Source organism: Ambystoma mexicanum, chromosome 9 (genome assembly GCF_040938575.1).
Source record: "Ambystoma mexicanum isolate Mex_15411 chromosome 9, UKY_AmexF1_1, whole genome shotgun sequence".
Classification (NCBI taxonomy): domain Eukaryota; kingdom Metazoa; phylum Chordata; class Amphibia; order Caudata; family Ambystomatidae; genus Ambystoma; species Ambystoma mexicanum.
The window spans coordinates 1,027,401,208-1,027,473,296 of NC_090931.1; positions in this window are offsets into that span (position 1 = coordinate 1,027,401,208).

Consider the following 72,089-nt stretch of genomic DNA (forward strand, 5'->3'; position numbering starts at 1 on the left):
CAGCACCCATCCCTCACCCCCACCCATGTCCAGGAACAGAGACTGCCATGCTTCCATGTGTCCATTCCGCACAGAGCCCCCCATGTTGCAATAGAACACATGCACCAACCATGTGGTTCACACATCACTGTACTCACATGCCTGACCATGATGTCCCTGCACACACACATACGTACATGGCCTATGTCACACATACAGGCAGGTATCAGACAACCAGCACACTGCAACATGCCCTGTCTCACACAGTAATGCTTGGCCACTTACCGGCCAACTCCAGATGGGTCTGCCTCCGAAGGATCTGGGCATGGAGCGCTGGGTCTACGCGTTCCAGGACCCTCATCTGGATGTCACTCAGGCGTGCCCGGCCCCCCTCCGCGAGGCGCCGGGCCTTATTGAGGGTCCTGGACCTCAAGTCCTCCCAGCGCTTCTTGATGTGCTTGATGTCGCGGGTTGCCACCCCCTCCGCGTTGATGGCAACCACTACATCGTCCCAGATCCTCTCCCGTCCTTCCTTGTTGGCGCGTGGTCTTCCGAAGAGGGCATCATAATGCCCCAGGACATGCTCCACCAGGACACCAACTTCCTTCTCACTGAAGCTGGTGGCCCTCTGCCTCTCTGGCTGGGGGTCGCCACTGGTCTCAGATGGTGCTTGCCCCGACATGGCGACCCCCGAGGCAGGCGTGGGTGGGCAACTGGGTCCTGGGGCTGGGCTGTGGAGCGATGGTATCCCAGTCGGGAGTCTACTGTTCCAGCAGGGGTCGACACAGCAACTGGACCCCTGCAGATGGCTGATGTGCAGGCACCAAATGGCAGGGCACAGTGGCAGCAGGCAGGCAGGCAGGCAGGCAGCAGCAGATGGCACGTGGGAGGCTGCTCGGGGCACTGGGGGGCAGTGATTCGGCCTACTGGGCAGGAGCGTGGTCTTCCGTGTGTATTCGTGGCCAGCTTGATACGGAGTGATTTGGCACGTGAAAAATCTGCACGTCAGCGTGTAATTCGAGGAAAGGCCCGTAGCGCGTAAGCGCGTCTGCACGCATACGCATTTTCATTGGACCAAAGGCCCTCAGCGCGTGAGCACGTCTGTGACGTGTCGTGCGAGGGTGTATCCCTCATTGCACGTGATGACAGAACACACGTGGATTACAATCAATCGCGTGTGAAAGTTCACGCCACCCCGGAACACACGTACCCAGGCTAATCGCGTGTGGAAAAATGCACGTCCGCGTGTAATGCGCGTAATCGCACGTGAAAAACTGCACGTCCGCGTGTAATGCGCGTAATCGCGCATGAAAAACTGCACGTCCGCGTGTAATGCGCGTAATCGCGCATGAAAAACTGCACGTCCGCATGTGACGTGACGCGCGCGTGCGTTTCCCTCAGCATGGGTTAAAGGTGAGCGGGCCCAGCAGTTCGCTGTACGTGCCTTCCGTGGAGACCGACGTGTGTTGCTGCTTCCAGTTGTTTCGCGCGCCATCTACTTCACAGCTCTCAAGGACGTATCTCTTCTTTTGGCGGGGGTATTGGCTACTCGTGTTTTTCTGCATCGCGCTAGTCAGACGGTGAGTCGCAAACGCTCCTTTTCCCACTGCGGGTGCCCCTGTGTATTGCACCCATTTTCGATGTCATCGTAGCCTGCGTGTCCCACGCGTACGCGTTATTCGTGTTACTGGGTGCCACCGCGTACTGCGGGAGGTCAAATCCACGCACGTAGGCTGCAGGGTTGCGTGCACGGTTTTACTGCAGTTTTGGGGTGCCTGAGCGTTGCGTGACCCGTCACCACATCACCGGGGTCACATACAGCCTTGCAGGTGCAGGGGGGCTGTTAACATCTTGCTTCCCACCCCCTTCACCCCAATTGCCCAGGACAATTGTGGTGTACACCTCCCATTGGCACCACTCCATCTGTGCCAGCACTATTACATCTGTGCCATGGTTGGGAGGCCACCAAAGGTGAGGGGCGCCTCAGCTGGGCGTACTCCTCGTGGCGGGCGTGGTCGGGGACGTGGCCGTGGTGACCAGGGAGTAGGGGGACTCCAGGGTGTCCAGGGCAGCCACAGAGGGGGAAGAGGCAGGGGTGCGCCACTTGAGCACAATGTTGTGCCATGTGTCGGTGCAGCCATGCCACCACCCCCTGTGGTTCCGGGGGATGCAGCTCCTGCATCTGGCACTGGCACCCGTATGACCCAGCAGTCCGTTCCATCGACTGCCACGGGCCCAAGGGTAGCGGTAGCTGCAGGTGCAGCTGTGGACACCGCCACCCAGGCTCAGGGTCTGCCAGCGCAGGCTGCGTTGGCACTTGAAGAGCCCTTGGTAGATCTCCAACAGGCCAGGGGGGAAACCATAGGGGCACGCCGGGCTGCTCAGACCAAGACACGTGTCCCTGGGGCAGTCATGTCATCTGCTGCCCCGAACAGCCGGGTGTTGGCAAGTGCAGGGGCAGATGCACCCAACAGCACCCCGGTTGTGAGTCTGCCAACCAGGACCGTTGCGGTCAATGACCCTGCCACAGCTGATGTTGCTGCGCAGGGTCCATTAGTGGGCACCCAGCTGCCACTGACACAAGTCAGGCCTTTGGTCATCCCTCCACCTGCCACTCCCTCGGCTCAATCCACCGAACCCACTGGCCATACTGGTCAGGGCGGCATTAGCCAGCCAGGGTCTGCGCCACAGTCCAAGAGGAGGAAGGTTGCACCTGCAGCACAGGCTGGGACCCCACACACAGCCACGACCTCCTGCACGTCGAGGAAGAAGCCTTTCTGTAAGCAGGAACTGGACTTCCTCGTGGACTACGTGCGGGGACACAGCCGTGACATGCTAGTGGGTGCCAATAGTCAGACTACGGCTGCCCAACGTGACACCCACTGGAAGCATGTTGCGGAACATGTCAGTTCATTCGGCCATGAGGTGCGCACAGCGCAGGAGTGCAAAAAGCGCTGGAATGACATCAAGCGCAGCACTAAGGCTAAGCGTGCCTCAAATTACAACTTGACTCTGGTGACTGGCGGTGGGCCTGCACCAGAGGAGGAAGAACTCACTCCGCATGAGGCTCTCGTTGCGGAGTTCATACCACCAGAATTGGTCGAAGGTGTGGGAGAGATGCTGGACTTTGATGCCCAGTCCAGTGAGTGTTAAAGCGTAGTTGTTGAGGACGTGTGTGTTTCACTTGTGGGATGTGTTGTGCATGATTGCTGCTACATGTGACGTGTACATGGTTCTGAGGTGTAAGTAATGCAATGCTACCGTCATGCATGTCTCCTCTGCCTGCATGCGGGACTCCATGTGGGCATGCTCCCTTGCCCCTCCTCCGCCACTCTGCACCCCAGTTCCACCTTTGCACTGGTCTGCTACATTCTTGCCAATGTGTAGTTTCTTGTTCATGTGTCCTGTGTAGATGCTAACTTCCAGCTTAGAAACTGCCAGACATATGCCGTGTGGTACAGCCTTAGTACTCGATGCAGGGTATCCCACTTGTACTGTGCATGGGTCAGATGTCCCGCAGGGACATGAGTGCCCATTCATGCTCCATGTGCATTGCACGCATGCCCCTATGTGTCCTTGACTGGATGAGCACTGTAATATGAGTCCTTGGTTACATACATTGCCTGCCATATTATCGGCCTCCCCATGTCAACTGTGGCTCAGTCCTGCGTTGCACACATGTTTAGGCAATGACAATCTGTGTGGCTCACAGTCCTCAGCCTGTTCAATGGCCAATGACTCTGTCCAACTCTTGTCGTGTCTTCTTCACACGTGGCTGGCCTCCGGATCTTCCATCATGTGTCCTGCCCACTGTCCCAGCATCATTAGCAGTGTTGTAATTTGATTCACATTAAGCTGTTGATGCCAGTCAACACTGCTTGTCAATACACAGGTGTATGGGCAGCCTTTTGATACCATGCTAGGCATCCCTGCTTTGGTACTGGGGTGGAGGGGTGCTTGGCTGCTAGACATGGTACACATTGAATACACAATGCACGTGATGTCTGAATTTGACATTGCACTGCCTTCACATTTCCTGGCACACACCATGGAGTGCTTGTACATGTAGGTAGTGAGTGGCGTACACATTTTCAGCACTGCATAGACCCACTTCCATGCAAACTGCCACCTTTCAACAGGTCTGATCACAGTGGCTATTCTAAGTAGACCCAGCATGCATGCCAGGTCATATGTTGTGTGTCACATGTCTGCCGGATGCCTTTGCTGTCGATGTGTGTGTGTGTTGTGTGCTTCTGACATGTGTAGTTACCTTTTCCTCTCTATTTTTCAGGTGATGACGCAATGGATGCAGAGGATGGTGTTGTCACACCAGACACAGGGTTGGTAAGACCACATCAACCCGGCACTAGTGGGGGTCGTGGGGTGGTAGGCCACGAAAACCCCCAAGTGCTGCAGTCCATCCTGTCTCTGGCTGCCTATGAGTCCAGCCTTGATGACGACTCTGACGTCCATGTTGAGTTGGATGACCATCAAGTCCATGTGTCAGGGGTGAGTGATTCTGATGTGGACACTCCTCTGTCTGCGACACCTGCACTGAGGGATCAGACAGTCTTGGTTCCTCCGCCCGTGGTGGATCGGGACGCAGGGTCACCCTCCACACCAGTCACTGATGTGCCTGGGACATCACGTCGACGGGGGCATGTAGTCGTGCAGCCGCAGGCGGTGCCAACACAGCGAGGACCTCCGGTCCTTGGGTCCCGCAGGGGTCAAGCCCGGCAACGCGGTCGCCGCGCGCAACCGCTGTATACTGAGTGGGAGCAAGACATGACTGCCAATTCCGAACGGCAGGGGGCAGCAAAGGAGAACATCGCTGACAGCATGGAGCGTGTGGCCCGATCTGTGCTCCCCCCTGCTAGGCAGGTGCTTCTCCAGCAGCAGGCGGCACGGTCCACGGCCCGCCCGCTCAGGCTGGGCATGGCAGCCTCAGACAGGGCACGCCAGGCTGAAATGTCGTCTCTGCGTCAAGCAATTGCTGCTCACGCAGAGGCGCACATGGATGCCCTGAGGGAGGAGTATGCCTCCCTCAGATCCACTCTGGGTGTCCTTATGATGTCCCAGAGGCAGCAGGCAGAGGAGAGGTTTGCACAGCTTGAGCGCACCATCTCGGCTGAGCTACAGGCTTGCCGGGAGGTGCAGCGGTTGTCCAGCCAGGCCTTGCAGGAGGAACTCCGTGTTACACGTGCTACCTTGCAAGAGGAAGCACGTGTATCACGTGAGGTTCTGCATGCAGACCTATGTAACATCGCCACACAGAACCAGGCTCACCTGTCCGGCAGACTTGCTGCCGACGAGGGGCAAGCTGCGGCTAGGCGTGGCCAGGCTACTGTGCCACGTCCTCCTTACCAGGATGAGCCAGACTCGGACGACCATCTATCTCCCACATAGGTCGTGCTGTGCAGGCGTTGAGCCCATGGAGGTATTTTTTTTTGGCTCGGCATCATCGCATGTGGATGTTGAGCAGCACCCTGTACCTCCCCCCTCCTGGGTGCCTCCCCTCCCCCCCGGGTCGTATGTGGCCATTTTTGATTTTTCGTTTAGTTTAGTTAGTTAAGTTTCTGTTTGATAGTTAGTTTAAATAGGTAATGTAGGTTTTCCATAGTTAGTGTAATTAGTTAATAGTTGAGTTAGTTTAAAATTTGTAGTCTATTGTGCTTTCATGTGACAGTGCGGTGCCTTGTGGTTTTTGAAGGCATCCACTGTCTGTTCCAGCTGGGCCCTTCATGGTTGTCTTGTGTATGTGTTTGCTGCTTGGGTTCCTTGACTCACATATGCCACTCCTGCCTCCCTTATCCATGGGCTCGCAAGGATGGTTCGGTGTTACAGATTTTTACACAAGGGCTTTGGACTGTCATATCTGTGGCATGTCTGGTGCTTTGTGACTTGTGTTGACACCCCTAGTGGGGATGATTTAGGTGTAATTGTCCACTGTTCAGCTTTTGCTAGATGGGGTGTGTCATGATTAATGTGGACATTGATTGCTATGCATTGTGTATTATGTCTCATTTCTTTCCTGTACACGTGCCTGTTGCAATTCATGCTGTAGATAGTGTTCCACACTTTGGAAGTCAAAGACGGACTGATGGTGTGATTTGTGATGTGACTCTCTGACATGGTCAAGTAATGAGATGCCTGATGAGACACACACAGATCACTTCGATGCATTAATCATTTGTTCCATGCACTTTCTGCAGGGGGATGAGGCACCAGAGCACCTTTGGCAGCAGACATGGCCCATTGGACGACGGAATGCCTGACCCGTTTGCTGGTGCCCACATGCACATGTGTGCACGAGCAGAGCCACAGTGATTGCAGACCCACATCCTAGAACTGCTGACATGTTCCAAGGAACTCCAGGCAAGGTGAGCATCACAGGGGGGCCACGACACAGCAAAGCTTGCACCAGGCGAGTTGCACATGCAGGCTTAGTCACAGCACTGAGGGTGAGCTTAGACGAATATTGGTGTTGAAGCACACAATGCAGCTCAGATGTGTTTGTGGACTGATGGCTGTTGATAGTAGGGTTGTCTGGGACACATGCAGGGGCAGTGGCACATACCCTGCGGTACACCAAGGTTCATTGAGGCACTTGTATCAACCATGTAGCCTTCAGAGACATGGAAAGGGGCAGCTCACAGGGACATACAGCAAGGGACATACTTGGGTGCAGTGCATGTCTATTCCACGTACTTCATGATAAATGCACTGCCAACTTTGTTTTGGTCATGGTGGTACGCAACTTGCTCTGTAGTCATGGCTTGCCATATGGGTCTGTCTGCTTACCCAGGGAACATTGCATGTTGTGTGAATTGTGACACATTGGTGTTCCATTTGCCACGCACCCACCAGCGCCTGACTCACTGCATTGACTGTGTATGACCCGTCACAGGGGTGATGTTATATATGGGTACGAAGCATCGAGCACTGATTGTCTGTTTGTAGAGTAGTTTGTTGCTATGGGGCATGTTTTGTGTTGTGTTTTTGTGTAATTGGCACATACAGGTTGTTGACTGTGTCTCTCTTTGCAGCATTGGAGTGCTCCTGTAACCGGCCCTGAGAGTGCGCAGGCAGGAGGCCAGCACTCAAAACCAGAGCTAAGTGTCTTGTTGTTTTCCTTACAAACTGCCCTGCATAGGCTTGCTGGGGAGTGTACTGATGCATGGATGTATGTGTGGTCCTATTTGGTATGTTTTTTTCCCTAATCACCCGTGATCCTATGCAATTATGAAACCTGTACCCTCTACCCGGTGTTCCTGCTTCCCGTGCCTATCCAAGCAATGTTCCCTGACCCTCTTTCCCCACTGGGGTTGCGGATGCCTGTGTAAGCCCCGAACTTGCAGGCGCCAAAACCCTAGAGGGGGTGGTTGGTTCGTACCACTCCTGAGCCTGGACTACAGAATGTCATGACAATGATGTCCAAGTTTGTTTGGATTGTGTATGTGTTCATGCAGGTTGTACATTTTTGTGCATTCCCTAGTTTCATGTGTCATTCCTCCTCCCCTCACCTGCCACTCATTCCAGTCATCCAGTGTGTCTACACCTGTCCCGACTGCATATCCCTGAACCTCATTCCCCACCATGATCTCAGGGGCCTGTGTGAGTTTGACCTTGCAGGCACCCGGGACATGGTGTGGGTGGTTGTTTCATGAGACTCCCGCGCCTGTACAGGGGACCTGTGACAGTACACATCCATTCATTGTGCATCATCCTATGTCATGTACCACACATGTCTCACATCCTGTCGTGACATTGTTCTGCTGTGCTACCTTGGTTGTTGCATCATTGTGGTAGTACTTGGCGTTTGTGAGGTACTGCTACGTCAAGTCATCTACTGGAGGGTGTTTGGGTTCGTTTTCATGCCTTGGATTTTGTGATTTTGTAAATGAGTGTGGATTCTGAGGGTTCAGGCATCTTTTTACACACAAGGTGGGAGATGGACACGAAGGGTAAAGGTGATCCTGTGGCCAGGTGGAAATGAGGGTTGGAGGCTCCATGACCCAGGTGCAGTTGTTCAGCGGGTCATGGTCATTTGTGCGGGAGGGGGGGGTTGTTGTTGATAGTTGAATTGCCCTGCAGTGTGATGGGAACTCTGACATTGTAATGTTGTTGTCCTATGTACATGTTGTGTTCTGCTGATCAATGCCTGTTCATGTGTTGTGTTTTCCTTTCAGGTGCGAGGGGATAGTTGTGGTTTGACATGCTGGGGTGTACACATGGTGGATGTTCACATGTGATGTGTAGGGAACACTGATGGTCACTTGAGTGCACATGCATATGTGGAGTGCATGTCCCTGCAGAACCACACACTTGCACTCGGATGTACTCCATGTACTCCCACCCTTGCATATCCACGTGTACACTGTTTGCCTTCTGGTGCCCACTGTGTCCCGGCAGCACATGTTCTGTGACCGATTATGGTTCCAGTACATGCCAAAAATTTGATGTTTGATGTAGTCTGTCACTTAGATGTGATGCTCAGGGTGTGCATCACACGCAATGGCTGTTCACTGTGCTGTGCGCTGAGCAGTGTGATGCAGGAGTGGGACACTGCACACATGAGCTGCAGTGTTGATTTTGCAATGCATAATGTGCATATAGACAGGCATTCATTGTGATGTTACGTCTACGACTGTTGCAATGCATTTGGAAACGACTTATTTTGGGTGGGACATTTTGTTGGTCTGTCATTTCATCTGATTCCGGGTCAGGCATCATTGTCCGATGCCACTGTACATTTAGGACATGGCAATGTGTACCTTATTGTTACTGCGTCAGTGTATGGGTATTGCTTGCCATGTCATGTTGATGTTTGGGAGGGTTTGAGTGACATGACAGTGATGGCCATGGCCTGTTTTGCAGGTGTGTGTGATGCACACCTTGCATGTCCAGGTCATCCGCTTCTCAGAGCAACTAGCTGGGGGTATGTTTCTCTCCGCAGCAGGGCCCTCCCCCTGGAACAGACTTCCTGGCTGACTTGAACTTGAGGGGAACCATCTCCAGTTCTGGAAGCACCTCAAGACCTTCCTCTTTGCTTCTGCTTACTCTCTGCCTCTCCCTTGCAGAATTCTTCACTGGAACTGCACAGGAGCTGCTACTGGGACACTCTCACCAACCTCGGTCCCTGGCCCAGCCACTGTCCACTTGCACTGCCACCCTGGCAACCCCTGCACTGCAGTACTGTCTCTCTATCCCTACAGCCCTCCCTTCCCAGCACTTGTCTGCACTTATCTTTGCAGTTGCCACCAGGCGACCTATGTATTATTCTTTTGGCCTACTTCCCCTGTACTGGACTCCCCCCACCCTTCCCCTTGCACTTTTCCCTTCCCCCTACCCCTGCACTTGCACAATCTCAATGACACCTGGCCTAGTAGTACCGTTCTCTGTGTTCCCTTGTTCCCCTCCCCTGCCTCATTGGGCCTTGGAATACTTGTGTATGGCCCATGTCATGTCACATGTCATTTGTGTGCATTTTGGTTGCACAGGATAGCTTGTGTTTAAGTAGCTAGGGATGCAGACGATGTGGCACTTCCATGGCAACTATCTCAGGGTGGTAGGGTTGTGACAGTTGACTGTCACTTTGTCATCATCGATTGTCACCTGGTATGTGCCAGGCCTGTGTGCACTCCGCAGGGGTGGGAGTTTAGGTGAAAAATGTGGCCACAAGCTGGGTCCGGGCTTCCTCGCCACGTGCCCTGTCCCCTCCCATGGGCAGCGCCTGTGCCTGTGGTTGGGGATGTGGGGGCACCACCATGTCCACCGGGACGCCCTGCCGTGTTGCAACATTGTGCAGGACACATGCTGCCACAATGATCTTGCACACTACTGGTGGTGCATAGAGTAGTTGCCCACCAGAGCGGTCAAGGGAGCGGAAACGTGACTTGAGCACTCCGAATGTGCGCTCCACTATGCCCCTGGTTGCAATATGGGCGGCGTTGTATCTTACCTGGGGTGGTGTGGTGGGGTTCCGGATTGGCGTCATCATGTGGTTGCTCAGAGGGTAGGCACTGTCCCCTGGGGAGGTGATAATAATTGAGATTATTAGGGTTGGGATATTTGTCTGTGTGTGACTTGCATGCATGTGCAAGGGCATTTGTACTGACCTAGGAGCCATGTGTCGCCATGCTGCCCAGCTTCCAGGGCCCGGCTCAGGGCGGACATTCTGTATATGAAACTGTCATGGGTGGAGCCAGGGTAGTTTGCATAGACAGAGGTGATGATTCCCTTTGCATCGCATACCACCTGTACATTGATGGAATGCCAGTGCTTGCGGTTTCGGTAGATGTGCTCAGTGGCCCTAGGTGGACGTAGGGCCACATGGGTGCAATCTATGGCACCGAGCACTTTGGGGAAGTGTGCCACCCTGAAAAAATCCAGGACAACGGCCTGCCTTTCTGCGGGTGTTCTGGGCATGTATATGTGCCTGCGGACTGAGGGGCGCGCTGTCATGATTGCCAGTACCTGGTGTAGGCAGCGTGACTGCGTGGCCTGTGAGACCCCCCCCCACTATGGCAGTGGTCCGCTGAAACGACCCAGTGGCCAAAAAATGCAAGACATTGAGCAGCTTCTCCAAGGGGCTCAATGCTTGGGAGCAAAGGGTGGGGGATGTGAGGTCATCTTCCCACTCCCTGACCAGGTCTAGGATGATATGGGGTGGAAACCTATACCTGCCGTAGACCTGGTCGTCAGGCATCCCAAAAAGGCTTGTCCGTGGTGCAAAAATGCGTGCCCTGGCTATTCTCCTCCTCCTGCGGTGTCCCACAATCAGTGCAGCAACAAATGGGGCATTCATCGTCGCTGTATATACGCGTTTGTTGTTTGCGCGCACTTTTATGCTGTGCGCGGGCGCGGGACGCCTCTGGGTGGGCGGACTCGTTGGTTTCCCGTATTCGGGTGTCATCGCGTGTGATCGGAGGGGAGCGAGCGTACACGCGATTGGCCTGGGTACGTGTGTTTCGGGGTGCGCGGGTAGTTCCACACGCCATTGGCCTGGGTACGTGTGTTTCGGGGTGCGCGGGTAGTTCCACACGCCATTGGCCTGGGTACGTGTGTTTCAGGGTGCGCGGGTAGTTCCACACGCCATTGGCCTGGGTACGTGTGTTTCGGGGTGCGCGGGTAGTTCCACATGCCATTGGCCTGGGTACGTGTGTTTCGGGGTGCGCGGGTAGTTCCACACGCCATTGGCCTGGGTACGTGACGCCATTGGCCTGGGTACGTGTGTTCCGGGGTGCCGTGAACTTTCACACGCGATTGGCTGAAATCCACGTGTGTTCTGTCATCACGTGCAATGAGGGATACTCCCTCGCACGTCACGTCACAGACGCGCTCACGCGCTGAGGGCCTTTGGTCCAATGAAAATGCGTATGCGTGCAGACGCGCTTACGCGCTAAGGGCCTTTCCTCGAATTACACGCTGACGTGCAGAATTTTCACGTGCCAAATCACTCCGTATCAAGCTGGCCACGCGTAAGCACACGGAAGACCACGCTCCTGCCCAGAAGGCCGAACTACTGCCCCCCAGAGCCCCGAGCACGCTCCCACCTGCCATCTGCTGCTGCCTGACTGCCTGCTGCCCACGTGCCCTGCCATTTGCTGCCTGCACATCAGCCAGGGGTGCTGTTGGTGTGACCACCCCTGCTGGAACCAAAGACTCCCGACTGGGATTCCATCGCTCCACAGCCCAGCCCCAGGACCCAGTTGCCCACCCACTCCTGCCTCTGGGGTTGTCATGTCGGGGCAAACTCCATCTGTGACCACTGACAACCCCCGGCCAGAGAGGCAGAGGGGCACCAGCTTCAGTGCCACCGAAGTTGGTGTCCTGGTGGAGCAAGTCCTGGGGCAGTATGATGCCCTCTTCGGAAGTTCCCGCGCCGACAAGGAAGGACGGACTCGGATCTGGACTGACATCGTGACTGCCATCAACGCGGAGGGGGTGGCAGTCCGCGACTTCCAACATGTCAAGAAGCGCTGGGAGGACTTCAGGTCCAGGACCCTGAACAAGGCCCGGCGCCTCTTGAAGGCAGCGGATGCCAAGGGGCGCCGGGGCCACTTGTCGGAAGAACAGATGGGGGTCCTGGAACACATATCCCCAGCGCTCCACGTCCAGGTCCTTGAGAGGCAGACCCGTCTGGAGTCGAGCGGTGAGTGTACATGCATCCTGATTGTGAGCAGTGCGTGTGGTGATTGTTCAGTAGTGTGCAGGTTGCACATCTGTTTGTATGGGGTCGAGTATGGGTGCGGGTGTACAGGTCCGTGGGGCTGACACATGCGAGGGCTGTAATGTGTGAGACATGGATGGTGCCTGTGTGTGTGGGCTTGCATGCCAAATGCAGTTGTGTGGGCACACAAGTTTGTATGAATGTGTATGTGAGTAGACATGTCCGTGATGTCACGCATGTATGTTGTTTTCAGCTGCATGTATCAGCGCTGTGTACATGTGCATGTGTGTGTATTTGACAAGGGTGCAACAGTGATGCAACATGGATGCATGTGACAGCGGTATGTGGAAGCCTGATGGGCAGATGAGACATGGATGCCCGTCTGAACACTGCGACACTTGGCAGAGGTGTACACATGCATGCTAGTGTGGTGGTGTGTGTACATGTGTGGTGCACTTCCTGTGTTGCATGTGATGTCTGGCTCACCTTTGGCTGCTCATGCTGTTGTATGTGTATGGATGGTGTTGGCAGTTGCGATATGGCTGTGGTATGGCTCGTGTGTGCGAGTTGTAATGACATGTGTGTTGGGGATCATGATGACATGTCTGAGGTTTGCCAATGCCACTCATGTACAACTGTCATGTGTGTATGTGTCCATTGTACATTGCCCTGATGCGTGTGTTTTGTTTCTCCCTGTCTGCAGCGTCAACTGATGAAGAGGGGGGAGAAGGTGCTGTGGAGCACAGCAGCGGGGATCCCACCGCCAGCCGGAGACGCAAGGCCCGGCTCCCCTCCCATGTTGTCATCTCGTCGGGGAGTGAGGAGTCCGGTGCCGCGTCCCAGGCCGCAGCTGCCGGGGGGAGGTCCAAGAGGCGGAGGTTGCAGTTGGACTCCTCGGCAGCAGAAGGGGCAGCTGGGACCCCACAGGGCCCAACGGGGGAAGATGGCACAGAGTCATCCAGGTTGGTGGGGGGTTTGGTGGAGGAGGAGGCCGTGCAAGCACCAGAGATGGGGTCTGGGGGTGGGGATCCCACTGGTGCTAGTGGTGCAGTGCAGGACCAGGGACAGGAGGCAGCACAGGCCGCCGCGGAGGTGCCTGTGTGCAATCCTGTCCCTGATCCTGTCCCTGCATCATCTTGCACCAGCAGGGATGCCTATGTCCAGACCGGTTTTCAGGCAGGGGATGAGCTGACGTCAACTGGCCTTCCTCTGCCTGCGGACGTGGCTATCCAGGCCCGGGTTGAGCCTGTCCTGGCTGGTGTGGCGTTGCGTCAACGGGCCATGCGAGGTAACCTGCAGTCTTTTCATGAAGAGACTGCACGTCATCTCGAATGGCTCGTTGACCACGTCAGCCTGCTGGGACAGGTCACCCAGGCCGGATTCCTCCGTCTGATGGGGCTTGCCACGACCCCCTCCTCAGCTGGACCCCCTACGCGCCAGTCGTCCTCTGTGCCATCTTCCCACCCATCAGTCACCTGGGTGCCCTGTGGAGCTGCCTCTGACGGTGCGGCCAGGCTGGTGGAGGAGGCATCCCTGCCACAGTCGGGAGTCGGACGTCCAGCAGGGGTGGCCACGTCAACGACTGCACCCCAGCCGGCGGAGGATGTGCAGGCAGCAGGAGGCAGTGCAGGGGCAGAGGCACAGCAGCAGCAGCACCATGGTGGGAGCCATGAAGGCTCGGGGCCTTCGACATCGGAGGGGAAGGCATCGGCCGGAGGGCAGGAGGACCCAGGACAAAAAGTGTCTTCCGTGTGGCAGCGGTTGGGCCACGCCATAGATGCGGAGCGGCAGCGGGCGGAAGAGGCACGGCTCTCAATGGTCAGGGCGGAGAACTCCATGCAGAGGGCCCTGAGGCGGGCCGAGTGCCTCGAGGCAATCCGCAGGGGTTTGGAGGTGGACACGTCGACGGCCCTGCGGACCCTCGGGGCCATGGAGGAGGACCGCCTCCGGGACATTGAGGAGGAGTTCGATGATGCCCTGGCCCGGCACATCCAGAAGTGAGCCGTGGAACTAGCCCGCTGCCCTTGTACATAGTTATGTAGGTAGTGTTAGGTTTCATTTTTGTTTTTGTTTCATTTGGACCTTTTGGACATTGGCCACATTTTTGTATATATTTTTTTTATTAGTTAGTGTAGTTAGATAGGTTTCCTTTATTTTGTTGGGATAATGGACCCTGGCTTCTTGCATTGTACATAGTTGTAGACTTGTACATACTTTCTTTTTTAACATTCTCCATGGATCAATGGCTTTTATTTTTATTTCCCATTGGATTTTGTTTTGTGGACATTGACTTTGTAGAACATTACTTTGGATTTCAATATATTTTTATTTTTTTTATTTTGAACGGACATGCTTCTTTTCATTTTTTTACATTCACATTTCTGTTTCTTCATTTTTGATTCTATTCATGTTTCCTTTAATACATTATTTTTTGTTGAACTTCAATGTGTGGTATCTCATTGTTTTCATGCATTTCATGTTATGTGTTTTGAGATTCACTGACACCCATTGGGTGTATGTGAGGGACATGTGTTTGTTTCGGAACTTCCAATTGGTGTTCTGTGATGTGATTGCAAATTATGAGTGGGTGGATGCAATACTCGGGTGGGTGTTTTGCATTTGGGGGCTGACCATAGAGACCAGGGTTCTGGATTGTGATGACATGTTGGGTGGGGAACATGAGTTGGACATGGGTGGGGGCCTGGTGGAGGCTGCCCCTGCACTGCTGGGGGGTGGGGGTGCAAGGGGACATGAGTGGGACATGGTTGGGGGCCTGCTGGCAGGTGCCCCACAGTGCTGGGGGGTGGGGGTGCAGGGGGACATGAGTGGGGGCCTGCTGGGGGGTGGGGGTGCAAGGGGACATGAGTGGGACATGGTTGGGGGCCTGCTGGCAGGTGCCCCACAGTGCTGGGGGGTGGGGGTGCAGGGGGACATGAGTGGGGGCCTGCTGGGGGGTGGGGGTGGTGGGAGACATGGTTGGGGGCCTGGTGGCAGGTGCCCCACAGTGCTGGGGGGTGGGGGTGCAAGGGGACATGAGTGGGACATGGTTGGGGGCCTGGTGGCAGGTGCCCCACAGTGCTGGGGGGTGGGGGTGCAAGGGGACATGAGTGGGGGCCTGCTGGGGGGTGGGGGTGCAAGGGGACATGGTTGGGGGCCTGGTGGCAGGTGCCCCACAGTGCTGGGGGGTGGGGGTGCAAGGGGACATGAGTGGGGGCCTGCTGGGGGGTGGGGGTGCAAGGGGACATGGTTGGGGGCCTGCTGGCAGGTGCCCCACAGTGCTGGGGGGTGGGGGTGCAGGGGGACATGAGTGGGGGCCTGCTGGGGGGTGGGGGTGGTGGGAGACATGGTTGGGGGCCTGGTGGCAGGTGCCCCACAGTGCTGGGGGGTGGGGGTGCAAGGGGACATGAGTGGGACGTGGTTGGGGGCCTGCTGGCAGCTGCCCCACAGTGCTGGGGGGTGGGGGTGCAAGGGGACATGAGTGGGGGCCTGCTGGGGGGTGGGGGTGCAAGGGGACATGAGTGGGGGCCTGCTGGGGGTGCAAGGGGACATGAGTGGGACATGGTTGAGGGCCTGGTGGCAGGTGCCCCACAGTGCTGGGGGGTGGGGGTGCAAGGGGACATGAGTGGGGGCCTGCTGGGGGGTGGGGGTGCAAGGGGACATGGTTGGGGGCCTGGTGGCAGGTGCCCCACAGTGCTGGGGGGTGGGGGTGCAAGGGGACATGAGTGGGGGCCTGCTGGGGGTTGGGGGTGCAAGGGGACATGAGTGGGACATGGTTGGGGGCCTGCTGGCAGGTGCCCCACAGTGCTGGGGGGTGGGGGTGCAGGGGGACATGAGTGGGGGCCTGCTGGGGGGTGGGGGTGCAAGGGGACATGAGTGGGACATGGTTGGGGGACTGCTGGCAGGTGCCCCACAGTGCTGGGGGGTGGGGGTGCAAGGGGACATGAGTGGGGGCCTGCTGGGGGGTGGGGGTGCAAGGGGACATGGTTGGGGGCCTGGTGGCAGGTGCCCCACAGTGCTGGGGGGTGGGGGGTGCAAGGGGACATGAGTGGGGGCCTGCTGGGGGGTGGGGGTGCAAGGGGACATGAGTGGGACATGGTTGGGGGCCTGCTGGCAGGTGCCCCACAGTGCTGGGGTGGGGGTGCAGGGGGACATGAGTGGGGGCCTGCTGGGGGGTGGGGGTGCAAGGGGACATGAGTGGGACATGGTTGGGGGCCTGCTGGCAGGTGCCCCACAGTGCTGGGGGGTGGGGGTGCAGGGGGACATGAGTGGGGGCCTGCTGGGGGGTGGGGGTGCAAGGGGACATGGTTGGGGGCCTGCTGGCAGGTGCCCCACAGTGCTGGGGGGTGGGGGTGCAGGGGGACATGAGTGGGGGCCTGCTGGGGGGTGGGGGTGCAAGGGGACATGAGTGGGACATGGTTGGGGGCCTGGTGGCAGGTGCCCCACAGTGCTGGGGGGTGGGGGTGCAAGGGGACATGAGTGGGGGCCTGCTGGGGGGTGGGGGTGCAAGGGGACATGGTTGGGGGCCTGGTGGCAGGTGCCCCACAGTGCTGGGGGGTGGGGGTGCAAGGGGACATGAGTGGGGGCCTGCTGGGGGGTGGGGGTGCAAGGGGACATGGTTGGGGGCCTGCTGGCAGGTGCCCCACAGTGCTGGGGGGTGGGGGTGCAGGGGGACATGAGTGGGGGCCTGCTGGGGGGTGGGGGTGGTGGGAGACATGGTTGGGGGCCTGGTGGCAGGTGCCCCACAGTGCTGGGGGGTGGGGGTGCAAGGGGACATGAGTGGGACATGGTTGGGGGCCTGCTGGCAGGTGCCCCACAGTGCTGGGGGGTGGGGGTGCAAGGGGACATGAGTGGGGGCCTGCTGGGGGGTGGGGGTGCAAGGGGACATGAGTGGGGGCCTGCTGGGGGTGCAAGGGGACATGAGTGGGACATGGTTGGGGGCCTGGTGGCAGGTGCCCCACAGTGCTGGGGGGTGGGGGTGCAAGGGGACATGAGTGGGGGCCTGCTGGGGGGTGGGGGTGCAAGGGGACATGGTTGGGGGCCTGGTGGCAGGTGCCCCACAGTGCTGGGGGGTGGGGGTGCAAGGGGACATGAGTGGGGGCCTGCTGGGGGTTGGGGGTGCAAGGGGACATGAGTGGGACATGGTTGGGGGCCTGCTGGCGGGTGCCCCACAGTGCTGGGGGGTGGGGGTGCAGGGGGACATGAGTGGGGGCCTGCTGGGGGGTGGGGGTGCAAGGGGACATGAGTGGGACATGGTTGGGGGACTGCTGGCAGGTGCCCCACAGTGCTGGGGGGTGGGGGTGCAAGGGGACATGAGTGGGGGCCTGCTGGGGGGTGGGGGTGCAAGGGGACATGGTTGGGGGCCTGGTGGCAGGTGCCCCACAGTGCTGGGGGGTGGGGGTGCAAGGGGACATGAGTGGGGGCCTGCTGGGGGGTGGGGGTGCAAGGGGACATGAGTGGGACATGGTTGGGGGCCTGCTGGCAGGTGCCCCACAGTGCTGGGGTGGGGGTGCAGGGGGACATGAGTGGGGGCCTGCTGGGGGGTGGGGGTGCAAGGGGACATGAGTGGGACATGGTTGGGGGCCTGCTGGCAGGTGCCCCACAGTGCTGGGGGGTGGGGGTGCAGGGGGACATGAGTGGGGGCCTGCTGGGGGGTGGGGGTGCAAGGGGACATGGTTGGGGGCCTGCTGGCAGGTGCCCCACAGTGCTGGGGGGTGGGGGTGCAGGGGGACATGAGTGGGGGCCTGCTGGGGGGTGGGGGTGCAAGGGGACATGAGTGGGACATGGTTGGGGGCCTGGTGGCAGGTGCCCCACAGTGCTGGGGGGTGGGGGTGCAAGGGGACATGAGTGGGGGCCTGCTGGGGGGTGGGGGTGCAAGGGGACATGGTTGGGGGCCTGGTGGCAGGTGCCCCACAGTGCTGGGGGGTGGGGGTGCAAGGGGACATGAGTGGGACATGGTTGGGGGCCTGGTGGCAGGTGCCCCACAGTGCTGGGGGGTGGGGGTGCAAGGGGACATGAGTGGGGGCCTGCTGGGGGGTGGGGGTGCAAGGGGACATGGTTGGGGGCCTGGTGGCAGGTGCCCCACAGTGCTGGGGGGTGGGGGTGCAAGGGGACATGAGTGGGGGCCTGCTGGGGGGTGGGGGTGCAAGGGGACATGAGTGGGACATTGTTGGGGGCCTGGTGGAGGCTGCCCCTGGTGACTGGAGGGGTGGGGGTGGTGGGAGACATGGGTGGGGGCCTGGTGGAGGCTGCCCCTGGTGACTGGAGGGGTGGGGGTGGTGTGAGACATGGGTGGGGGCCTGGTGGAGGCTGCCCCTGGTGACTGGAGGGGTGGGGGTGGTGGGAGACATGGGTGGGGGCCTGGTGGAGGCTGCCCCTGGTGACTGGAGGGGTGGGGGTGGTGGGAGACATGGGTGGGGGCCTGGTGGAGGCTGCCCCTGGTGACTGGGGGGTGGGGGTGCTGGGAGACATGGGTGGGGGCCTGGTGGAGGCTGCCCCTGGTGACTGGAGGGGTGGGGGTGGTGGGAGACATGGGTGGGGGCCTTGTGGAGGCTGCCCCTGGTGACTGGAGGGGTGGGGGTGCTGGGAGACATGGGTGGGGGCCTGCTGGGGGGTGGGGGTGCAAGGGGACATGTGGCTTGGCTGGGGGGCATGCCCATGGTGGATGGGCTGCCTGCGGGACATGACCAGGGGTGCAGGGTAGTCCCCTGTGGTGTGGGCTGCCTGCAGAGGTCGTGGAGGGGGTAGAGGGGAGACCTGGGAGGACCCACACTGGCAATTCACCTCTTCAACTTCCCGCACACCTCCGTAATACACTGCCCCACTCGCACAGGCCCAATCGCGTGTAGAATTTCTCGCGCACCCCTGAAATCCACGTACCCAGGCCAATCGCGTGTAGAATTTCTCGCGCACCCCTGAAATCCACGTACCCAGGCCAATCGCGTGTAGAATTTCTCGCGCACCCCTGAAATCCACGTACCCAGGCCAATCGCGTGTAGAATTTCTCGCGCACCCCTGAAATCCACGTACCCAGCCCAATCGCGTGTAGAATTTCTCGCGCACCCCTGAAATCCACGTACCCAGCCCAATCGCGTGTAGAATTTCTCGCGCACACCTGAAATCCACGTACCCAGGCCAATCGCGTGTAGAATTTCTCGCGCACCCCTGAAATCCACGTACCCAGCCCAATCGCGTGTAGATTTTCTCGCGCACCCCTGAAATCCACGTACCCAGGCCAATCGCGTGTAGAATTTCTCGCGCACCCCTGAAATCCACGTACCCAGCCCAATCGCGTGTAGAATTTCTTGCGCACCCCTGAAATCCACGTACCCAGGCCAATCGCGTGTAGAATTTCTCGCGCACCCCTGAAATCCACGTACCCAGCCCAATCGCGTGTAGAATTTCTCGCGCACCCCTGAAATCCACGTACACAGGCCAATCGCGTGTAGTATTTCTCGCGCACCCCTGAAATCCACGTACCCAGGCCAATCTCGTGTAGAATTTCTCGCGCACCCCTGAAATCCACGTACCCAGCCCAATCGCGTGTAGAATTTCTCGCGCACCCCTGAAATCCACGTACCCAGCCCAATCGCGTGTAGAATTTCTCGCGCACCCCTGTAATACACGTACCCAGGCCAATCGCGTGTAGATTTTCTCGCGCACCCCTGAAATCCACGTACCCAGGCCAATCGCGTGTAGATTTTCTCGCGCACCCCTGAAATCCACGTACCCAGGCCAATCGCGTGTAGAATTTCTCGCGCACCCCTGAAATCCACGTACCCAGCCCAATCGCGTGTAGAATTTCTCGCGCACCCCTGAAATCCACGTACCCAGGCCAATCGCGTGTAGAATTTCTCGCGCACCCCTGAAATCCACGTACCCAGCCCAATCGCGTGTAGAATTTCTCGCGCACCCCTGAAATCCACGTACCCAGCCCAATCGCGTGTAGAATTTCTCGCGCACACCTGAAATCCACGTACCCAGGCCAATCGCGTGTAGAATTTCTCGCGCACCCCTGAAATCCACGTACCCAGCCCAATCGCGTGTAGATTTTCTCGCGCACCCCTGAAATCCACGTACCCAGGCCAATCGCGTGTAGAATTTCTCGCGCACCCCTGAAATCCACGTACCCAGCCCAATCGCGTGTAGAATTTCTTGCGCACCCCTGAAATCCACGTACCCAGGCCAATCGCGTGTAGAATTTCTCGCGCACCCCTGAAATCCACGTACCCAGCCCAATCGCGTGTAGAATTTCTCGCGCACCCCTGAAATCCACGTACACAGGCCAATCGCGTGTAGTATTTCTCGCGCACCCCTGAAATCCACGTACCCAGGCCAATCTCGTGTAGAATTTCTCGCGCACCCCTGAAATCCACGTACCCAGCCCAATCGCGTGTAGAATTTCTCGCGCACCCCTGAAATCCACGTACCCAGCCCAATCGCGTGTAGAATTTCTCGCGCACCCCTGTAATACACGTACCCAGGCCAATCGCGTGTAGATTTTCTCACGCACCCCTGAAATCCACGTACCCAGGCCAATCGCGTGTAGATTTTCTCGCGCACCCCTGAAATCCACGTACCCAGGCCAATCGCGTGTAGAATTTCTCGCGCACCCCTGAAATCCACGTACCCAGCCCAATCGCGTGTAGAATTTCTCGCGCACCCCTGAAATCCACGTACCCAGCCCAATCGCGTGTAGAATTTCTCGCGCACCCCTGTAATACACGTACCCAGGCCAATCGCGTGTAGAATTTCTCGCGCACCCCTGAAATCCACGTACCCAGCCCAATCGCGTGTAGATTTTCTCGCGCACCCCTGTAATACACGTACCCAGGCCAATCGCGTGTAGAATTTCTCGCACACCCCTGAAATACACGCTCCCCGCTCTGCGTTTGCTGCTGCCCTTTGCGCTGGATTGGGGATTTTGATGGCTTTTCCCTGTGCAAGGGGCGTTCTTGGGGGCGTAACTGACGCTGCTGCAGGGTCGCTGCGTCACTCTGCGCCACGGCTTGTTGTGGATGTTGGAATCCATGAATACGCTGTGCGCCTGAATGTGTTTCGGCGCACGCGGCTGGCGCAGACTACCGCACGCGCACACTGTGCGCCAGCCGCGTGCGCCACTTGTGCGCCGAATTCTATGAATTGGCCCCAATGGGTTTTCATGGTAAGAGACAAAAAATCTTTCCACTCCGAAGGACCAAGGCAAGGCACATAGGGCTTTTAAATCCACCCCACAACAAGCCTGAGATGAAAAAAAGTATCTTATAGTTAGACTAGCAATAAAACAGTAAACAAGCACTGGCTAAAGTGGGCACGGACGAAGGCTGCCCATGGCTGAAGGCCATGGACAGTGGTTTGGTAGCATTTTAAAAGGAACATTGGGCACAACCATATGCCGGGGGTCTGGTAATGTTTTAGAATTGACAGTGGGCATGGCTAGTATTCTGGTAGTGGTCTACATATACGGCCACTGGCCATATGCTGTATTTGCTGGGATGTTACGATGAGCAATACATTGTAACAAAACCTTTGAAATTCAAGGAAAAAACGTAAGTTGCAGGGACGTTAAGATGAGAACTTAACACAACAAGAATCCTGAAATTCAGCTAAAGCCCCCATAACTTTGCGGTTCCTGTTGCGCAGCCTATGACCACAAGGATGACAATACAGATGACATCACAGATTACATCACTGGTTACATCAGCCCTCCACTCACCAGCAGCCAAAGTAGAACTCATGCACACAGACAATTTTCTTCCGGTTTTCTTCTGGTTTATGGATGGCCCTTCAATCACAGACCCTGACCTTGGACATCCGGAGCTGTCTCTTTGCGGGGCTCTATGCTTCTCGCCATGATGCCACTGCTGCCTACTTCTACCCCTGCTGCAGGACTCTTTTTATCTTCTATTGCCAATTAACTCTCCTACTCCCTTTAATCTTTCCCTTTGTGGTGGGACACAACTCCTGTCTGCAGTGGGTCTGCTCTTTCTCTCACACCTTCATTTCATAGCATTCAGATATCATTTACCAAACTACTACAAATTTAAGCTTCACAAGTAGTGATATGATGAATGTGTAGCTGCTGACTATTTTAAACAATGGACTCATTGTTATGAACTGTTCCAAAATGCTAAAATCACATATGTAGAAACGTAACATTGGTCTAAATTTGTGAAAGTACCTAGAGTGTTCTTATGTCTGATGCCTTCAGTTAAATAATCATTGTTGTCATATATTTTATTAGTGATTGCTCCAGTAATGTCATCAGTGATAACCATCAGTGATGTCATCAGTGAAGTCATACGTGATGTAACCACATTATGACCACAATGATGACGTCACAGTCAGCATTCCTGATGATATCACTGATTACATCAATGATGACATCATCTATGGCATCACGGCCGACATCACCGATGCAATCACTGATTATATTACAACACAAAAGAGCCATCGGCAGAGTGAAATTAAGGTGGCGTTAGCTGAATTTCAGGGGTTTGTTGCGTTATATTCTCACCTTAACGTCCCTGCAACTAAAGTTGTTTCCTTTGGCTCTATAATTAAGGTGGGTCAGATAGGAATGCCTCAAAATTCCATCAGTAAGAACTTTTGATCCCAGTAACGGATTTGACTGAAATTTCAAAAGTGATTAGGAACTTGCGGACCCTCCAAAGGGAAAGGTTTCATAAAGATCAGATAAAAAAAAAAACATATTAAGAAGAAAACAAATTATCTAAAGTTGCGGCCTACTTCCCATTCCTTTTCCCATAGACAAACAAGCTCAATTTCTGGCAAAGCGCACAGCCAGAACTGCTGGATGGATTTGGACCACGTCAACTTGGGCACGAAGTGCTGACTCGTGATCCATGCATGGTTTGTGGTTATTCTGTGCAGTAGTTATTAAAATATTTGCTCCCTTCTCAAAAATAGATAGCTATATCTCGGGTAAATGACCAAAAACCGGGGGTTTTTAGAAATGAAATGATCACCCTCTTGTTTTTCCCTCGATGCAAGTGATAACCGTGGTTACAGCCGAGGATGACAGGAAAAGAAAAGTAGTTAAAACACTGTTTGCAGGTTAAAATAATTCCAAATTACATTAGTCTACAGGTGGGGAGGTTGCTGGAGGACATGAAGTGACATTTTGAAGTTTTAGGAGGTGCAGGGACTGAGTTTGCAACAAAAACTTTCTGTAGCTGCGGGCATAGAATCGAATAGCCGACATTTGAAATCAAACTGCATCACAGAAACAGCATGTGTTGTGGGGGGGAAACAGATGGCAGGGGAGGTGAGGAAGCCATCTGGGGAGTGGGGGAAGCTGACACAGATGAGGGGGTACTTGGTGTGGGCCTGGGGCCAGGAAAGCCTTTTTTTACCAGCAGTTTTTCAGATATTCACTGCTATATTCGAGTCTATAAAGGACTACAGATAGCCACGGGTATCAGTAGTTCCATGCCTTTGGCTATAGATTTTGGGGTGTTTGTGTTTTATTTCTTTTTAAAAGTTATTTTTATAGGTATAGTGATGTTGTGGGTGAAAAATCACTTGGCAATAGTGACTGACACTCTAGTTATTTGGGAGTCTTATTTATTTTGGCTGTGTGTTTATAGACATTCTTACATGTGAGACTGTGGTGAAAAAAGGAAGAAAGGTGTAAAAAAAAATAAACTCAATCCAACAAGGGGTGTGGTTCTTAAAATGGACATTCTTAGGAGAAATATATAATGAAATGTCTGTATTTTCTAACTAATTTAGTTTTCTTTTTTTACAGCTAGAACAATATTATTGTATCTTTTCTTTTCTACATCCAGTGAACATATTTATAGTATTTCTACCTTAGTCATTAACCAAACTCCCACCTCTGTATTCTGATTCAATTGAAATGTATATAGGTATAATTGCGGCTACCGTGTAGCACAATGGAGGTTGAATTTTGGAGGCGCGGTCCACCGTAGCAGCAGTGTCTGGAGATCATAGCCACAGATTTAATGCTTAAAAGAGTACTTTTTAAGAACTAGCAATTAGATGGGATCTCTGGAGTAGTCTGCTCTATGATGGTCTCATCCAAACAGGTGTCTCCCTGTTCTTACAGAACCATTAAGGGCAAAAATTCCTACCAGGCTCTGGCTCTATCCCGGCTGTAATACTGCCCAACTGTAATAGCGTTAGCACCCACAGGTCCGACGGTATTACCACCGGATCACAGGTTGGGCATTAATGGTAAATCCGCTGGGAATTTTTGGCGCTATTACTGCATGCTAATACAGCCGACAGTAATACAGGGCACTAAATGGGATTTTCACCTTCAGATAAAAGCTGGAGGTAAAACAGCCCATTTAGCACCCAACTCATGATCGGGCCAGCCCTTAAATGCAGCGGTAATAGCGTTACCGCCACATTTAAGGGCTACCCCCAACGCGTGATGAGGCCCTTTGGCTGTTGGTGGCAGCACCTTCAATTTGTGGAGGTTGATTCTGCACAACCACCACTCATAGCTCCAGTGAAGAGGGAAGACCACATGTAAGTCACAAAATGCTGCAGGCACAGACCATCCAGAAGTATGTTTTTTTTAAAAGCCAAGTTGGATTTTTTTCCCAATGATTAGTATGTGCAGAGAGAACAACAGTGTACTGTGCACCAATGTTGTATCATATATTGCGTACATATTGCACTATATATCAGGGTAAAAAATGAATATAATTGTTTTCCATCTAGTGTGTTCTTTAACTAATTGTGTTTTCTTTTCTTTTTTTACAGATGGAAGGGTACTAAAGTTTATGAACTTTGCATGCAGCCAAGTTTTCCCCATGTTCTGTATCCTAACTACTATGTATACTGAGCTTTCCTTTCATCATCCACTTTACATAACTCATGAGCAGCCATATACTGTAATGACACCTTTGAACTAACATTGTATCACTACTGACTCTTTCCTATTTCATACACATATTTAAAAAACAAACAATATTCGAATAACCATGGCTATACAAAACAAGGAGTGATTGGTGTATTGAGGATCATGCCTAGACACAGCAATGTGCAGCATTGCTATCCATGGGTAAAGGTGGCGCCCTGTGCAGCCATGGCTGTATAGCGGCAAAGGGTACGTCAATTGTGAGGGTTTTAATGTAAAAAAATCATGTAACTGCGGCTATTCAAAAAGGAAATGATTGGTCTATTGAGGATCATGCCTAGCCACAGCAACAGCAACCTCTGAAGCCATGGCTACACACCAGCAAATGGCACATTGAGTGTTTGTGGACATGTCTTAGCCACATGTAATAACAGCTGAAACGGTGATGCTTCTCTATATCTCCGGCTGTAACGAACATGTGCGTCGGTGCATCAACGCTTTTTGCCTTTTCATTGTTTGTTGTGGTAAACACGTCTATTATTATAGCCGTCTCTATTAGACCACATATTTTCTGTCCAATGATCCTATTTTTATGTGGATGATACAGGTCAGAATGTTATCTGTGTTTGCTATTTTATATGCTTAGGTGTTCCCTTATATTATTTGAAGTTTTGAAGGTTGGCCTAGTTTGATTTTTAATGTACGTGTAGCTGAGGCAAGATTTGTAGCCATGTTAAATAGCTGCGACTATGAAATATGCTGGACAGGGGTTTGTATGTGTTTCAGTATTTGTAATTGGCTGGTGTTAATGTTTTAAATGTTTACTCCTTTGATGTAGGTTTCATTGAATATGTGCCGGCCATTTTATTAGTTTTCTTACAATATAGTCCTCTTTTTCTGCTTTCATTTTTGTAAAGTATAAAACCCACCGTTTTGTCTACTTTTCTCATGTTTACCGCAAAACTCACACTGTGCTCATGCTGCAGTTTATGTTACCAGTGACAAAATATTATTGGCATTTATCAGCTGTGTGTCATTGTTTTGTTGAAGGTTTTATTTGATAATATGTTGATAACGGGCTTTGTGATTTTTTGGTAACGTACTGTATTTGTTAACTACGAAGTGGTACTGCAGTACATGTAGAACATAGGTGGGAACAATTGTTGGAAGTTGTTTATTAGGAAAGAAAATGTATTTTAGTGAGGTGCATGATATAGAATCATTAAGTATACTTCCTGCACTCAAAATAAAAGAATGGTCACAGAAAAGTAGATTGTATTTACAATGTTTTTATAATCTCTAATGGTGTTTATTAAAGAGTTTTTTGGGGTGATCTGAAAATGTTATAAAGATTGTGTCTGCTGAAGTGTGTTACTGTGTGGTTATCTGTAAGAGAAAATATATTGTTTTCATTTGTTGTTTGTTGTTTTGTGTAACCTAGTGTTTAATTTCATGAAAAATATGTTTGAGTGATTCTATTTTTAAAGATGCAATCATAAAGAAAATAGGAACAATACTATGTAAAAAAAGAAGTAGAATGTTTTTTCTGGTGCAAATTGCCCCAAGAAATACAGGCCCAATATGGGCTTCAGCAATGCAATTTCAGTCCACAATTAATATTTGAAGTATGGGTTTGTTTTGCTTACTCTTTTCATTAGTTTTTTTCAGTTTTTATTTTGGTAAAATAAGGGGATACAAAAATTGCGGATGGAAAAAAATTATTTATATTTTTAGTGGTAGCAATTGCTTTGGTGTTCTAAAATAGCTCTTCTGTAACAATGTAGGGTGCGATCTCACACCATGATGCAATTATAATATTTCAAACACATAACTTTACAGTCGTGCAGATTAAGTATAGGTAGGATGGGAGAAGGTTGGGTGGAGGTGGCTGAAACAGAGGAAGTAATGGAAGTGGAAGAGTGTGATGCAAGTGTGCTTTTCTACAGTAGATACCTGAATGCAGGTTATAGGCCATGGGTTTGTACATTTTGATGAAAATTTGCCTTAATATAGGGTTCCTCCACATTCTTGTAATGGAATCGAATGGGGTGCTGAATGAAATTAGAGGTTGCAAAAGTTTGTGATGATTCATTGGAAGCTTCCATCTGCAACAGCTTACAACATGAAACACACTGAACTTCTTTATTGTTCTTACTGTATTCCTATGTGACACAGGAATACTACCAGCTGTCAATGACAGTTTCTGGGCACACTAGTATTTCCATGGAGTTAAGACAAATATTTAGCACATCTTCATAATTTTCTTTTGTTGCTTTTTCCTCTCTGTGCCGAGCAGTTTTCCTGTAAGGTTTGAGCAAGTGATTCGCAAATTCTCCAAAAAAGTAACAATGTCCAATGCAACTTAGATGTATCCTTGGTGTTTATTTTATTCACGTGTTGAAATATGTCAGAAGGATATGTAGTCGAAGATTTTGAAGCTAGTGATTTATATAAAAAACTAAATAAAACAGAACAAGTAATACATGTTTATTTTTCACCAAACTGGTGTTTATTAAATAACGGAAGGACAAAGTCTGAAAGAATGAATAAAAATGAACATTTTTTTTAGGGTTTTCCTTGATGAAGTTAGTTTCCAAATTATTTTCCCCTGGCTGCTGCTGCTGCCTTCGATGTTGCTAGCATGCTCAGTTTAGGATACATTTTAGTATGATGGACCTTTTCCTTTCCAATGTGATTGTACTGTTGGCATTATGCAGTAGGCATATGGCTTTCAGGGCCCATCTCATCAGAAGCGTAGGGTCTATGCTCCCTCTTTCTCTTTCGCTTTATCAGCCAGGTGGAGTATCTTTGTAATTGCTCCCAACGCATCCAGTAATTTATCTTGGCTGTTTTTTGCTGTGTTTAGTATATTTGCCCATGCAGATGAGCATTATTTTCTCTAATTCAGGTGTTGCAGCAATTCCTTCTGCCAGATGTGATCTGGGACACTCAGTCTGTAGCTTTTTTGGCCAGTGGTGCTCTCAACCTCCTGATCAGGTATGCCGCTATTTTCATTGGCGGGTCCCATTGTGATGACCAGGGATGATTGAGAGTGTCTGGGTCAAAGTCGTCTCCATTCTCCTTCTGATTTTTCTTGGTCTTTCTTTTCTTGAGAACTCTATTGTCTTTATCTTCACTGAAAGATGACAGCGTTTCCACCTCCTCTTCAATGAACTGCTCCTGTCAGCTGTTGTTTTCCTCGACCAAGCTCGATGAAGATATTTTCTGCCATCTGCTTTCTTTCATCCTTGACCTCAGTGCTTTTCTCTTTCCCCCTTTTTCTCTTCCAGGCTCGCCTGTACTTCTGATCTCATCTATGCCTTGGGAGAACTTTAACCAATTCCACATGAGGGATAGATGCTGTGAACTGTGTCTCAAACTAGCACCAAACGCTTTCTGGATGGTCTGCCCCATACCGGGTTGCAGACCTTTACATTACCCACTTTTTCCCTGTGTTCTTTTTCCTTGTCTTGTCATTTGTTCAGTTTGTCTATGTTTTTAAAAACTTTTTTTCTTTTTTTGTATGTAACAGTTTTGCCTTTTCACTATGTCTTGAATGTGTTGTTTTTTCTAATGTTATCCAAGTAGACAGTTCAAAGTACAATTAGTACCTGACAAGGGATAATTGGATTCCTACATACAATCTAATTGGCACACACTGGGTCCTAAGCAACCTGACCCGTCACCACTACATCCATCGGTGGTCATTCTGCCAGTGGTTGCCATGGAAAAGGAGAAGGGACTATGTGTACTCCCTTCTCCCTTTCAATGGGGGTTAGTTTCTTTATTTTTTTCTTTTACCTTTTGAATGGCCCCCATGGACAGGGCGAAGAGACTATGTGTAATCCCTTCTCCCATTCCATGCCGGCCATCTTCTTTGTTTAGTGTTTCTTTTATTGTTTTAAATGGCCGCCATGATAAGGGTTGTAGAGAAGGAGTCAAGTACCCCACCCAAAAGCTCCTCCCCCATGTTGCCTTTATGTTAGGAGCTGGAAATTGCGACACATGCAGCACCAGTGAGAATGCCTGTACCGCAAAGAATTCTTGAAACAAGGTATCCATTGAGAAAACCATAGATGCATTCACGAAGATATGATGTCCTCCTGGACAATGTCCCGGAAGAATTGTGAGAATGAGTGAGAAAGAAGACTGGTGACGACATGCGGAGCAGAGCTGAAAAGAAAAGATGCATGAGGCAAAAGAGCATAAACGTTCTATAAGATCTAAAGAGGAGATGTTAAAGATGAGCAAAATTTTGGGCTTCAGATGAAGATACTCATGCTACAGAAATGCTGAAGAAAATGCAAAATAAGTTTACACTTGTACAGACGCAGTAACGCAAGTAGACAAAGTGATCTTAAGGCTGGCTATGTAGTGAATAGTTTGCAGAGATGCGCCAGTGTATATACATGATATGATATGATGTGGCATTTATAACGCACCTATACACAAGTGTTTCAAGGCGCGACAAGGCAAGGGAGGACAGACAGTGATCCTACTCGGCCAGGTGTCATTCAGATCACGCAAGTACATGGGGTAGAGGAAGGAGGAAAGTGCGGGGGGAAGGGGAAGGGATAGTGCAGTACATGGGAATAGAGTAATAGCAATAAGTAAGTAACGGCCAGCAGGTGGCAAGTGCCAAGGTAAGTGCAGACATCAGGTGTCAAGCTCAAGTAGTGGGGCTGAAGGGATACAGAAAACAGTCCCCAAGTGCGGGGGTTGCCAGGTAGGCTGTGCGGGTATGTGTGACTGGTGGGTGAATGACCTGGGCCCGAGATTAGAGGGTGGCTAGGTAGCCAGTGCAGTTTCAGTTTCAGCCAGGAGGTCAGCAGGGGAGAGGAGGAGAAAAAGCAGAAGCAAAGAGAAAGGATTTGAGGTGCCTCTGGAACCGGAAATGGTTCTCCTCAAGTTTTCAGGGAGGCTGTTCCAGAGGGAGGTCCCAGCCGAAGAAAGAGATCTACCACCAACTCATTGCTTAGAGAAGCGACTGACCCTGAGGGAGTTGGAGGTGGGTGAGCGAAGAGCTTGAGAAGGGAGATATTTATGAAGAGAGAGTTGAAGGTATTGAAGCCCCAGGCCCCAGAAGGACTTGTGGACAATGCAGAGGGTTTTGAACTTAATCCTCGCAGCCACTGAGATTTCAGTCCTGGAGAGATACGATCCCGGGCTTGAGGCCAAGGACAAGTCTTGCAGTCCTGTTCTTGATGAGTTGCAGAGGGCGGAGAGTAGAGGCAAGCAGATTATGAAAGAGGATGTTGCAATAGTCCAGCCTAGAGTGAACCAGAGCTCTGGGGACAGTGAGCTACTGGGGGAAGGAGAGGAAAGGAAGAATAACTCTGAGGAGGTGCAGTTGGTAGTGTGAATTCATAGAGGCATCCAAGATGTGAGGAGAGAAGGAGAGTGTGGAGTCGAAGATTACCCCAAGGTGTTTTGCCTCGCAGGTGGGAGCAGGGAGAGGGCCAAGAGAGGCCGGCCAGAGAGCAATAGGAAAGGAGGGAGCGGGTGTGCCAATGAGGAGAATCTCAGTCTTACTGGCATTAAGGCAAAGGTCATTGGTGCACACCACTCCTGGATGGCAGACAAACAGAACAGTCAGAAATGAGAGATGGAGAGGAGGTGGCCGTAGGTAACCTGAAAATGAGCTGTCATCTGTATAGCACTGGAAGTTGGGACAGAGAGCAGCAATGCAGTGGGCAGGACGTGCCAGGTATTGGTTGAACAGCCAGGGAGAGATGTTAGACCCCTGGGGGACACCACAGGTAGAGGAAAAAGATAGCAGAGAGGAAGGACCCAAGTTGGACATGGGAGGGTCGGTCAGAGAGGAAAGAAGTCAACCACGCCAGGGCTTGACTGGTGATACCCAGGTTATCACGGAGACGTTTGAGCAGGATGGCATGGTTGACCTTAGGAATGTATAGAATCTGGATGTTCCACAATGCACTTTAGCAAGGCTTGAAACCCTGTGATTGAAAATGGTTTCAGTGTGGCGCAGTTGGAAAATAACTGATGGCAGAGGAGAAATTCAGGAAAGGCTTGACTGGCCCAGCACCAAGAAGTCGAGGCCACCATGAGCCTGGTTGTCCATCCAGTAGCCACATGAACATGGGAAAGAAACAAACCTCTGTTTGAGGTGGAATGGAAAAACACTAAAGGCGTCGAGTGTTCATCATTTAATAGCATTAAATGCAGCAAAGAGCTCAAAAACGCGGTCTCCAGTCACATGGTCATATCAAAATAGACATTGGGTCGAGCTACACTGAAACCAAGAAGAAACTCCCTTTTAGTCCAGGCACAGCGAGCTACTGCAAGGCCAAGTTCAAAGCCTTAATTGACTAGCAGACTGCAAGGGTGATGATAGATGTTGGGCTAATTGGGAGGTGAGTCATGATCACGCCGACCGGCGCTGCACCTGGAGTGGTAGGCTGTATGATGCTAGCGTGTGGAATATTCCAGAAGGGTACAAGGGTGCCAAACCAATTGTAGAGGGCCACATATCAAAGAGCCCTATAGTTTGTATAAACTATAAAGTGTTGAGTATTAGCGTCTCAAGCGCTTTGAAACACATTATGTATAGCGCTATATAAATAAACTATCATATCATATCATGACACAGAAGATGACCTGCACTTGGGATGGGCTTAGTTGCCCATCTGACAGTAGAGACCCAATCACTTCCCCTCAGTATGGAACATATACTTAGATGTTCCTTGTAAGCCTATCACATCCCCAAGTAGGCTTTTGTGATTTGTCACATAGTGTGATGTCACTGATGATGAGTTCTTACTATAAATTATGTGTTTTTTATAACATGTGTTGAGAGAAATCGACAAAACATCCATTGATGTCTGTTGTAATTTCCTGTTTTAGATAATTGTAAATAAAACACCACTAAGTTTTGGCAACTTCCTAAGTCGGTTTGATTAATGACGTTTGAGTAAATTCTGCATCCCCACCCATCTCTAAGTATTGCTACCTCTTCTTAAAGGGCCCTAGGTCTATGGGTTCACATGGTGGAAGAGGATGGTTTCAATCCATCGATCCAGTAGGCTTTAGGGTCTCAGAAATATCAGGTGTCCCCCACCATTTAGCTGGAGGGCCGCAATGCATCCTGTGGAGACTGGCAAAAACCAAGACCTTGCAAGACAAACGAAGCAGGTGGGATGGGTCCCTCTTTCACGGAATTCCCTCCCGGTTCCTACAGGCAGCTGATCGGACCGAAGGCTGAGGTGGCCGGTTGAGGAGGAGACAATCCCGACGGTCAGTAGCTGAAAAGCAAATGGTGAGTCGATTGAGAAAGGTGGCAAAAATAAATGTGCATTAAGTGGGGGAAGTGATAATGGGGAGAAAGCAACAGAGGGTTGGTGAGGTATTTGAGTATTGACAGTCGATTGCGCCTAGTCATGATGGAAGATCTTACTCCACTCATGCACCTGTGCAAACAACTGCCAAAACACGCACCCAAGCTTAAACAATAGAGTGCAGAATGGGTTAAAAGCATGGCAGATCAAATGTTCATGCCATGGCCATAAGGGGGATCATTGTCAAAAGCAGTTTTGCAACACATAACCACGTATCTGCATGCTGCGTACACAGGAAAGAAGTTAGTAAAAAGGTTAGCTAGCCTAGAGCTTTGGAAAATGTGCCAGGAGGAACAGGAAGATCCGCCTTCTGAAGACTGGATGCTTAACCAGTGTAAAGAGGTGGTGTTGACCCTTCAGCTCCCCCTACCGTGCTTAAAGTAAATGGTGATAGTACGAAAGACGAAGTAGTGTATCCATTATGGGAGCTTGAAGCAGCAGCAGGATAAGTAATACAATTGATGAGCCGCCTGCGTATAGTAGTGAAGAGAGTCCAGAAAAAACTCCATAAAGGGATGTGATCTCTAAGTCTTACGGGACAAAAAGAGAAGTGAATGACCGAGTATGACTCTAGATATAGAATGAGAAATAAAGAGACGGAAAGGAGAAAAGGACAAAGCTGACAAGATAGTGCTCATACAGAACGAATGGATGGGCAGTCAGATATTGCTCAAACTGATGGGAAGGGCATCGAGGAAGTACAGCAAGGGGAAGATCAAGACGAGCAAGATAAAAAAGACTGGGAATGAGAGAAACGATTGAAAGAGGATGAGGCTAAACAAAAGAGTAGACAAAGACGGGAACAAATTGTTGTATATAGGTTGTGCTTTTGAATGTCTATCTGTGAAAGCCTGTTGTTATCTTCATGTTAGTGCCACTTTGGCTTGTCATAGGACTGCACCATTCCATGTTAGAACTTAATTTATGCCATCAGCTATGAGGTGCTAGTGCATTGGAATGTTGTTCTTTGATTGTGGTCAGTTGGACCCTGGACATTGCTGTGCTGGGGGTCTCTCTCTTTCCTGCATAAAATAAAGCTGACATGATACATTGATGGTGTGACCTGCTATCATCTTTACAATGGCGACGAGGATGTGATATTGAATGAACATTTTTTTGAAGCAGAGACCCCCAGGCTGCAGGATCAGAAGTTTGTCTGCAGGTTCAGAGGAGCCAAGGGAAGGAAGAATGGATGTTCAGAAGGCGGCCGTTCAGGTGGCTGTCGACCACTGTGTAAGCCGCGGTTTTTCGTTTTGTCGACCACTGTGTAAGCTGCGGTTTTTCGTTTCTGGAAAAGTGAAACGCATCCGCTCAAGGGCGCAGGCGGGCGCCGGCACCGTTCGTTCCGAGGGCTGCATTGCAGAAGGAGGTCCTGAAAGCGGTGAGGAATACCCCTGCACCACGCGGATCAAACTGCGACGCAGAAGACCCTCCGGGACCCCATTCCGTGAAGGTACGTGCAAAGCGGAACCAGCGGAATCGACGGCGGCTGCAGAGGCGAGTTTCGGCTGCTCCCGAGTGCGCAGTGAGAGGTGCTTCTCCCTCTCGTCACACGGAAACGGCGTGATCCAACATGGAGACAGGCCCCTCAGATCGAAGGCTACTGATAGGGCCAGGAGGGGAATCCACCACGCCCCACTGTCACGTGGTTGCAAAGTAGAAGACAAGGAAATGCGATCCCTCAGCGCGGCCTTGGCGCTGAGCTGCCTTTAAGTTTGACGTGATTGTCGCTGTCTGGGAAAAGAGTTTTTTTTAAAATTTGCCCAGGGCCCTTGCGGGAAGGCAAATTAGGCTTGGATCACCATAGGTACCACAGGTTAGGAACGGCACATTACCTGCGCGTCAACTGGCCATACGAATATTTAATTACAGAGTGCCTTATTGTTCACGAGGACTTGGATAATAGAAATACTCCAAGGATATGTTACTGTAACCCTGCTCAATATTGTATCTTAGCATCTTGGGAATGACTTACCTGCTGATATACGTACCATTGTGAAAGAAAAGGGATAGAAACAATGGCACTATCTGGAGTTCCGGGTCCACAGGTGTTCATGCCCTCACCAGGTTCCCCAAGAATTAAATGGGTGCCTTGGAAAAGGGGTTTTCTTCATTACGTTAAGGCTACATGCGGAAATGGCATGTCTGTTGAGCGGAAAGTAGCAATGTTGATGCATTTTATGGGTTATGAAGGGCAGAGGATATACGACACTTTGCCTGACATTTCGGAATTGGATATAGAAGAAGGTGTGAATGACTTTGATCTTGCTCTGATCAAACTTGATAAACATTTTGAGGCTAAGACTAGTACGGTGTTGGAAAGATATCATTTTGGTATGAGATGCCAACATGAGGGAGAATCTGTTGAGGACTATATAACTGCCTTGAGACATTTATCTTTACATTGTAAATTTGGGAGTGGTTTAGATGAACACATAAGGGATCAGTTTATGATACACTGTGCAAATGATAAGATACGTGAAGAAGTCTGGTTGAAAGATGATCCTAATTTAGATGAAGTTATCAGCATTGCAAAGAAAATTGAACACACACTACAATGTGTGGCAAAGTTGTCTGTAAAGGAAAATAAGTCGGCGGTAGGAACTGAAGTGTTAAGGGTGAGCGATAAGAAAGAAAAGAAGAAACAGAAAGTTAGACCCAATAAGCGTTATGATAATAACCAAATGAAGGATGGGGGAGCTGAGCAGACCAATAAATGTGCCCAGAAGGATAGCTTCCAATTCAATGCGAAGAGGGAAGATAGACTATGTTTCGTTGTGGGAGTGCACGCCACCTATCAACATCTCCCATATGTCCTGGGAGGCGTGCCAATTGTAATATATGCAAGAAGTGTGGTCATTTCGAAAATTGCTGTAAAAACTATCGGATAGGAACAGATAGTAAAAGAACACTTCTTGTTGAAGAATATGATGGTCCATCCTCAGAGGAGGCGGATATTTCAGAAAATGAAATTGTCACGGTCCATATGGTAAAATGTTTAGAAACTGATGAATGTGAGCATCCTTCAGCATGGATAGAGGTGAATGGTCATTATGTTAAGATGCTTGCTGACTCGTGTTCTAAAATCACTCTAATGTCCAAAATAGTTTTTGAAAATGTGATTGGAGGTGCCATTGAACAGTTGCGCCCGTCCGATAAAAATCCAGGGGGATATAATGGTGATAAAATAGAGATATTAGGATGTTGTGACGCCGAATTCAAATTCAAAGGGAGAGTAACGCATGGAAGAATATATGTGACAAAGAGAGGATAAACATTGTTGGGTTGGAGGGAACAAAGAGGGTTAAAAATCAAGTTAGATCCCAATGGTGAAGAACAGGTTTTCAATGTGGTCTACCCTCCTGAGTCCAGAGGTAAAATACCCAAATGTGAAATGATAATGAAATACCCCGAAGTATTTAGGGAAAAGGTAGGATGTATTAAGGGTATGGTTCATAAGATCGTGATAAGGGAAGGAAGTAAGCCTGTTGCCTCAAAGCTTAGGCTGTTACCACTGTCAATGCGGGAAGCAGTACGGGATGAATTAAGAAAGCTTGAGAAGGAAGGTATTATTGAGCCGGCCAAGGCAGTAGAGTGGATATCTCCAGTAGTGGTGGTAAAGAAGGGAAGTGGAGATTTGAGGGTGTGCATCGATTTGAGAGAACTTAATCGGTGTGTTGTGGCAGATCGCCATCCATTACCTAATATGGGTGAGCTTTTAAGTAGGATTGGGGATGCTAAGTGTTTTGCAAAACTTGACATGGCAAGTGCTTATCATGAAATTGGTTTGGATAATGAGTCTCGCAAGTTAACCGCTTTCATTACGTATGAGGGCATATACCAATTCAAACGCATGCCATTTGGATTGGTATCGGCTTCCTCAGTGTTCCAGAAGGTGATGGACAAATTACTAAAGGAAGTTAATGGAGTCTGGTGTTTTCAAGATGATGTTCTGATTTGTGGGAAGGATGAAGAAGAATTGAGATGTAGACTTGATATGGTTGTAAGAATATTCATGTCAAGGGGAATAACTTTGAGGAGCGAGAAGTGTGTTTTCATGACTCAGGTGGTAGAGTATTTGGGCCATGAGATATCTGAACAGGGTCTCAGACCGAAAAAGAATTTAGTGGAGTATATTGTCAAAACGCAGCCACCAAAGAACAAAGCCGAATTAAGGTCATTTTTGGGTACTCTGGAATTTTATCATCGATTTGTGGAGAATTATGCAGATTGCATAAGAAATTTAAGGGCACTGCTAAGGAAAGGTGTTGAATTTGTATGGAGCAATGAATGTGAGAGAGAATTTGAGGAGATAAAGAAGAAAATAGATATGGCAAAACCTTTATCAATGTTTGACACCAGGAAGAAAACAATGTTATCTGTGGATGCCAGTGACACTGGCATAGGAGTGGTTATGTTACAACCAGATTTTGATGGGAAGGAAATGGTGGTGATGCATGCATCCCGCATGCTAAAGGGTGCAGAATTAAATTACTCTGTGCTGGAAAAAGAAGCTCTGGCGTGCCACTGGGGAATTGAGAAAATGAAAAATTTTGTCTGGGGACAAGAATTTGTCCTAAGAACAGATCATAGACCGCTCAAGTCGATTTTTGAAAATAAGGGACTTGACAAGGTATCAAGGAGAGTGGCTGGATGGGTAACAAGACTACAGTGTCATAAGTTTATAATCGAGGTGGTTGCGGGTAAAGAAAATGTCAAGGCTGATCACGCCTCAAGAGTGAAAGTTGAAGATAATGTGACCGATAATGACAGAAGCATTTATGGTGAAAATGAGATGGTCTTTGCGACAGTGGAGGGCATAATACAGAAACAGGAATGGATTCAAGCTTTAAAGTCTAGTGAGATGTGGAGACGGATTATGACTTTTATAGAAAGTGAATGGCCAGAGAAAAGACTATTGTCGAGTGAAGAAAGGTCAATGTGGGAGGTGAGAAATGAATTATCATTGAAGGGAGAGTTATTATACCGGTGGGACAAATTGGTTGTTCCGGGATGTTTGAGAAGTAAACTAATAAGCCGAGCACACCAAGGTCACATAGGGATATGCAAAACCAAAGAAGTAATTAAAGCTGATTACTGGTGGCCAGGGATGGATCGTGAAATTGAAAAGGTTGTAGGTGCTTGCACTGATTGCGTCAAGACTGGGAAAAATCTACTTGCTAAGTCGCAACCAATGTAGAAAACTAATACTCCAGTAGGTGTGTGGCAAGACTTGGCTATGGATATTTTGGGTCCATTGGATATGGGTGCAGGCAAAGGAAGGTTCATCCTAGTACTAGTGGATATTTTTTCTAGATAGACTAAATTTAGGATTATGAGGGACGTTACCTGTATGCGGATAATAGAATTTCTGGAAGATGTTTTTGAAAGAGAGGGCTTACCCAGAAGTATCCTTACAGATAATGGCCCGCAATTCGTGGGAAAAATGTTTTTAGAGTATCTTAGCAAATGTGGTATCCAACATAAAAGGACACCTTTATACTATCCGCAAGCGAATGGAATGGTTGAGAGGGTCAACAGATCCATCATGGATGCTATTCGAGGAGCGAATGTAAGTGGACTTGACAGGAAGGTAGCGGTGAGAGATAGATTGTACGCATTAAGGATGGCTCCGAGGATTGAGACAGGAGTCAGTGCATTTGAATTGATGAGAGGACGGAAAGCTAATACCTGTGTATCTCCCGCCTGGTTGGGTAAGGTGAGAGATACAGATACAGTGGTGAATGATGTAAGGAAAAGGATGGATGCCGGCAAAGATAGGTGGGTGAAGAGGGTTAATGAGAAAAACCCAAAAAGGAAAACTGTGGTTGAGGTTGGGGATTTGGTGCGCGTAAGAAGGGCTGTAATCTCTAAGAAAGGGGAACCACTTTATTCAGAACCTGTTAAGGTGACACAAATTTACAAGAATGCTGTATGTGTGGAAGGTGGTCAAGTCTGGAGCTTATCTAGAATAGCGAAGGTAAAAAGATGAATACACAATTTTGAAAACTGTTTTGTTCCATAACATAAATGTTGTAATTTTTCCAATGTGTTTTAACTGGTAATGTTAAGTATTAATTTGTAATAAAGAGTTTTTTAGGGGAGGGAGGTGTGTTGTATATAGGTTGTGCTTTTGAATGTCTATCTGTGAAAGCCTGTTGTTATCTTCATGTTAGTGCCACTTTGGCTTGTCATAGGACTGCACCATTCCATGTTAGAACTTCATTTATGCCATCAGCTATGAGGTGCTAGTGCATTGGAATGTTGTTCTTTGATTGTGGTCAGTTGGACCCTGGACATTGCTGTGCTGGGGGTCTCTCTCTTTCCTGCATAAAATAAAGCTGACATGATACATTGATGGTGTGACCTGCTATCATCTTTACACAAATGTATCAGGAAGAGCAGTTAATAAAGGAAGAAAGAGCAGAAGAGCAAAGAAAATATGACAATAGGCAGAGAGCAATCGAACAATGAGACGAGCTAGAAAAGAAAAGGGAAGAAGAGGAGGAACAGAAATTAAGAGATACAAGAATACAAAGACGAGGAGATGACGAGTTGAGTAGGGCAAATGAAAAAAGGGAAGCAAAAAGGCAGGAAGTGGAAAGGATTAGGGAGCAAGCAAAGAAACTAAGAGAATTTGATGAGGAAATGGGACGAAAGAGAAGGCAGAAAGCACACGATATTGATCGCATTGAGAAAGAGCTAATGGAACCAAATCCAGTAGTGGTATGGGAGGACATAGATGAGTTCCTCCCATCAGAAGAACCTATGCCAGCACCCTCTCAAGTAAATCTAGAGTCGGAGTTTGAGATAGGAAACATTGGAGACAGAATCGAAAAGGCTTATCAAGAGATGAGGGCAAAAGGTGAATCTAGAAATAAAGGAAAAGACGATTGATCTGAAAGTGTCCAGTCACGAGGCAGAGAGCGGGGCCTGTTCAGCCTCGAGCATAGAGCCTTGTCTTTGGAGAGGCTGACTCTAAACAGAGACGAAAAGGAGGACAGTCATACAAGTTGGGGACAGAATATATAAGGAGAAGAGAGAGAAACCTTCTATGGGGAGGATGGAGCTGGTGCATGTGTTCCAGAGGGATGTTTTCAGACACACAAGGAAGTGAGATGGTCAGATTTGGACCCGCCTAAAGAAAGGATGCCAGAGTCCATTGCACGCCCAGAGGGAACTAAAAGGGGACCGCATAGAGAGAGCAGGCTGAGGTCATTACCAGGAAGAAAGCGATCAGGAACCATTGTCCCTGCTATGAGCAGGCAGACGATGGAAGCTTTTTGCAATTTTGGGATTCTGCCGGTTCCCTTGTTAGAAAAAGGAAGGGTCAGACCTCAGTATATCCCGTGGCCTCAGATGGATAAGGATAACCTAAGATGTAAGCTCCAGAGTTTGACTTCGGGCGTCGGGAAATGGATCTATGTATTAGAAAAAATGACAGGAGGAAACACATTAGCTATAGGGGAGATTAAGCATTATCTAGCAGCTATCCTTGGGGAGAGGGCTGGTAACATTTGGACGAGAGCAGGATATGCAATTGTCACAGCACAGAACACAGCGCACAATGGGGCACTGTTTAATAATTGTAGAGTGGCAGTCTGGAAAGCACTTAGAGTACAATATCCTGATACGTCAGATGTGAGCGCTATAATGGCACATAAGATGCAGGAAGGCGAGGATCCACTTGCTTACATTCAGAATTTTCAAGAGCAGTGGTCTTTGGAACTTGCAAGCCGTGGGGAAAATCTATACCTGTATTCTATCATATTCTATGTCAGGGATTGCCAGATCAGGTACAGAGAAAGCTCAAGAAGCTGGTGGGTATGGAGGCAAAGCCATGGGCAGAAATACAGCTGACCATTGTGCATCATTGTCGATTGTTAAAGGAGAAAAATCGAAAGAGAGAAGATGATAGAAAGAGTGAGGAAGCAAAGTTAGTACAGAAGAAGCTGTTGTAGTATGCTATCAAAGGGGAGATGCTAACTAGTGAAGAAGGGCCAGGATCACAGCAGGCAACAGGTATGCAACAGGTGAACAACCAACGGCAGTTGGATCAAGGAGGGAACAGATTTATGTTGAGAGGCAGGGGAGGCTTCCGCAGATGAGGAAACTTTCACAATAACCAAGTTGGTTTTCAGAATGCGCAGAATGATAATCAAGGCATGCATGGAGGGCAAGGTAGGAGATTCCCTCCTGTATGCTGATCATGTGGAATGACAGGGCACATTGCGCGAACATGTGGGAGCAAAGGGTATGTGCAGAATGGCCAATTCTTAAGAGGGAGTAACAGCTTATCCGCCAGCATATAGTCCACAAAGTAGGGACGGGTTCGCCCAAGATCAGACAGTGTATCAAGCACAAATGCTGCAAACACAACAGGTTTTGCACCCACAGCAAGCACCATTGAATCAAGCGCAAGGGCAGTCACAGCACACGCCCATGCAAATACAACAGAGCGCAAACACAGGACAGCTATTGACTCCTAGAATAGGGGGTGTCATTGTTGTGGGAGGGAATCCTTCTACAGGTACAGGAATAAGTATGTACCCACAATAGGACAGCTCACAGAGTGACTTGATGTGTTCAGTACTATCAGTCGTACCCAATCCACAAGAGGAACGAGGGTTGACATTACCATAGGAGGCAAATCCTTTTATTTTTTAGTAGACACAGGGGCAACTCCCTTATGTATAAAACAGGGAAAATTTTCACTATCCGGAAATGCCATGAATGCTCAGGGATTCTCTGGAGCTAATAGAGTTCATTTTACTGTGAAATTGCCAGTCTCTATAGGAGAATGTGATATGTCTGTCCCATTGTTGTATTCAAAGCAGACACCAGTTGATATACTGGGCCGAGATTTAATGACGAAGTTAAATATGACAATTTTTGTAACTGATGAAGGGATAGTGTGTTCAATGCCAGGAATACATTATATAAATGTTGGCAAATTTATCATGGCATTTACTGGGCAAATAGCTCTGCGATGAACGCTGTTAGAGCCCAAAGTCTTTCACTATGGGGTATGCATTTTGTTAACTTGGCTACCCTTTAAAGTGGCAAAGATTATGAGAATACCTGATGAATTTCTGTACAGGCCACAGATACCCATGGACGAAGAGGGGGGACGGGTTTTTCCCTTGGAATTGTAGGCAGCCATAGTGCGAGAAGAATGGGCCATCCTCGAAGGTTAGGATAGAGGCAGGCCATGGAGAACAGCGATTGCTATTGGGGAAGGATGTAGATTGACTGACGTCACTGACGAGAATATGTTTAAAGAAGACCCGTCAGATGACAAAGTGGTGTTCAAGATAAGCATTACATATTGGATAAGGACAGAAAGACGAGAGGTTCCACAGAAAATGATGATAGTATGGCAGCGTCATGCATTTTTTGAGGAAGATACAGAGAAAGTACAAATTTCCTTATGGACTACGGGCCCCTATGACGTAGGCCTGTTAAAAGGAGTGGGAGAAGTTAAGATTAAGCTGAAGCGAGGGGCAATTTTACCTCAAGAAAGGCAGTATCCCATGTCTCGAGAGGCAGATGAGGGCATTTTCAAGACTATATCAGCCATGATGGATCAAGGCATCATCGGAGTCACCATGTAATACCACAGTGTACCCTATCAAAAAATCAAAAGGGCGCTGTGGCGTTTAATTCAAGATATGAGGCCGATTAACCAGATTGTATAGGCAACATTTCCTCTAGTTCCTAATCAGGCCACGATACTATGTAGTATCCTGGTTAAGGCGTGATATTTCATGGTGATAGACTTAAAACATTTGTTTTTCTCAATTCTGTTGTATAAAGATTCCCAAGACATTATGTTTTTTACGTTTCATCAGACTAAGCTGAAAAGTACACGCTTGCCCCAAGGGTATTGTGAGTCACCATCGATTTTCAATAGGGTCCTGCAGATGGACCTAAGCAATATCGATTTGCCAAGTGTTGTGCTGCAATACGTAGATGATATTTTGGTCTGTAGAACATTAGAAGAAGACTGCAGATGAGACTTGATTCAGCTAATGATTATTCCAGCAGAAAAAGGGCATAAGGTGGACAAAGAGAAATTGCAGTACTGCCAAGAAGAGGCGTTGTACCTAGGTCAGTTAATCTCACATGAAGGAAAGAAAGATACACCTGAAAGAGGTGAGGCAATTGTTGAGAAGCTGAAAATGACACACGATAAAGCAAAAGCAACAGTTTTTAGAACTATGTAATTATGTTAGAGCATGGGTATTTGATTATAGTTCATACGCAAGACCATTGTTGCAGGCCCTGAAAAAGGCACAGGTGAATCAGGCAAAAACTGAATGGACTTAGGAAATGGAGGAGGGATTTGATGAATTAAAAAAGGCAATATACACAGCTCCAGTTTTAGGAATTCCCAATTATTCTGAGGAAATCTTTTTATTCTCGCACATGAATGGGACAGTAATGACAGCAGTGCACACGCAGAAAACTACATTGGGGTACAACCCCTTAGCATATTACAGTGGGATTTTGGACCCGGTAATGAGGGGTCACTTCCCTTGGAACAATCTTTGTCTGCAGTCTCATTCGCTATTGAGAAGTCTGCCAGCATAGTGATGGGGTGTTCCATGATGTTATTTGTTGAGCATGCTTTGTTTGCTGTCTTGGAGAAACCCAAGGGTACACTGATGTCTCAAAGAGCTTCTGCTTATGAGGTGGTTATATCGAATTCAGCAATTAAAATAGTTAGGTGTAAAATGGTGAACTCTGCCACGTTTGTAGCTAAACCACTGGCAGAGGATGAACAAGTGCATGATTGCTCAAATTATTAGAGATTCTTTTAATTGATGGTTCTTCAAGGATCAATCAAACTGATGGAGAAAGGCATTCAGGCTCACCTGTGGTAAAACACAGGGCTAATGGGGAATTTGAGGTAGTAGCAAGTGCAAAACTACTGTGTCATTTTTCAGGACATGCTGCCAAATTGGTGGCGCTTATTGTTGCGCTTGAGAATGAAGATCACCCCTGTTTACAAATAGTGCAAGGAGTCTTGATTCTGTTAACGACAAGGAGGCAAGCATTATGCTTCATCTTCAATGTATTCCTATCTCTAGCAGATTCAACAATAAACCAATTTTTGTAACTTCCCATATGGGACGAAACCTTTTTTTTTTACTTTTTCAACCAAAAGACAACATTTCTTGACCACGTGATCCTAGTCCTTCCACTTCCTGTTCTCTCCCTCTTCCTGAATGCCCTTAACTGCACTCCAACTTGCCCTGAACTCTGAACTAGTCCAAACATTGTTTCTGTCCTCTCCACTCTACTGTTCTGTGATTCTTCCGCATTAAACTGCCGGTATTGCTCTCAAACAGCTCCAGTTTTCCCAATAACTTGGCTCAACTGTTCTTCTGGTCATCTCATAATACAAAGACACAATAGATCACATTTGGGAGGCGGATAAACACCCTATTACGGGGGAAACTTATCATGAGTACATTGTTATACATGAACATTAACTCTCCCGTGTATCTAGGGTGGGACAGTAATGCTCACCTGCTTGTCCTTAATAGAATCAAGACTCCCTTCACTATTAGCAGGCGTAATCTTCCTTCTATGTCAAGACGGAGGCAAGCATTATGCTTGTTCAAAGCTTGTCATCACTGTCACTGCCACTGAATGTACTGGCTTAAAATAAAATGTCCTAAAAGTAGTATCGCTGGACCAGTCAGCGGCACATAAGATAACTTGCTTCATCGCGCACTGTCCTAGCACCTTTGAAGCCATTGTGCCCCTAACGGAATGTGCTCCAAACTTAGCCATATCTATTTTTGCTAACTGCATCACTTCTCTCACCCATCTTGGTATGGTAGCCGTCACCACTGCCTTATGAGGTTTTCTACATGCTATAAGCAGCTGTGTTGTCCCCATCTCTGCGAACCTATGCTCATATTCTTTTATGCATGCAGCCACGCACCATTTGGGGTGTTCCTGAAGGTAGGGGTAGACTATTGTCGCTGAATCTATCTTAGTTCTTCTGGCTAGAGTGAAGGTTACTCCTCCGTATACTTTCCTATTCACATTTAGGACTCTGACATCTGCTACTCTCCTACATGACACTAGGCACAAAAGCATAGCGAGCTTCCCTGACAGTTGTTTCAGTGAAAGGTATCTATTCCCTGGCCAGCTGGCTAATAGTTTCAGGACTACTCAAACATCCCATAAGGTGTCATACTCTGGCTTGGGCAGCTTCTTAAATCTTATTCCCTTGAGTAATCGACCTACTACTATGTTTTCCCCTGCGGGCAATCCTTCTATAGGTATGTGGCCTGCTGATATTGCGGATCTGTATACTGCATTCGTTCTGTATGTTTTTCTGTCTTGGAGTAACTCTGCTAAGAAATGTAATATCTCTACTAAAGGGGCTGAAACAGGATGAAGCCTTCTCCCATTGTACCACAGTGACCATCTATTCCAAGCTGCGTCGTAGCTCCTTCTAGTCAATGGTGCCCACTACTCTGCAATGAGGTGAGTAGCCTGTGCCGAAAATCCTGGCAGATTCCAGCGTCTCCTGCTTTCATGCACGCCATCAGTGGGAGGGTCCCTCTCACGCTCAGAGGAATACACGACCGAACTGGGTCCGTGAGAAGACCATCTCCTGGAGGCAGTACTCTCGGGTAATCGGTCACTAGTTCCATCAACATCGGGAACCATACTTGCGACTTCCAGATCGGGGCCACCACGATCATTCTCGCTCTCTCTCACTGCAAACTTTCGTTTAACACCCTTTTCACCATAATATACGGGGAGAAGGCGTAGTGCGCCTCTCTTCTCCAATCTTGGAGAAAGGCATCTCAGCCTGTCGCCATCGGATCTAGTCTCCAGCTGAAATATCTGCTCTTTTGTGCGTTCAGTCTGGATGCAAACAGATCTCCTCTATCTGCCAAAAGGTGGTTTTGTCCAGCAACCAGTTGCTGGAGTCTGCCAGGTATCTGGAGTTCCAGTCCGCCAATACATTGCACGCACCCAGGAGATATTCTGTTACTACTGAGGTCCCTGACTCTAGGCATAAATGGCAGAAATTCTTTGCTAGTTCCGCTAATAATTTGGACTTCGTCCGTCCTAAATGATTGATGTATCTGACTGACTACTGACATACTGTCAATTTTCAGCAGGATACACACATTTACTCTGTCTTTCGTAAAAGCCTTGATCGCAAATGACCCGGCTAATAATTCTAGACAATTGATGTGCAATTTGAGTTCTTCCGTACTCCACTTGTCCCCTGTCTCTAGCTCTCCGCAATGAGCTCCCAAGCCTGCTCTGCTGGTGTCTGATTCTATCACCAGATCGGGCCGGTCGCCAAATATGGCCATCCCGTTCCAGGCATTCATATTCTGTAGCCACCATTCTAGTTCTGTTTTCGAATCTATATCTAGAGGTACTAGCTGATGGTGCCTGTTAGGGAGAATTCTCAAAAATGTGCTAATTCCCTTCACCTTAGAGACCCCCAGCAATTTTGCTGGATTTTGAGGACTTTATTTTTTACCTGGAGAGAGTGTGCCCCTTTTTCCTACTCTCTCGTGTGCTTTGAAATGTGGTTTACTCTTGTGCTTTCTTTGGTTATGGAGTTTTAGACAAGTCCATAGGCATAATCTTTTCATTTGTGTCACACCGCAACCTCAGTGCAGTGGCAAAGGGAAACCTTTTCAGGCTTTCCCAAGGTTTAATACCTTCTCTGGGATAAACTACTGTTTCCCAGAGTAAGTAAAGTGAAATTGACTTTACTAGCCTTTTTAAATTCCTAGACCCAGCACACCCTATTTTACAATAGAGTGCTGGAGGGGTTACTTAGTATCCCCTGTGTCTAGATACTCATGTAGCAGTCAAATGCTACCCTTTCCCCTCAAAATGACTGGTGGCAGTGGTTTGACAACGAACTACCATGATTTTTCCCGACCGCGAACACCGGTAGCGTTAAATCGTGGTATGCATGTTTTTCAAGATGGGGTCTGAGCCCCCTCTGTAAAAACAGGTCCCGGTCTTCTTTTTTTGCATTTTCTTTGTGGAAAGGTCCTTCTAGAGTTTTGCTCTGCACGCCAATCCAGGTTTGGCCCTTTGTTCATTCGCCTTTGGCGGGCTTCAAGAGTGAAGACTGCCTCTGCCGCCCAAGTGTCTGGGGTGGTCAGGAAGTGAGGGAGGGGCCGGAAACTCCATGAGCTTAGTCTCCTAGTAGACCCAAATGCACTCTGTGGTGATTGGCTGGCTGACTGTTCGGCAAGGAAAGCCACTCTGCTGGGTGAGTGACAGCTAGGCTGGAATCAATGGAAGAGAACTGAATAAAAGGCGAGTCTCTTGGCTTGGAAGGCAAAGTTAACCACTGGAACAAAAGAATCAAAGACGAGCTTGAAGAAGACGGCTGCTGCAACTCCTGGACCGTTGGTTTGCCCAGTGAAGCCCTGCTTCAGGTCTGAATCGCTAAGTTAATCTCGACAGAGAAGCCCTGCAAGGACGACTTCTCCCTTTGAGTTGGTCGGACCAATCAACTTGACACTAAGCCACCTGGATGATACATAATACATAATCAATACAAACAACATCTCAAGAAATGCAGGTTGTTGTCTTCTCCATCTCCTAGGCGCATCTGTAGCAGACGAAGACATCAATTGCAGGGATCCCTGTTAGAAATCGGAATGGAGACAAAAGTAATTTGGGGACTGGCAAGGAGGTCAAGTTACTTCTTAATCTAAATTCTGTCTCCTTGCTGCTAACAAAAAATACGTTCTAGAATCACTTCTAGCTTTTTTCAGCCCAGTTAACTCATAGGCCTTTCCTAACTCGTTGGTGCACCAAACAATAAGACTTTTCACCAGCCCTATTCAATGTTAGGGCTAGTACTTAAGATTCCTTCTCTGCTGTAAATACTTCCCCCTCAGCTGTAAATGCTTGCAGCTTAGCTGTAAATGCTTGCTGCTCAGCTGTAAATGCTTGCCATTCAGCTGTAAATGCTTGCTGCTCAGCTGTAAATGCTTCATGCCTTTGCTTCTCCATCTTTCTCCCGATCACGTCGCACCATGGTCTTTTTTCTTCTGTGCTTTGCTTTCATCCTGTTAAGACCAACAGAAGCGTTTTGTTGCACAATATCTTCTCCTTATCCCACTATACTTAATCTAGTCTACACCTGTTTTTCTAGACTATAGCACCAATTCTTACGATGTGCCTTCATATTATATCATAAAACTACATTGTTTGCCTATTCTAAATATGTTTATACATTCACCAAGTCGACCTCCTTTGGCATCCCATAAATACAAAAATGGTTAACCACCTTCAATTTGACTTCTGTTTTCTGCATTTGTCTGAAGTGGCCATGCTTTCATCTATTTGCTACTCTCTTCACACCTGATTGCACCTATCTTGGGAAAATGGCTACACACTTGAAGACACTGTGTCTCTATCTACCTCTTTTCTGTTACTCACCCTGGTCCTCTTACTCTTAATAATGAACAATAGGTGTGAGTATGGGCGCTACTTTCGCCCCGGACATCGCCAATCTATATATGGCCCGCTACGAAAAGAACCATGTCTTCACGCCAGACAACCCCTTCCTAGGAAACATCTCATTATGGAAGAGATACATTGACAACGTGATTATTATATGGCAGGGGACACCTTTGGAACTACAACAGTTCCACAGTTGGATCAACTTAAGAAATACTCACATTAATTTTACCATGCATTGGGACCACCACCAAATAGATTTCTTGGATCTGCATATCTACAAGACCGGGGATCGACTAAAAACTGAGTTGTTTCGAAAACCCACGGACCGCAACACTTTGTTGCACTTCCAAAGTTATCATCCCATGGGATTAAAGTACAATTTACCTTACGGACAATTTTTGCGTATACGAAGAAATTGTTCAGACCTGGCAAAATTCCATCAAAATGCGGAAGGACTAACCCAACGACTTGCAGAGAGAGGCTATCCAAAAAAGGCCATCAACCAAGCCAAAAAGAGAGCCAAACATACACCTAGAGAAATCTGTTTGGAAAACAAACCGAAAAAAGATTTGGGAAGACTGGTATGTGTCACCACTTTTGGACCCTTGAGCCTATTGATCCAGAAAACCATCAAGAAGAACTGGCATTTGGTGAAACACCCCGGCACTCTGCACAATGTGCCATGTTTTGCTTTCAAGAAAAACAGAAATCTAAGAGAAGCTCTAGTACACACCTTCATAGAGCCACCCCCACAAACACAGAACACACTATGGGATTTACCTCCGATAGTTGGACATCACAAATGTGGTCAATGTGTGGCATGCCCTTTGACCCTACAAAAGAAATCTTTCGAACATGCAAAAGTTAAATGGACAATGAAAGATTTTACAAAGTGCAACACAAAGGGTGTCATATATGTAATACAATGCCCTTGCAAACTCCTCTACATAGGAAAAACCACACGTGCCATCAAAATGCGCATCTCTGAACATCGTTCCTGTATCAGGAACAAGGTAGCAGACAAGCCCCTAGTAGAGCATTTTATCAGTAAGAACCATAGTGATACTGATCTAAGATGGTTTGTCCTCCAAAAAGTGAAACCAGCAAAGCGTGGGGGGGTTCTGAACAAAACGCTGACCCAATTAGAACAGCGGTGGGTCCACAGACTTAACTCCGTTCAGGCTGGTCTAAATGTGTCAGTTGAATGGAAGTCTTTCCTGTAATTACATGTGCCCAATGATTGAGTATGAGCTATGAACTTCTTAACACTATGATCATTTTTCATTTCATGAAATGCAGAAGACAGTAGACATTATGACACTGTGTTTTTGTTTTTTTTTTTTTTTTGGTCAATGTATGAAATCACCTACATGAAAAACTATACTTTCTTTGTTAATTCCAAATGTTTTCTGTCATTATGAAACTATGTATTAAGTTTACAGGCGACACGCCCTAATTCTCACCCTCTCGGGCTGTTAGTAATACAATACAAACTGTCCACCTACTTAATTATGGTTTTTCTCTGCTGAGATTCCTGAGACACATAAACATTTTGTGATCCATGCCACAACATATTGAAATGAAGTATTTTCGGTAATCACAACCTCATGGGGCCATTAGCTATGTTGTCTCAGAGTATAAAAAACCAATGCCACCCCGCAATGCTTACCGTTGCCATGACAACCATTTGTCAACAATATTGCCTAAATTAACTTTTTAGACACGCGTTGACACTAATCACACCCATAATTGATTGAGCTTTTTTTGTGCCCCCCGGATGGAGCAGAATCCATCATTTTGTTTCTCACTCGATCCTAGGGCCATTCCAAGATGGCTGACATATAAATACCTACAGGGACCTAGCAACAGCGTTACCAACGCTTTGCAGTCAGGCCCCTGCAGTCTCAACTGTGACACAGCAGCCTGAGGAGCTCCAGCTCGTACTTTTTTGGCAGACAGGCTGCCCATGCTGCAACCCTCACAGGTACTTTAAAATAAACCCTGCACTTACTTCTATGTATATGAGACAGTTGTTACTAGGTAACCACACTCACCTTGAGCCATATATATTTTTTAGCTGTGCAAGCCGTGTCTTTTTTTCCACTGATACCACCCTGGATCAGCATTTTTCGACCTCCAGCGAGAGCTAAGATTTTTTTCCCTGCATATAATAAAAAACTTTTTTTCATGCCTTTTTAAACGGGGACTTGTTTAGCTTCAACCTCCCTTTGCTTCTCTCGTTCTCTGTTATTTGCAACAGGACCATACAGAGACCAGCCCATGCGGCTAGCAGATCTCAAATTTAGCGCCTGTGAAATCTATTAACCCATAGGTAAGCTATGTGCTTTTTGATTTTACATCAACCACACGTGATTCACTCAAACTAAATAATTTTGGCTCAGACACCCCCCTGACTGTAGTCTCCTTCCCCTGCAGCACAGACGTCAATCTACACAGAACTCCGTCCTGATGAAGGCCGTGTTAAAGATGAGGCACACCTAGCCCACCTAGAAACGGCTGAAACACCTGGTGTAGACGCACTACTCCCCCCAAAACTACAGCGCATTAATGCTGTTTACGCAAGAAAAATAATTTTGTGTACCTACCATTGTTCTATGTGTTTTCCACAAATGTTGACTTGAATATGTACACTGCAATATGTGAATTTCTTGGCAAATCCTAATAGGAGTCGGGTTTGTTACACACACACAATTTGGAGATTGTCCCAAAAAATATTTTTTTGGCACTGTGTGTTGTAAATATATTTTTTTGTCTGATTGTTCTGTTTTAGCAAACCATTTTCATGTCTTAATTTCTCTAAATGTTGGATTTATGTCTTTTTGCACACAACTTTAATATAAAAAAATGAGATTTATCTCTACAACATACTATTGAAGAGTGATTCCTTCCTTAGCAATGCAGAGTTTGATAATACATGCGGAGGTGTTGTTCTGAGCCTAGCATCTTGGACCTATTCATTTGTATCTTTTGTTTTCACAGTTTAAAAGCAGACATTGAATTACAGAAGCAGAACTCAGAAAGGCGAGGTTGGATGAGCCCCAGGAAGCCAAGGTCTTATCAAACTGGAGTAAACTGACTTTGGATACAAATTGTGTGAAAGAACAAACCTCCTGTTCAGAAAGAGTGAACATAACAAGGAAGACGTCAGAGGACTATTGGAATAAAATATTAAATACACGAAAAGGCTTGATTTTATGGTCTCTAGTCACATGGAAGCATGAAGTAGATGAACAAGATGATCACACCTACGCACGGAGGCAGACTAAGTTTGTCAGAGCAAAGAACACTCTCAAGGATGAAGCTCAAAAGCCTAATTGACAGTAGACCACTGAGGTGATGATGGACTGATATGCTAATTGGTGCAAAGCTAAAGTTAAGGCAACCTCACCAGCATCTGGATGGCCAGCCTGTAAGCTGCAAACGTAGATGGAAAAATACTGAAGATGGACAGAGAGCCAACCAATTGTAGACGACCTAGGTGTTTAGGGGTTTTATAGTGTGAAAACCAATGGAACTTTGTGTATTTAGTGACGCTCAGACTGGTCATTTTTAGAGGAGGGCTTAGTTGTCCACATGATGTTAAACAACCAATCACATAGTTACACTTTTGTATACTAGTTTCGATCATATACTTAGATGTTCCCGCAGACCCAATCACTCCCTCCGTTTGGTTTCTGTAGTTTGCCATGTAGGATGACGTTGGTAACACGTAGGTTAGACATCAGCAATGACATATTTTGCTTATAATTTTTTTTTTTTCGTAAATATGTTTAGAGTTGAAGATCGAGCGTTTGCATTGATGTTCGCTATGCTCCCTGTTTTAGATACTTGATATTAAAACAGTCTACCTTTTGTCAACTTCCTGAGTCGGCTCTATCATTTGGTGTATGAGTAAGATCTACATCCGCATCCATCTCAAAGGTAATTGCTGCTAATCAAAGGAGCTGGACAGTCTAGTTCACTGTGCAATCAGCAGCAAGTTAATACCTGAATGCCAGGTTAATTGCTATTGTTAGGTTCAGTGGCAATTCCCCCCCTTTTTTAGAAAAAATTCAAAAAAATAAAATACCCAAACATACGGAATCAGTGAAACCACATTCAAATAAAATCATTCCTCTTAAGACTGAAAAATAAGACATGCAAAATAAAACTTTAAAATTGAAGAATAGGAAAATAAGTGGTTTATATAAACCTCTATGCCTTTATGCCACCTCTATAGTGCCCTCTTCCTCCTCCTCGGCTACCTTGCCCTCTCCTCCTACCTCCTCTGCCCACCCCCAGGCTCCATCCACACCTCCGCAGGGAGTACCTTTGATTTGTACCACTCCTTGGAAGTCTTTCAAGGATGGCAACCTTCTCCACCTCGCCACTCTTAACTCTCGCGCAGCTGTCCAACACTCCTCTGACATCGGCCGTCCCCTGGAAGAACTCAACCTTGATGTCCTTGGTCTTACTGAGACATGGTTCATGGCCACCTCTATAATGAGCTTTGACACTCTCCTCCTGATGGCTACAAGATCCTCTCCATGCCGTTCGGGTGGGGGTGTGCCTTGATCTTCCTGAAGTGGATTTCTGCCACTATCATTCCTATGCAGGCCTACTCCTCCTTTGAATGCCTGAGCTTTAGGCTTTCTCTCTATCCTGGCCACTCTCTCACAGTGGCTACCAGCCACTGGCCACCTGGTCAGATCACCACCTTCCTCTCCGAGTGGGCGAATCTCTCGTTCTCACTCCTGGCCTTGACCACTGAACTCCTCCTTGGAGACTTCAACGTCCACCTGGATGCTTCCTGTCCCACCATAGGACTCTTTCACAACCTTTGTGACTCGCTCTCTCTCTCTATCTCTCTCTCTCTCTCTCTCTCTCTCTCTCTCTCTCTTTCTCTAGTCTTCCCTCTGGCCCGACTCACTCTGCAGGGCACACTCTTGATGTTCTGATCTCCCCAGACCTCCGTCTCTCTAACTCTCTCACCACTACTCTCTCCTTGAGTGACCACTTTCTCCTCTCCACTCTCTCTCTCTCTACCCCTCAGGGAGAGCCCACCCCCACATTGCCACCCACCTTCTCATTCATTTGACCCATGAAGCATGTGTCAGTTGAGGCTTTTGCCACATCTTTCCCTCCCCCTCCTGCACCTCTGGCTGACTCACAATCTGACACAGCACTTTCCATGCTCCACTCTGCTATCTCTGACACGTTCGATGCACTTGCCGCTGTCATGAGGATCTGCATGAAGCCTAAAACCAAGTGCAGCTCCTGGTATGACACAGATCTTGACACCCTTAAACGCAAGTGTAGGGTGACTGAGAGAAAATGGTTACATCCTCTGACAAACTCACCTGCTCCCTGCTCCAAAGGCAATACCGACTCTCTGTCCTAACTAAGAAGAGAGCTCACATCCAAGACTGCGTCTCTGCGGCATCTAACAACTTGGCTGAACTCTTTAAAATCTGCAAAGTGCTTGCCAATCCTGCTGCAGTCTCCACCTCTCCTGTCCCTTCCCAGGCCCTCTGTATGGCCCTGTGTTCTCACTTCATCTCTAAACCCCAGGACATTTTGTCCACCCTTTCATCCTCTCCTGCCTCTCCCTCCACTCTCTACTCTTCCTCCATGCCCACTGTGGCCAACCCCCTCCCTTCTCTGCCTTTCTTCTCTTCACCCCCGAAAAGGTTTCTAGACAAGTCCGATCTATGAAAACCTTGTCAAAACAGGTTCTTCCCTGTTCTTCCAAAACCATCAGGGACCACATTGACACCCTCGCTGCAGCCTTGCCCGACTTCTGTAACCACTATTTTGCCACTGGAACCTTCCCTTCCCCCCTGAAGCACTATCTTGTGCACCCTCTTCTCAAGAAGCACTCAGCTGACCCATCTTTTCCGGCTAATTACTGCCCGATCTCCATCCTTCCTTTCCTCTACAAACTCCTGGAAAAGCTGTCCATCTCCCAGCTTAATCTTCACACTGAATCTGTTGGTTGTCTCCATGACCATTAGTCTGGCTTCAGATCAGCCAGAATCACAGAAACTACTCTCCTGAGTATCTGTGAACACCTGATCTCTAACCTTGATGCTAATCTCCCCTCTGTCCTCATCCTACTTTATCTCTCTTCTGCCTTTGACATGGTCTACCAGGGCATCCTGCTAAAGCCACTCTGTTATAACGTGGGTATCACTGATCAGGCTCTGGCCGGCTGACTTCTTTCCTCTCAGAACGACCCTCCTAAATCCAAATTGGGTCCTTCCTCTAATCTATCTCTCTCTCCACCCGTGGTGTTCACCTAAGGTCTAACCTTTCTCCCTGGTTGTTTCATCCAATACCTGGCACCTCTGACCCACTGCATTGCTGCTCTCTGCCCCAACTTCCAGTGCTACGCGGATGACACTCAGCTAGCTTTCAGGCCCCCCTCTTCTGCCTCTTCTACTTCTCTCATCCCGGATTGTCTGTGTGCAATCCAGGAGTGGTGTGCTGCTAATGATCTCTGCCTAAATGCCAGTAAGATGGAGATCCTCCTCATTGGCACACCTGCACCTTTGTTTCCTGCCACCCTCTGGCAGGCCTTCCTTGGCCCTCTTCCTGCTCCCACCTGTGAGGCCAAGAAACTCGGGGTCATCTTCAACTCCACACTCTCCTTCTCTCCTGACATCTCCGACTTCTCTAAGAAGTTAAACTACCAACTGCACCTCCTCAGGGGTATTCTTCCTTTGCTCTCCTTCCCCGTGAAGCTCTCTGTCTCCAGAGCTCTGGTTCTCTCTAGGCTTGACTACTGCAAAAGCCTCTTTTTAAATCTGCCTGCCTCTACTCTCCATCCTCTGCAACTCATCCAGAACAGGACTGCAAGACTTGTCCTTGACCTGAAGCCCAGGATCGTATCTCTCCAGCCCTGAAATCTCTCCATTGGCTCCTAGTAGCTGCAAGGATCAAGTTCAAGACCCTTTGCATTGTCCACAAGGCCTTCTGGGGCCTGGGTCTGCAATACCTCCAACTATCTCTTTGGAAATATCTTCCTACTCGAGCTCTTCGCTCTTCGCTCTTCGCTCTTCCACCTCCAACTCCTTGAGGGTCAGTCGCTTTTCCAAGCAAAGAGCTGGGGGCAGATCTCTCTCTTCGGCTGGCGCCTCCCTCTGGAACAGCCTCCCTGCCTCTCTGAAACTTGAGCAGAACCATCTCCGGTTCCGGAAGCAACTCAAGAATTTCCTCTTTGTTTCTGCCTTCTCTCTTCCTCTTCCCTGCTGATCTCTTGTCTCATATGGCACTGGTCACCTGGCTACCCTCTGAACCTCTGTCCCAGGTCCCTGCCCTCCTAGTTGCAGACCTGCACTGCCTCATGGCAATCCTGCACTTGGGTCTGTATCTGCAAATCTACTTGCTGTGTGCACTTACCCTTGTACTGCCACCTGCTGGTCACACTTCTTGTCTTTCGATACTTCAATCTTGTGTCACACTACTTGTTTGTGATGTTTTATCCTGTGCCTTGCACTTGCTCCTCCTCCCCTTCCCCTGGCACGTTTCCCCTTCCCTCTCCCGTGCACTTGTGCAAACTCAATGTCTCTAGAACTCGTAAGATCGTTATCTTGCCCTCCCTTTGTTTCCCCTCCCTTGTCACGTTGCGCCTTGAAACACTTGTGTATAGGCGCGTTATAAATGTCATATCATATCATCCATCATTATGTATTTACATGACCGTTTGTGTTCTCCCCTAAATTTGCCATCTGCCCATTCCCTGCATGCCTACATGCTTACATCGTATCGTCGTATGCATATTAGGATGTGTCCATGCACATTATATACAGACTATGATTCACACATCCCACATAGTGACGATATCAGTCATGAGGGTTACTCTCACCCCAAGACCTTTTCATGAAACGCAAAGTGATGTCAAACAGATAGAAATGGCAAGGTGTGACTTGTGTAATGTGTCCAGAGCAAACTGCCTACTAAATGTGTGTTTTCACGCACAGGGCACCATGAGAACACACCAGAGGAGAGGAAGATGATAGGGGGGAGGAAGCCAGTTATGATGGCAAAACCATGGAGGGGGCAAATGTTCCAGCACCAGACTTGGGAGAAGAAATGGCTGCTTCACTGGCAAATACCCATAAGCACTTCCCCAAAAGACCCTGAGTGGAGGGAACCTCAGGAAAGCCACTACCTGGGAACACATAATCGCTCAACTTAAATATGGAAAAACACTAGGGAGTGTATTTGGCATTGTTACACAACATTAAAATAAACTTTATTAAACATATCACAATAAACGTTTAAAATCACTTTAACAAAACACATCATGTATAAGAACCCACACACGAGTGGGACAAAGGGTGTGTTATTGAAGTCCCACCTGATCCTTTGTTTGCATGTTTCATGTATCCTCTGTTTTCATTTATGTTTTGTATGCTGGTCTGAAACATGATGCGTTTTGCTAAAGTGATTTTAAACGTTTATTGTGATATGTTTAATAACGTGAATTTACATGTTGGGTAATAATATCAAATGCACTCTAGTCCATTTTCTCCCTGGTGTTTTTCCCTCTTTAAGTTGAGTGCTTCACAGGCCAAAATCACACCAACCATCTGCCACATCAAAACTGAGCACTGCTCCAGCAAGACACGGTGGCTGCACAGCCACTGTAATCAAAGCATCACTGTCTTTGTATCCTCTACAGACGGTGACACTGTGTCCTAGTAGGTAACCCAGTAGCTGGAGCCTTCTTGGTGATGTTGGCACCACCACTCATGTGGAGCAGTCACTTCCCCAGCTAGATGGGGAGCTTGAGGAACTTCCTCCAGCGCCCCAAGTATTAGTCCCTACCTTGCAACTGGTGTCCACTGCCACCTCGCTGCTTCTGCACATATAACTCCAGTCCATGTGGCTGACACTTTCTTAGCAAAGATTGTTCTAAGAGGTCCACCATGGTGGCTGCCAACGCAAAGGAGGAGATTAATGTGAGGGAACTGGTGGATGCCTGTTCCTTGTTGGGGCCAATCAGGGCTGATGACAACATGTCCCTGGAAAAGATGCTGTGAGAGTTAGAGGCAGCTGACAAGCTCCGGTGGAATCGATAGGCAAAATGTGGTTAGCTAGCTATGAGGCACGTGTGGATACTTAACAGTTGCATCAGCAGAGGCCTTTGATCAGGCCAAAGAGGATCCCCAACTGACTTGGGAACTGGCTGCAACTGATGTACTGCAGCTGCATCAGCAGAGGCCTGTACTCAGGCCAGGGAGAATGCGGGAATGGCCCAGGTGCAAGTCGCTGCTGATGCCTCTGCAATTACAGAAACAGAAGTAGAGGCCTGTACTCTGGACAGGGAGGATGCTCACCTGGGCCGGGAGCAGGCCACTGATGATTAAGATGCAGTTACAGCTGCTGCAGCAGCAGAGGTCTGTGCTCAGGCCAGGATGGATGTTCATGTGGCCCGATAGCTTGCCCCAAGACCAAGCCTTGCCACTTCCCATGCTACCTGTAGCTCATTTGTTGCAGTCTGTCAAATGACCTGCAGCAATGCTGCCCTTTGCCAGTGGATGGTGGAAGCCCACTGCACCACACGCAGTCGCAAATAGCATTTACTGGGCTGACAACATGTCTGGAGCAGTACCTTTCCCACATGCAGGACTATGTGGTGAGGAAACAAACCCCCACCTCTTCCTAGATGCTCCCGTCATCTTCTCCAACATCAAGCCTGCAGTGTCCCACCCCTCCTAGACTCTCTCACCATGTGTAGACTGTGTGCCCACAAACACTCTCTAAACAGGGCCCATCACACAAACACCCATCGTGGAAAAGTTAAGTCAGGCTCCCATCTCACTCTTGTAAGAATCTTTCTTTCCCAGAAAGATGGCAGGATTATGTGTTAATGTTTTACGAAATCCTAGATTTTGTTCCACCCCAATTGGTCACCGGTTTATTTGGATTCACCCCAAGCTTCCCCCTAATGGGCAAGATTTTTGACTTTTGTTTAGTTGGACTCTGGCTGGATACTTCATTTGTTGGATCCTGCACCAGAGATTTTTCATTCGGGACATTTTTTTTTAGTCCAATGGGGCAGCCTTAACCACTCTCCTTCCCTATTCAGTACATGTATTTTTCTTGCACAGTTGTTGTTTGTTTGTGTATGTAATTTGTACAGAGGGGGGAGGCGTGGGGAGGTAGGCTTTGGTGATGTCTGTATTGATGCACTAAGCTCTATTGGAAAAACTTTTTAATGATTTCTTCCCACAGGCCTAAGCTGTCATGGTTGTCCTCTTGATGTTGAGGCTCTGGTGCCTCTCAGTCATGTCCATTTCCATAATTATCAGAGACTGGATTATCATCATTCTCATCAGCCATGGGCACATTGCATCACTTGGCTATGATGTGCAACATGCAGCGCATGACCACGAGTGGGCAGACATTCTATGGACAGTACATGAATGCACCACCTGTCCTGTTCAGGCACTGGAAGCAATTCTTGAGATCTGGAGAATGTGCAGAATTGGGCGGCATTATGACAGTGATGTCTTGGGTTCACAGGATTCCGCACAGGTGTCATCAGTCACTGATACCTGGGTAATCTTGTGTCATGTCTGGATCAGAGAGTATGGTTACGGAAGGTCTTTATAAATTATGTAGGCAGTGTAATGCCAGTAACACCCTTAAAGGAAAAGTGCACTTAAAAATGTTATTGTCCCGATCGTTTGGGCAGGTCGTGTTAAGCATACTGGGGTCGATCCCAAAACTTTTTCCTATGCATCTTACCTTAGTTTTCCTCACTTTTACACATGCGAAAACAACTTGTTGGGTGCGGCCATCTTGTGCTAATCTTATCCGTGGATCGATCACCCAAAGTTCAAGTGTATTTGCGGCAATAAATCAAAACACCCGCCCCTGAAGCTGACATCACTAGTCCGAACTATCTGCTCCACCTATTTTCATTACGTTTGTGGCTAGCGTAGCCCAACGTGCCACAACATCACCCATGCCTGCAGAAAGAGGAAGATAAACACAAGATAAACACAGATATCCTCACACAGAGCGTACCTTCTCTGTCTTGCCGTGAATAGCATTTGCATATAGAATATTTCAATAATACATCAATAGTGCTCATTGTAACAAGTGCTTTTATTTTTCAAATAACGTTCACAAGAAATTAAAAACTCTTGGAAACAAACATTTTTTTTATCACACAGTTAAGTTAGAGTTAACGACCATCACATGACTCTCAAGCTAGGCAGATTACGGTGAACGATTAATGTTTTGTGTCCTTGTGTGTCTTTGTGTTTCCATATTGTACAACGTCAAAACAATTCAATGACCCACTTTATGCTCCGTGTGGGAGAATACATTTTTTTTTTCACTTTCAAGCCCAACACTCTTGCTTATCCACATGCTACATCAGGAATGCTGACAGGTTTCTCCTTATTGCCGGAAACACCAATGGACATATCGGTCCATGTCGATCGTTCCACATAACCGTGATCGAAAAAATAATGCTTATGCTAATCCTCCATTGTTGATTGAAGAAGCCATCGGCTGGCACCTGGAAGCTAGGGCATGGGCAGTACGGTACAAAGTATCTGTGAACAAAACACAATAAAAATACATTTCAGTAGCCGTTCTGTACTGTAATATAACAAGTTACTGTATAACTCATAACTGTTTGAAACCTAATCACAAGTGCAAAACAACCAATATTTAACACACTCATGAAAACATGGTGTACTACTTGAGACCATGAGTTGCATACAAGTTGAACACTCTGAAGTAGGTATAACTCCCAATGGGATGGAGAACCACATGGAGAAAATGAAGAAAAAACATAGCAAACATTTAGGTTGAACCACAGACAGATGTCATTATAACAAAGCAGGCAAGATTACTGATCGAAAAGCAATGACAGTGCACACAGCATTGGTGTTGCTAGGTTTGGAAAAGATCCGGGGCTATGCTAATGTCGGGGCTGTCAGGACTCGGGGCTAGCTAGCCTTTTGGTTGTAGCCCCTGAGATTCTATCCGGGGCTACAACCAAAAGACCCAGATCTATAGCCCCCTAAGCCCCCCCTAGCAACACCTCTGGCACACAGACAACATTTACCCCACCACCCCCTGCACCAACTTTATGAACCTCAACAATACAATGGTATGTTCTGCTGGACAAAGCCGTTTATATATCACCACCCTGCATACGGGTGGTGTTTGTTTAATTAGATATTATGCATACAGCACCATACTCGTTTTTAATCCCAATTATAATTTTGTGTAAACATGAATTTAAATAATATCTGGACATTCCATGGTGAGTTTCTGTCGATGAGCAACCACTCTGTATGATGTATCACACACGTTCACACTAACTTGTGCTATGTCCGCTAACAATATATTAAAAGTTATCTTTTTTTTCTTCTATTCCCCATATCGAATGTCCTTTGAGCAATTGCTGACTAGCGCCCAAGGCCAAATTACAATATATTTTTTTTTATTTGATTTGGCTGAAATTAATCAACCTCTCAAAATGATACAAAAAAATCATATTACTTTTCATATACAGGATACATAAAATGATACTTAAAAATTACATGTCTTCATAGTTACATTAATATCAGAATTTAGATAGAATTCATACACATGAAATAAAATAGAATAAATAAATGTACAAGCAGCATCCAATCAACAGCAACAGCAAACAAACAAACAAACAAACTATTAAACTATTAATACCTATGGAGGCATTGCTTACATGAGTAATGTACACATTGTCAATTATTGTCATCTAGGTTCAAGCTAACAAGAAAATTAATAGCAGCAAGTTGAATTGCCAAATTGTTACATCCCAGTAGGACCCCCCAGCACTCAGAATAGGATAAATTCACCAAATATTCACAATGTCAAGTGAATATGAGTTCTCGTTTAGGTCTTAACATTGGGCATTCTGTGATTAGATGAACAAGAGTTTCGGGGACTGAGTCAATTCTGCAAAATCGACAAGAATTTTTATCTGCCGGCGCAAGCCCGAGCCTTACTTTTAATTCACCTGTTATCCACAGATTAAAGCGAAGGCGTAATATGCCATTACAATACTTGGAAGATGGACATCGTATTAAATAGGGAGGCAACACGCCCACTTTTTTTGGAGGGAAGCGGGTCATATCACCATCACTATAGGTACGACAAAATTCACAGGTGTTAATCCAATCAGTCTGCTGAATCTTTAGTTTTGCTTTATCAGGGTTGGATAATAATAAATCAATTGTTATGTCTGCCTTTGCAAGAATATGATAGACTTTGTCCAACCAGGTATTCACAAACACATGTTTAGCTGAAAAGACATAGTTTGAAAGAATTCTTAACAGCACATTGCCAGTTGTGGATAGCAAACATTTCCTGAATAATGAACACAGGCGCCAGCTGTAATGCGCTTGAAGGGAAAGCAACCCCAACTCGTATCTCACCCAGGATATTGGTGTACATTGTGGCAGATAGAGCACTGAACGCCAGAATTTAGCTTCCCATTGCTGAAATTTGAATGGGGATTCAGTTGACAAGGATTCAAGACCATAAAGTAATATTGGGACGATTTTTTTTTGTCCAAAAATGCCAAGCCGGTAGAATAGAGAATTGACCATATTTATGCATAATAATGCGTGCTTGGGAAGTGGCTGATGTTAACTTATTCTCAACCCGCTCCAACTGACCATGGGCTTTCAGATTCCCATCAAAGGTCATGCCCAAGTAGGTATAATCATGTACTATCCCAATAGGGGTAGAGCTAATGGTCCAGACGAATGATGATGGTCCTGCGCGTCTAGGGGAGTATTGTACAATTTGGGTTTTCATATAATTGTTCGAAAGTTCGTTCAGTTTAACATACTCCTGAAACACGTCAAGTAAGCGCTGTAGTCCCACTTGAGTCCTAGAAATTAGGACCAAGTCGTCGGCATACATGAGAGATTGAATTTGATGGTTACTCAACTTGGGGGAGTCCGAAATTACCTTTGACAGTGATCCTTTAACATCATGTATATAGTAGTTAAAGACAGCGGAGGCCAGCGAGCACCCCTGCTTTAAACCCCTAAATGTAGTAATTTTCCTTGACAATAGTCCATCTGGGGTGATTCGAATTCTAACCAATGTTGCATAATGTAATGAATAGATAATATCTTGCAATGCGATCGGCCAGTTGTCTCTTCTTAGTTTATTCACCAGGAGGAGGCGGCTGACCGAATCGAAAGCAGCATTGAGGTCAATGAAAGCAAAAAAGACCTGTTGTTTGGTCTCCTGACATTGAGCTTTTATAGCATTCAGGGTCAGCAAATTAATGTTCGTTCCCATACCAGCTACAAACCCTGTTTGGTTGGTGTCACGAAGATGACAGGTCTTTGTCCAGATATTGAATTCGCGAAGTACAAGCCTAGTAAAGATCTTGCCAGGGGCGTCTAGCAACGCTATAGGTCGATAATTCGCCGGGACAGATCGATCACCCTTTTTAAAGATGGGAATTATTATAGAACACCTCCAAGATAACGGGATGGAACGTTTGTGTAATATATCTTTAAAAATTGTTGACGATATAGGAGCCCATATCTGCGGATGTGTTTTGAACATTTGATTCGATAACCCATCTGGACCTTCTGCCCTCGATGAGCTGATCTTTTGTATGATGTTATAGATCGTTTCATGTGAGACTTCCATGTGCCAGGATGAGGTGGATACTGGTTCATAGACACAATCAGCAAACTTTTGGTCAGCAAAAAGACTTGTGAAATGATTGACACAAGCTTGCTCCGAGACTCCATTGAGTTGGGCATCAGCCTGCTGATGACAAGTATGATTATTTAACAAGTACTACATGCCAGAAGAATTTTTGTTGCGCATTGCTAGTGCCATGGCTTCACTATCTTGCTGGAATAGAAATGATTTTCGGGCACGCAGCCAGTTCTTATATTTACATTTGGCTGATTTCAATTCCACCCATTTAAGTGCTGATGTAGACATTAGAATTTTTTTGTTGGTCAACCTGTATTCTGCTCTTCTTTTTCTGATAGTAGAATCAAAGGCATGCAGATGTCTAATGATGTTATGGTGTGGAATTGTGACTGTTTGGACAAAGGAGCCTAGCAAATTTGTATACTCATTTCTACCAAATGCGATAAGGTTGGCAGTAATCAAATGGTCAAACTCATTCAGTTTGTTTGCATTCCATCTAAGGCATGAGCGCGAGTTATTGACGGCCATGCGTCCACTATAATAGGCATTGCTTGTCTTATAGCTAGATTGATATAAAGGAACAGCAGACTATGATCACTGTTGGAGTGATCTTTGATCGATAATGATTCAATCTTTTGGAATAGTTTGACATCCACAAAGATGTAATCAATTATGCTCATGAGTGAGCCGCAATGCCATGTATAGTGCGCTGGCACGTCTCCCTCCACAGAACCATTTACCATATGGTAATTTCGCTCACTCATCAATGCCATCCACTTTTGCGCTGCTTGGTTATGAGAGCCAAGCTTCCAGCAATCTAAATTTAGATCGCCCAGGAGAATGGTATATGTTATTGAGTTCTCCAATGTGATAAGCTGTAGAATGTCTCTAAGACCAGAAAAAAAGGTTTCATCGGGCATGCTAACCACATTTCTATAAATATTAATCACAGCTAAAACTAATGCACCATGAGTTATCTTGACTAGCTGTATGTGTGGTCCTACATAAGCTCCTGGCAAAATATTGAAGCCACCTTTAATATTTACAGCAACCAATAATCCTGAGGATGGTCTACCACCTGTCGGAATTGCTGGCATTAGGGACAATTCATAGTTGTCCCAGAGTGAGATTTAGTTAACCATGTCTCTTGCAACGCTATGATGTGGTAAGAATCACACATGTCTCTAAATGAAGTCGACAAATGGCTGTGACCTCTGGAATTCCAGGAAACAATACTTAATTTAGCTTGAATAGTGCATTTTAGTTGTTATTGTTGTGTGCTCTCAGACACCCAATTCTCTCTGGTTTCTCGACGCGATCCTTGATAGATCTTAGGCAATGTAGTATGTAATTTAGATTTTGGTGTGGTATGTTCCGGGTCTTCAGCTAGCAAGAAGCCCATGTCAAATAGGTACATTTTATTGCGCCATATTGAGTGCCAAACCACGCCAGATGGAATCCAGTGTCTGACTATCAAAAGTGGTGAATCAGTTAGAAATTCGATCTGATCTATGTCAGACGTGGAGATGTTGGACAGATCTTCTAATTCACCAAATATATTCAGAACACTCTGCCGATTCAGGTCATACACGGGGTGCTCTCACTCTCTGCATTTTAAAATCAACATGTGAAAATTTGAATGTTGTGGATGTAAATGTCGTGAGGGGAGCCGAGTTTCAAATTTACCGAAGACCATTTCGGAGCAGGAGGAGTGTTAGGGCAATCTTGTGGCCAAGCGTTCTTTTGCAACTGCTTATCCCCGGGATTAGGGAATTTGTTAGGAGAAGTAGAGTCAGGCAGATTACGGGCACCTTGTGCAACATTAGGCGAACAATGAGACTGACCCACAATTTGAGCAAACGTTTTGGCAAGATTAGTGGCTAAAAAATTGTCCACTCTTTTCCTAAGTTCATCAGTTATGGTCTGAGGCACACAAGGGTCTGTTTGGTGAGGCAATTGAGGTAGAGGCGCGAAAGATACTGATTTAGGTTGAGTCAACGGAGTCTTTGTCGATTGTAATGGCACTTGCAATTGCTTGGACCCAGGTGTAGCTGTAATTTGTTTATCAAAGCCTGACGTCAAGTTTTTACAAGCAAAGGCACTGGTGGTTGAATTTGGATGTTGGGTGGACGTTTTTTGCGTCTTACTCAAAGCGCCGACTAGTTGTGATAAAGGAGATAGAATCACAGGAGACCTTATGCTTACACTAGGGTTGGAACTGGCAAGTAATGGATGGTCAGTCACTCCCGCTATTTTGGGTTGCTCTATTTCACCAGAGGCAGTGCTGCTTGATTGAATTGATATTGGTAAGACTGCCGGTTTACCAAGGGTTTTAAAAAAGGAACTGAGGATGCTTTTTGAATTCTTGGTACCAATCATGTTTTTTATTTTTTTTATCGGAATAGCAGATTTTTTCTTTTGTTTTGTTCTTAGTAAGCTTCGGGTTTCTGGCTTTCAACAGTTGAAGGAGGCTTTGCCCATCATTTGCACTCGATTGTAAATTTGGCATCTCTCTTGGTCCAGAGGGAGCCTCATTAATCAAAATTGGAGTTGGCAACATGGGGGTGGTGGCGGTGGATTTCTCCACGTCAGACATCACCGGTCCTATTATACCTGGAATTGGCAGAAGAGGGAAGGAGCCAAGACAACAGGAGTGACCACCTGAGGAATTTGAGATGGTATTTGTACACTTGATCCATTTGGGGCATCGTCGGCCAAGTGGTTAGAAATCATGATGACATATTCTTGAAGACAATCTTGATTTTTAGAAATTTTTGATAGCTGTTCTGAGGACAGCCATTTCATTAAGTCTTCAAATTGTAGGGCCTGACGGGTGACTTTAGAATCCAATGATTCAAAGAGCTTGCACAAGCTAAATAATGTGGTGTTGAGAGCTGAAAGTGCTGGTGGAATCATTAAAATAGATTGCATCGCGGTATCAGTTGGATAGGGGTGACTCGCCCGAGGAGTCGGAATTGCAAAGGATTTTAGCATGGGCACGTCATTTGCATGGGGCGAATCATAAATTGCCGACATAACACTAGGTGTGTGATCAGCCCCTCGAGAGGAGGGATCAGACCCACGTGTACTAGCGTGAATTGATAGTACAGCAGAGTCAGATAGCAATTGTGGAAATGCAATTGGTGAGATGGACAACTTTGAAGTATGCAAAATTTCGCGGTTTTTTGTAGATTCCATCATCGTCATACCAGATATTGGTTGAGTATTCACAGTTCTCACGGGAGTACATTGAGATATATTCAGTGTCCCGATAGTTAAGGGAGATGGAGTGTGTACTTCACATGATGAAATAGAAGCAGAAGGCTGAAGTGAGGTACCAGGTCTATGCTTTGTTGGCTATCAAATGGGAATCTGGTCTGCTGATTTGCAGATCGTGGAGTCATAGAATTGGCGGTAAAAAATGTTTGGGGTAGTAGAGCAGAATCAAGTGAAAGTGGGAGTGCAAAAGAATCAAGTTGGGTTTCTAGCGACAACGGGCCTCTCGGGGGCATGTTAGTAGTTAGCTTATATGAAATAAATGCAGTCATTGCTAAGAATAGCCCAACAGAATAAGTGCAAAAAACAAAAACAAAAAAACAATATAAAACACAGCAAAGTACTTCCCCAAAAGAGCAAGGCAAACGATTTAAATGGGCAACTAACAACAGGCAATCAGGATAAATAAATGTGTTCTCAACCTGTCTTCTTTAACAGAAAGGTATGGTGGATGTCAGCTTACAATGTTCCATATGCAAACAGAAGTAAGCTTAACCGCGGCACTGTGGCTGCGCGGCTAAGCGGCCAAGCGGTACTTATGAGTACTTGCTCGTGTGCACGCTCGCTGTGCGCGTGCAAACAGGCTGATATAGCCAAGCTGCTTGGGAAAAACCCAACAACCAATCCCCACAGTGGGCGTTTCTTTTTTGTAAAGTGTCACTCAAAAACGCTGGGGAAAACCGAAAACAGTCGTCAGGATTGAATGAAAGCAGCAGCAGCGTTGATAAAATCCAGCTGCAAAGTTCAATCACCTGTAAATCATGAACGTTGTAGCTTGTGTAGTCCTCAATGAGCAGCAAATGCAGACAGAAAGGTCCAGAGCAAGCGGCCAAGCGGTACTTACGAGTACTTGCTCGTGTGCGCGCGCGCTATGCGCGTGCAAACAGGCTGATATAGCCAAGCAGCTTGAGAAAAACCCAACAACCAATCCCCACAGTGGGCGTTTCTTTTTTGTAAAGTGTCACTCAAAAACGCTGGGGAAAACGCTGTAAATCACGAACGTTGTAGCTTGTGTAGTCCTCAATGAGCAGCAAATGCAGACAGAAAGGTCCAGAGCAAGCGGCCAAGCGGTACTTACTTATTACAATAAGGCAGTTGTCCTGTTCAAAGGCAGAGACGTTTAGCTTTTGATTCCGGAAAAATAATGCCGGAAAATAAATAATTGATGATGTGGTACAGTGTTTCAGAACAGGATCGCCAGCTTGAAACAAAACATTCACAAATTGTGTGTGTTGCTGCAACGCACGTGTGTACATCAGCCCTCAAAGGAAATTCCACATAAATCCAACCTCACCCTCCTCCAGAACTGTTTCATGCCATCAAGCATAGTCCATGTATATGTAGTAGTCGGCTCTAGCATTTTGTTGTACCTTTCACAATGCAACTTGTGATAGTTACATAGGCTGTATCCTTCATTACATGGAGTGATGATCCCTGCTTAGACACGCTGTAATCTATAGATGGATGAGCAAAAAAACAATTGTAGCCTTCCATCCCCTATGTAATACTGTTATGTACACTATCTTACCAATCAATGGTGTGTGTTCAGACACTGTGTGTGATGTCATTACTGGCGATGTGGCCTTCCAAAAGGCACCTGAGTCAGCCCTCTCTGTAATGTTCATGCGAGACAGGCAACATAGTGCATCCCTGAGCTGTGTGACAACTAATTCGTAAAAATTGCAGTAGCTGGTGAAAGTGCATGATTGTGCCACTGAATTAAAACATGGGTATTCTTGAGAAGTCTGTGTCAAGTCAGGAAGGGGCATGAGGCGATGAAGAATTGGTTCCTACTATTCGAGTAGGGTGTGCACTTGGCGTCAGATCAGTTTTCAGAAGGGTGTGAATACCTGGGTAGCAGAGGCTAACACATCCAACATCAAATGGCTCTGACTGTCTGTCTTCTATCTAGGAGCGGTGTGCCTCCAATGATCTTACCTTCACACAGATGCTCACTGTGTCTAGAGCCCTTGTTCTGTCTACGGCTTTCCAAAGGCACCAACAATCTGTCTGTATCGAGAGAACTTTTGTGATTTTTTCTTTTTTATTCTGTAAGAAATCACATACTAGAATGAACTGGACAATATATTTGTATGATCTAGTGAAACTCAGATAATAGGCACAGTATAAACCAATAACTCAGATGCTGGATCGCATACTTAATATAGGGGAGTTTGACCTTGGGGTGTAATATTTAATTAAAGTTTATTTTGAGTTCAAATGTTATGATATGGCATTTATGTTATTGCATTATAACACCTCCAAATGTTACTGTGATCGCAGTTTTAAAGAGAGCTACATATCATTTGAATCTAGAAGTCCACATTTCGACAAGTTCATACTTTGGAGGACAAGGCACTTTTGCAATGTTTTATGGCATTGTATGGGTCCTGGGAACAAAATCAGCATGTAGTCCATGAGTATGCATGGCCAACACAGTCAATGTCAGATCTTTAAATAATTCAAAATCCATTTCCTCATATTTTGCCTTGGCCACACATTGTTTGCTTCATTTTGCAAAGGCATTGTAGTAACAAAGCATCCCAAATGTTCCTGAAGTTCTGAATTATTCCCTCCCTGCGTTGTTGTTATGGGCAAGTGCAGCTAGTCTCGTTTTGGCCTCCATACGTCTATGCCATCTATGCCGAAGTGCAACCTTTTGGGCCTGTACTTTAGGCACATATTATAAAACACCTCCAAATCTCCCTTCAGATCTCTCGAAAGCGTTTTATCGTACACAATCTTTTCAAGTGCTTTGTGTGGAGGTGAACATGGCACAAACCACTTCTTCTTCCATTCCTCCTCCCTCGACAACGGTCCATGTGCACATTCATGGAAATGTTGGTTTTCTGTCCATGTGTGTACGTTGGAACAATGGTGCATCAATGAACGCAATTTCTCAGTTAGAATTTCCACAGATCCATCACAAGTTTTGGAGCACCATCAAAGATGGTTGCTGATGCACTGACACCATTTTATAAGGTTTTCTGAACCCTTCTTTTTCCCGGCAGCTGACATTTTTTTATTGATTGTTTTTGCAACGTGCCATACATCAAATTGATGCCGAATGTGCGCAAACTGCTCTTGCATGGCCTGTGCTATTGAAACGTGCCTGTCAGTGGCTATCAGGTCTATTTCCATTCCCCTGGATTGCAGAAGTTGAATTGGTTTGATGAAACCATGATTCTCCATGGCAACAGACGACGAACATTCAGACACCTGCACCACAACAGAACTCACGATTTGTTTTACTTTGCATGTCTTGAAAGTGGTAAGTGCAGTACTTTTCGGAATATCCTGGACTGTCACACTATCCGTCGCCAGCTAGCCAGAAATGTTTGCCAGAGAATGCACTGTCCATTCACATCTGTTTGACTTTTCAAGCATGACTAATAGCGGGGAATAAGAATTATCTTTGGTATTTGTAGCATTGAGTTTTAGCAAGGAACTCAAGACCCACAAACTGACAAAAACTGGAAATCTTTCTGAAAGTCAGTCAGCTGAACAGTAAAACTACTGAACAAAGTAGATTCCCATGTGGCACTTTGTGGAGCATCGTATGAGCAGACCATGTAAATGTATTATGGAGGTGGACACAGGTTGCTAGGATTTTCAGGTTGGTGCCTTGTAATGCGCGAGACACATTCACCAGTGGTTCCCCGCATATCTTGAGCAAGTTCGTCTATCAATTTCGTTGACGCATCAATTTCTGTCTGTTCATGCTGTGATAATTCAACATGAATTAGAGAAAGAGGGAACTTTGAATGTTTTTTTGGTAGAACATTTTTAGCAGGTGTAGATTGTGTGAAGTGGTCATCAAGCAGTTGCAATGCATCATCACTTTCTTCATTTTCATGTGCTGCAGCTGGCACAAAGTTGCAAAGGTCCAGGCTGACTTTGTAAGGATTGCATGTGACATTCCATTCATTTTTCAGCCACTGGACATCTGCATAACTGTGCCACGCTGTGCCTGAAATATTATTTGCTGCAATGTGAAATCGGTTTGGCAAGCAACATCTTTGGTTTAAAGCGATATCTGCGTCTTTATACTCCTCTTACTCTTTGGCTTCTAAAAGAATAAATTGAAGAAGATGCTAAATGTATTACATACATACAGAACATACAATGTTGCAACTAAAAACCAAGAAAGGCTAAAACATCTGCTCAAAGGCTTGTGCATAACAAACTGGTACCTTCTTTACCCTTGATTTCTTAATTGGCTTCGAAACAGTGGCCTTCTCTTTGCAGACGGCAAGCTCAAGCTGCAAAGAAAAGTTTTTATATGTTTTAATACAGCAAATTTAATTTCAAAGCATACAAACAAAAGTACATATCTACAAATTGAAAACAACTAGACCGTCTGGAAAAGATAGCAAAATAATTCAAATATATTCATAATGCAATGTGATGCCCAATTTTTCTTCATATCTGTATACCTCTGTTCCATGCACCTTTTCTAACGCCACATATGGAGTACATTCCTTGAAAAGAATAATATAAAAAAAATGCAATGTCAGCCATAGTCCACCATAAAAGGTTGCATTCAACAGAGCACCTACAAGCTAAGTATTTTACATAGACTTTGTACCATGTACTGTTAGCGTTGCTTTCGCAACACAAATAGAACATTAGTATGGATAAAACCTTGAAACAAATGTACGTGACTTGGTCATATCATTCAGTTCATATTTCACCTGATATCCATCCAGGTTCAAACATTGGGCATCATTAAGACTTTGGTGGTAGCCATAGCCTTAATAAGGGCATGGCTGCCATCAAAACCGGGTCCGGGTTCCCTGAATGGGGAATGACCGGGCTATTCCAGGTTTGGAGGGCCTGGTAATTCCTCCCTCAGGGAACTCGGGACCGGACCTTCCCCATTCCCATTTGAGCCCCCATAGTGCTCAGTGGGAATGGGTGCAGGGAGCTAACAACGAGCCGATTACGACCGGCCTGTTGTTAGCTCCCTATTCCCCTTGTGGGACCCGGTAAGGACGCCAAGATTTGTTGGGCCTTCATTTCATTCTCGTCCACTTTACAACAACTGCAATTTCTAAGCCATCTTCTTATTGAATCAATATCCTTTGGGAATACATGCAGGATATTACCAGAATCTTTGCCGTGGCTTGCAGAGGTGCAACCAACAACCACACATGATGGCATTCTTGAAAAGTGCATGAGATCTGTATAAAGAAATATGAAATATTAGCATGAATAATACTGGATGTGTAACCTGGTTGAGTGAACTCAGCAACAACTTTATTATACATTTATTATACTGCACATTCTACTATAACACACAGTGATGAATTGTGGTAGTTACCGAGAACAAAATACCTGGACTAATCACTAATGCCTAGGTCTTTGAGATACATGAACATCAAAATCCTGGGAAAATTTGGTTGACATCGACATAAACGTTCATAATAAGTATCGATGAACATAGGGAATTCATTAGTTGACTTACCCTTACTTTGCCGAACAGATGAGCCGATTCAGCAAGCCGAGGAGCAAGTATCTGGTGAACAGGTAGCTCGATGATGAAATACCTAGTAGAAGTGGGTGTTTATGTGAATGGATGACGTGTTCCTATACACCCACTATGCCTCTATCCCAATGGTTCCCATCTGCCATATGAATCCACCCTGCGCCTTTCCAGCGCACAGGCATCGACCTACTCATACAGCATGTAGTGTAATAGGGCCAGGCTTGCAACAGAAAAGCAAACATGCTTGTGTGGGTCTTTGCTTTTTTTGAAAGTCGCATACTTTTTTAGGCCATGAATGCCAGTTTGATAAGTTAGTCCAATATGTGGGCAGTAGTAGTGAACACTGTTGTTGAATATATATTTATTAACATGCTCAGTTTACATTGCCTTATCATCAAAATATTCACCTGGGTAATATTCTAATGGATGGGGACGGGTTGTGTGCAAAAGGCAATGAACACTGCTCTTTGGACAAAAATATTGCCTGATTGCGGGGACAGGGACTCGAATAGGGGAGTATAGAGAAACTGTATGGAATGGCCATGTGGACAAATAAATTCATGGGCCCTGGCACAAATCTACCAGTGATTGCAAGAGAGCTCGCCAGACAAGATGTAGGTCCACAACACACAAACCTGATAGCCTACAAAGGTGGCAATCAGTGAGCTAAAAAGGGCTAGTTCCAGTTTCACAGTAGAAGTGTCCAACAAATATAGATCTAGGATCACGATACACACCAGTTTATTTCTGCATGGTCTTCGGTTCAAACTGCCATCGATT